Source organism: Miscanthus floridulus, chromosome 17, assembly GCF_019320115.1.
Source record: "Miscanthus floridulus cultivar M001 chromosome 17, ASM1932011v1, whole genome shotgun sequence".
NCBI classification, from domain to species: Eukaryota; Viridiplantae; Streptophyta; class Magnoliopsida; order Poales; family Poaceae; genus Miscanthus; species Miscanthus floridulus.
Window position 1 is genome coordinate 105,349,991 of NC_089596.1, and position 72,089 is coordinate 105,422,079.

General features: G+C 49.1%; 1 protein-coding gene across 1 annotated transcript; it reads right to left on the reverse strand.

Moving 5' to 3' along the window:
- Positions 1 to 6,424: 6,424 nt before the first annotated feature.
- Positions 6,425 to 9,302, reverse strand: LOC136518702 (S-type anion channel SLAH2-like). The gene is made up of 2 exons (XM_066512389.1): positions 7,844 to 9,302; positions 6,425 to 7,169 (listed from the first exon to the last, which is right to left on the reverse strand). The coding sequence occupies exons 1-2, from the start codon at positions 9,254 to 9,256 to the stop codon at positions 6,741 to 6,743; spliced, it is 1,842 nt and encodes a 613-aa protein (XP_066368486.1). The 5' UTR covers positions 9,257 to 9,302; the 3' UTR covers positions 6,425 to 6,740.
- Positions 9,303 to 72,089: the final 62,787 nt, after the last annotated feature.

Consider the following 72,089-nt stretch of genomic DNA (forward strand, 5'->3'; position numbering starts at 1 on the left):
ACCCATAAATTGATTTCTACAAGCGGCATCCCATACATTTTTTTCTTCCACGACAAAACCTTTGGGTTGTGCCATGTTAACGTTTTCATACAAAACCCCATTGAGGAATGTCGTCTTTACATCCATCTGATGTAACTCTAAATCGTAATGTGCCAATAACACCATTTTAATTCTAGAGAATCCTTGCATAAGTCTAGAGAGAAAACTCTCATCGTAATCTATTTATCCTCTTTACGTAAAGCCTTTTGCTATAAGTCATGCTTTATATCTTTCTATATTCCCTTTGGAGTCATATTTTGTCTTGTAGACCCATTTATAACCTACTGTCTTGGCTCCATTAGGAATTTCATCTAAGTCACAAACATTATTGGTATTCATCGAATTCATTTCAACTTCCATAGCTTCTTGCCATTTAAATGAGTAAAGGCTTCTCATGGCTTGTTCAAATGAGGTGGGATCACCCTCCATTTGATTTTTTTTACTAACATAGACTTCATAGTCATCAGAAAAACTGGTTTACTAACTCTTTGAGACCTTCTGGGGCCTCAACTACTGGCACTTTTATATGGGGTTGTTGTTGCTCTTCATTGCCAAGAGACAATTGATTCTACAGGCTCCTATATTACAAGATCATTGTTTACATTATTCATCTTCTTCGAAGAGCTAACAACATATGTTGTATTAGTCATACAACATTCATAGGTATTGAGAAACTTGTTGCACCTGAGTCACTAGAGTGGGCACGCAGTTCCTCTTCTCTTCAAGTCTTAGGTCTCTACATACCTTGCTCCTCCAGAACTTTCTATCTTTTCTAAAGATAGTGTATCTTGAAATATCTTATTTTGGGTTTAATATGTTAAAACCTCATATAGCATTTTAAGCACCACCTTAACATCTTTGAGGCTGACTATGCTATCTTTCTGTCAGAACTTTAAAAGGTTTAGGAATTTAGCTATTTCTCTGCTTAGGGGTATCATTGTTGCGACCGTTGTACTCCTCCAACGATCGCATTCATCTTATTTAATCTTTATCTCACTCTTAATGAAGAGTATCTTTCTTAATTGCTCTTTATCTCACTCTTAATGAAGAGTATCTTTCTTAATTGATCTTTATCTCACTTTTTATGAAGAGTATTTTTCTTAATTGATCTTAATATTCCCCCCCCTCGAAATATGGCATGAACTTTACTGCCATAATTTCGAGAACTATTTAGAAAGCCTGTGAACGAGGAGACACTTATAACTTATTTCATTCACATGATTATGTCATGTAAATAAAGCTATTTCATGATCCGTTTAGGAGTACACTTTCTTTATTTCACTTCAGGAACTCAACGAGGTCTTTCATTAGCAGTACTTTTGCAAGTCACGCTTGCATCTTTTCTTATCTTTTGGTTAGTATTGACCATGACGATGCATTTCTATTGTGCCATGGTCAATACTAGGACAACTTAAGAGCCACCCAATCTTCTCGCTATGCGGGATACAAAACATGTGAATCATCACAAAACTTCTCCCGCCATGCAGGATTGACTAGCATAAGTACTATGCCAAAACTTCTCCCCATGCAGGATAAATCTATACAAAACTTAGTCATGACGACTAAAACATTCACTTATACTTTATTTTCTAATTAAATCTTCCTGTTGGTTCTAATTTAATCAAAAAAATTAATAAACTAACAAAAAACAGTTCTGAACTGGCTTGACTCAAGCCTTTTCATTCACATAGCCCAGCATTGCAGCCCTTTGGCATGCAACTGAGTGATTTTGTTGGTTAAATAAACAAGGTGCTTCTGCATCAATTCTATATCACCGTTGGGTAGAAAATAGAATTAATGCATAAAACTCATAAATCAACTTGAAATACATATAACTACTCTTCAAAATTAAATTCTTCCATTGATTCAAATTTAATTAGAAGATAATCAACATCATTGTAGCAAAAACTTGATAATGAAATACATTCTTTTAGTTCAAGAGCATTTGTTGGTCCTTATCTACTCTCTGAAAATTTGACCACGTTGGTGTAAAATTTATCAGAGATTTAAACTTCAAACTTAAATTCATTATAATATTGTCATCATCAACGTTGGTCAGAAAATGACAATACCATAATCTTACTTAAACAAAACGGACTACTCCTCTAATTTAAAATTTTTCGTTGGTTCTAATTTAATTACAGGATAAACATAATCATAATTTACTAAATATAACTGCTCTTCAAATTAAATTTTTCCGTTGGTTCAAATTTAATTAGAAGATAATCAACATTAAACTTTGCAGCGGAAACTTGAAAAAAAATTCTTTATCTAATTTTTAGAAGCATTTTACTTTACTCATCTACTCTTCGAAAAAATTATCCTGTTGGTTCAAATTTTGACAGAGATTCAAAACTTGACAAAATTCATCAAAATTGCTTCTGAAAATAATAAAACAAAACTCTGTGTTTACTATTCATTTGGCCCGGCCTAGCGAAAACAGTACGCGGCCCAGTTCGCACGTGAGCGCGGCCTAGTACGCTGTCGCCCTTTGCCGCGGGCCAGCATCGCAAAGACGACCCTTGACGGCTGCTTGTGCTGCGCTCCCCCGCGTCCCAACCCACCTGGGCCTAATTTGGTCCGAGCGCTGCGAGCCGTCGATCTACATCAGAAGGTTGTCCGCGCATCTCGCCCGGGTAAAAATAGCCGTGGTCGCCTCCCATGGAAACCCTAGTTCATTTGCTTCCTCTGTTTCTCTCTTACTGCCGCAATGGCCGACCTCTCTCCCTTCTCTCTCTAGAAACTTGGATTTCGGAGATGGTGGCGCCGCCACGGGGCCCCTCACCGGTGAGCGCGCTGGCCCATGGCTGAGCGCGCCACCGTTGAGCGGCATTGCGCCATTGCCCTTGACCCCACGTGGCTCCGCTCCCCGAAACCCTAACCATTGCTTCCCCCGCCTTCTCTCTCTTCGCCGCACACGTAGCTGAGCAAAAGAAGAAGAACAGCGGTAGCGGCGCCGCCGCTGGTCCCCTCGCCGGTGCGCGCACTCGCCCTAGGCTGAGTGCACCGTTGTTGAGCGGTCTGGGTGATGGTGCCCTTGCTCGCCCTAAACCCTAGCTTTCCCTCTCTTCACCGCACACCACAGCCGTCGTACCTAAGGTCGACGTAGGAGGTGGTGGCGCCGTCGTGGCGCCCTTCGTTAGTGCACGCATGCGGCCGGAGCCGCACGCGGCGTCGTCGAGCGACACCGTGGTGGTGCTCTTTGCGCCCTACGCTCTTGTACGTGACACTACAGAGTGCCAACGAACCGGCGGCTCTCTTCCAGCGCGCGAGTCTTCCCACACGACGACGGTACCATCGGCGGTGAGGAAGATCCTAGGTAGGCCCCTCCCCTCGCCGACCTCTCTATTAGGGTTAGGGTTAGGGTTAGGGTTGGGGTTTCTGATCCAATTTTGATCACTTCTTTCTTGATTTCTTTTCTGTTTTCATACCCCAAACTGGATCTACCCACTAGCAACCATGGATCTGATATCATTGATGGATTTGAAAGTACTTCTAGGCGTAGATCAGTGGGTAATACTTAGCTTAGATAGAAAACTTAGGTCACCAAGCGCAGTCACGGCCATGGCGCCGCCCACATGGTGGCCGCGAAGGTAGTAGAGGTAGTTGTCAACGCGCTCACCAGGTCATCGAAGGTAGCAGCAGCACAAGTGCGGCGCTGTGGCGGCGGTGAAGGTGATGGAGCTTTCGTCGCTTACAGCGCCCCTCTCGATCAGTCTAGGGTTAGGAACTTTGGCCCCCACCCGGCCCCCACCGTCCTTTTATGGTGCTGCGCGACGGGGGCCCATCAGCCAGTATAAAGGCTGAGCGCCCCCGATCAGGACGCGGATCAAGGACCCAATTGGCTGTTAATTGACCGTTTGGTCAATTGGTGGAGATCAACCTAACAACATGGACCAACAGGACCATGGCTAGGGTCTTCTCAAAAGATACAGATGTATTATATTGTGCCTCCTGAATAAATCAACTATTAGAATTATCCTAAGTTAAATTTTCTTAAGTTTAACTAAATTTATATAAAATAGTAGATAACAAAATAGTATAGTAACATGAAAAATATATTTCATGTTGTACTTGACTACACTAATAATTTTATGTCATAATAAATATTACTCTTTTTCTATAAAAAAAAATTCTATCAACTTAAAAACGATAACTTAGAACATACTCCCTCGGTTCATGATATATATATATATATACATATATATATATATATATATATATATATATATATACATACATACATATATATATACATACATGCATAAAAAATATTGTTCTGTCTGAAAACACTGTTCACGTGAACAGTGTCAGTGTGAGTGCGCTGGCAAGCCCAGCCCCAGCCGAACACGCCGTTAGTCTTAATATGTGCATTTAGTTTCATAATTAGTCTATATTTAATGCTCCATGCATGTGTCCAAACATCCGATGTGACAGAGACTAAAGTTTATGAGGGAAAACAAACAAGGCCTTATTAAGAGTCTATTGGGAGAGTTCCCAAATCAACTTCTAGGCTGGATCCAAAGTAACTCTATCAAACAGTATTTTGTAGAGAAATGAACCTATAATGATTCTGGGAAATGATTATATGAAATGAACTAGGAGGTCAGAGCTGAAAAAACCTAGCTTCACGCATTATCTTCTGAGGTAAAATTATTTTCTACATAGAATTTATTTCACAAAATCACATCTAGCCACATAACTACTTTTCTTAGATAATTATTCTCTAAAAAACAAAAGTAGAAGAAGCTATACCAAATAGACTCTAATTATTATTAAAAAAATAAACCAGAGGTTGTTTGGTTCGGTGACACGCCGACATACAGTTTTTAGAATTGGTGCATGCCAATTTTGGTCCAATCCAAGGAAAACACTATGAAACAACATGAATTGTACCGCATTGGCTTTCTAACCGGACAAGACGTCCCCTACTCAATATAAAAATATATACAGGGCACACAACCTATTGATGTATCCAATTATGCACTCAATATTTTATCAATCTACCCACTTTTTACCCCTTATTATCTTTTTTCCAACCCTCTTACTGTTCTACCTCTCTCTCGAAAGGGTTTATGAACGTCCTAGGTGGTCACTTGCCGATTTTAGGACACCGCTGTTGTACGTCTTCCTGACGGGTCTTTTTGGAAGCGTTCGTGGGTTTAGCGGGTGGCGAACAAACATCAAATTAGCTCTCGACCTACTAGTCGACCTTACCATTTAGACCTCTCCCCGCTGCGTACTAAGCTGTGTGCGGTCTCTCCACGATCTAGCACCTACCGCTATGTGATTTGAATCGGCCTCAAGAGGTCTTTATTCCTCTTAGCAAGGCTGACGCCATGCACATCAGATTTGCATTGTGCAAAGCTGATGGCGCCATGTACCATTAAAACTGGGTCCATTGTCTACGGCGTCGCGTCCGGCGGTGGCCAATGAAACCCAACGGAAGGAACCAACCACAACTAGGTTTGTAATAATGGGCCCGATCGTACTGGGCTGACTAGTACATGTGTACAAAAGGCCCACAAATATGTACATTTTATTTTTGGGGATAAACATTGAATGGAAAGCTAAGTCATCCTAACTTTCAAACGCAAAGTCAAAAGTAGCTATATCCATGCGTAAAACCTCAGGCCAAGTGCAAAGTAAAAAAAAGGTTCTTCTTTAAAATAACAAGGTTCCAGCTATTTCGAAAAGCAAAAAATAAAAAAGGTATTCCTCGGAAAAGGTTTCTTACAAAATGCAAGTTTTAGAGGATACCAGTATACCACATACCAGCAATCCTTTTCTTTTTCATTTTTGTCAGTTACTTGAAGCCTCTAAAAGAAATTAAAGCCCCGTCAAGTAGAACTGTGGAGGACTCTTGTTTCGGTTTCTTTTGTGCACTGTAGCGAAAATCATTTTTTATCTCTTATCTTAAAATGAATTAGGAGCCAATGGAACCATTATGTTTTGCTTCATCAGGTCCGGCTCCTCCATGCAGCGAGGAGCCAGACAAGATATGATTTTTTTAAAGGCTAGATGATTTCCTATCACGAAGGAAATAGCGATGAGCACAAGTCTTTGTCACAGAGCCTTACTAGCTTGACATTTTTTGCCTACCCCAACCATTGCCAAGGCAATATAGGCATGTTCGGCTGGTATTAAAGTCGGCTGAAGCTGTTTTATTGTGAGAGAAAAATACTGTAGATATTAGCTGATAAGCTAGCTGATAAGTTCAAGTGAACAGGCCTGTACCAAAATTTGAAGTTTAGCATGGTTGCCGAAATGGCAATACACCAGAGCATGCATCAGCAAGGTCGGCAAAGATATATATACATATATATATATGTGAATTTTTTGTGACGAAAATGACAAACAGTGCAGTGCCCGAGATTTACAAAGACCTCAGTGGATGATAATATACATATAAAATCAGTCATGACTCATTAACCTATACTATTATGTGTGTAACAAATATAAGCTGGCAAGATATTAATTAAAAAAAAGCAATTGAACTAGTGTCATGGCAATCGCTCAAAGGACACACATTTATCGCTGCCAATCCCGGCAGGCACCTCTCCCTACGTGTTGTGCAGTTGCAGTGAATCTCTGCCGCACGGATGCATGGGAAATTCAAGAACTACCGCTAGTCTATCTGAAGCCTGTACAGACAAGTAGATGAGATATAAAGAATTGTTTGGGGATCGATGCATGGTGGCCTACGGCTCTGCTCTGCGGCGGCCACGCGCCATGGGCGACGGCGACTCGCTAGTGCTGTTGGTGTCGGATCCGGAGGAGCCGCCGTGCCTGGAGACGGCGAAGACGAGGTCCTTGACGCCGTCGCCGGAGGCGCGGATGTGCGCGAGGATCTTGCCGAACTTGGCCTTGGGCCGCTGCGTGACGGCGATGGACACGTCGTTGGGGAACAGGTCCTTGCGCACGAACGCGCGGTACACGGTGGTCACCAGCACGCCGGCGACGGTGACGGTCGCCACCCCGGAGAGCCCCACGGCCAGCGCCCGGGTGAGCACGTTGGTCACCGCCGACGCGTACACCGCCGTCGCGATGGCCACGCTCGTCATCGGGAACGTGTACGCCCACCACGCCAGCGAGAAGCGGACGCCCCGGAACATGTTGATACGCACCACCTGTATACGTACGTACATACACGGTCAGCACATGCATGTTGTACATATACATCACGTGTGTCAGGAAGAGAAGAGAGACGATAGATGTATATTGGGGTTTAGTCCCACATCGTGTAGCGATGGTGGGAGAGCACAACATATAAGGCGGGAGAAACCCCCACCTATAAGGCTAGTCTTTTAGGTTGAGTAAGGCCCAAGGCCTTATATGTTGTCAGCTCCGGTGGACCTGTGACCTGTGGGAGTGCAGGCTCGTGGTAACGAGCCGGGCCGGCTGCAAGCCAGCTCCAAGATCGTGAACTCGGTGGTCACCACCGGTTCCAACAATTGGTATCAGAGCCGGTACCTGAGGTCAGAAAAAGCTAAACCCGATAAAAAAATCTCGAGTGTCACATATGGGGGGGCACCCCGATGTGTGACTAAGGGAGAGATTATTGGGGTTTAGTCCCACATCGTGTAGCGATGGTGGGAGAGCACAACTTATAAGGCGGGAGAAACCCCCACCTATAAGGCTAGTCTTTTAGGTTGAGTAAGGCCCAAGGCCTTATATGTTGTCAGCTCCGGTGGACCTGTGACCTGTGGGAGTGCAGGCTCGTGGTAACGAGCCGGGCCAGCTGCAAGCCAGCTCAAGATCATGAACTCGGTGGTCACCACCGGTTCCAACAATGTACACGTACCAGTGACATGTAGAGGAAGAGGGAGGTGAAGTAGAGGATCTTGGCGGCGTAGTTGAATTCGCCGCAGAGCCTTGCCCAGCCGACGGACGCGACGCTGGGCGCAGCGATGAAGAGGAAGAAGACCGGGTGGAGCTCCTTGGGGAGCTTCGCGTTGGTGGGGAGCCTCTGGTACAGCGTCACGAACAGCACCAAGTAGTGCACCACCCCGACGGCGAAGAAGAAGATGGGCACCTCACGGAGCCCCATCTTGGCCCCCAGCAGCGCGCCGACGAAGTTGCCGACGACGGCGAGGTGGTTGGTCGGGGTGGCCACCTTGGACAGCCGGCGGTCGCCGCCGGACATCCACTGGCCGTAGATCTTGAGGTCGAGGAACAGGATGGGCGCCATGAGGATGTACCACACCACATGGTGGACGTCCGCCTCCGAGCGCGGCAGGCCCTTGACGAGGAAGAGGCAGGCGATCCACGGCGCGAAGAAGAAGTTGACGCGGATCGGGTGGTGGAACTCGCGCCGCACCGCCTCGAAGTAGAAGACGACCTTGAGGAGGTAGATGAAGGAGATGAGCGCCATGAGCGACGTGGAGACCCACCAGAGCGCGTTGTTCACGGCGGGGCTCACGTGCAGGAACGCCGTCGACGGCTCCGACTGCAGCGTCTTCCACAGCATGGCCTGGCTGCTCACGCCCAGGCACATCCCGAACGCGTTGATCGGGAACCGGAGCAGGAACGGCCACGTCTCGTCCTGCGGGAGCGCCGACACCTCCGTCGGTCTGAGCGTCTCCAGCTCGGCCCCTTCCAGCGCCGCGAAGTAGCGGTCCGCGGTGGGGACCTCGCCGTCGTCGTCGTCGGTCTCCTCCTCGGAGATTATCTTGTTGGAGCTGGAGTCGGCGGTGGGCTCGATGTCCACGGCCACGCCGCGGAGGTTGGACAGCTGGCGCTCCAGGCGGCCGGAGAAGGTCTTGAAGTGGTCGAAGCGCCGGTCGCGCGTGCTGTCGCTGCGCGACACGGTGCGCACTCGCTGCAGCGGCGGGGGTTCCTCGGTCCGGATCGTCAGCGCCGGCTGCGAGTGGTACCGCGCCTGGTTCAGCAGCTGCGGCAGCGGCGCCGCCACCGCGTCCTGATGCTGGTGCTCCGCCGGCTGTGGCGGCGCGACGCTGCGGACGGACGCGCACGCGCCGAGGTGCAGCCCCGACGGTGACGCCGGCACGCTGAAGGCGACGGAGTACCGCGGGGTCTCCGTCGCCTCCGCCGTCCTTGCAGCAGCAGCAGCCACGGGGGAACCGGAAGCGCGGCCACCGTCGACGAAGGTGGTCCGCGCCGGCGGCAGCGGCAGCCGGAGCGGCTCCGGTAGCGGACGCGTCCTGCTGGTGCCGTCGCCCATCCCCGCCATCTGGACGCTCTCGCTGGTGGACATGGCAGCTCGCTCGTCAGGATCGCTCAGCTCGCGTCGCCGCAGCAGGCGCCGACTACGTACACATCAAGCAGCAGCTGCCTTGTGGAGTGGATGTGCAGCCGAGCTCGCGCTCGGCGCCCGTATATATAGAGGTCAGTGACGCGGACGTCGGAGCAGGCACGTGGCCGCATCCGGAAGGTTCGTCTCTGGCACGTATCCCAATCCATTTCTTAAAAAAATACTAAATATTATGAATTTATTTCTATGAGAGGGAAAAGGCCTCGGAATTCCCTTTCTATTCGTACAGCAGGTCAGACGAATCTGAATAGTGAATAACACGAGAATTGATTCGGAGCCAGAGAATCCCACATGATGGACTGACTGCTTGCTTGCTCCGAGTGAAATCCCTCGGATATTTCAAATAATTTTCGACTCGACGGATTCATAGCTAGCTGTACGAATGATCGGTCGAGCTCGCACCTTGCTTATAAGCCGGCTGAACTTGTTTTATTGTGAAAGAAAAATACTATAACATACTCTTATGTTGATAAGATTGCTACCTGACGGACAAAAAGTCATAGACCTAACTTGCCATTAAAATAACATCTATCTTCAGCATCAAACCTAGGCTGTGTAACTCTAGAATAAAACATGACTTTGTGAATGGCATTCTTGTTTTGCACTGTCCTGTGTGAGTCTTCTTCAACTGGATGCACATACATAGTCTTATTCTTTCTTGTCCAATTAAACCACTTCTCATCTGTGTGGATAATATTTTTTATTTCTTTGAACTTGGGATTATTTGGCAGTGTACTTGGTTCTAGCATAGAGACACACCACTGCAGCCTTAGACTTTTTATTTGCTTCCTTCAAATAGGGCTTTAGTGAGTTGGAGTGTCGTCGTAGCAATCCTTGTTTGAACGACCTATGCAGACTGCTTTTATTGACACCTAGAGCATTTGCAAGTGATCTTATAGTACCCTTTCTGTTTAGGGGAATATCTGGAACTGTTGATAGGTCCACTTGAATTTTTTTACGACCGCAGTTCTTAGGTTTCAAACCATTGACATCTACTGGTATGCCCTATGCCCAACACTTTTTTTCTCTCTTCCATACACGTTGTATGGTACGTATACGGATATTGTACTTTGCTGCAATAATAGTTGTACTGTTTCTTTTTAATTTTCTATTCTTACTGCTCCGAAGCAAATCTTCAAATATGTCTTGTCTTTGTCTATCTGTTAACTCCTTCGTCCTATGTTGGGACTGATCATGATGTCCTTGGTCATCATCTACATCATCATGCGCTTGCTCATCCTCTTCATCATCATGTGCTTGGGCATTCTCTTGCTCATCATGTGTTTGCTGATCCTCTTCACCATCCGAGTCCGACAACTCCTCTTGATCAAAGACAATGTCAACTCTTTCGGTGTACACGCCAAACTCCTCTATGAGATCCTCCGAGGCATCTTGTTCGACATGCAAGGCTATGCCATCGTCTACAGAAAAATATAACTGATCAATACAGATTATTTTGGACTTGGAGCTGATAAATGTGTTTTACCTTGGATGTGCACAAATGCATTAAATCTATTTTTGTAGCAAACATAGGTCTATGCTTGAGTCACTGATTGGAAATAATCACCTGTCAGCAGATTTTCTTGTTCACTGTCCTGTTGAGGATGATTCAAATCAAAGGGATGGCAAACATTGTGAACTGCTTGCATCATCAAAGAGGGCAGGTAAGGCATCTTGTTCATGTTGTGAAGCTTTGTCATTGCCTGCGCCAAAATTTGCAATGTTTGTATGTATTATCTGTACATAGATGATGACACTTTTATCATGCAGATTTTTGTGGTACTAATGGAAATACTCATCTGTCAGCAGGTTTCCTTGGTCTCTTTCATGTTGATGATCACTCAGATCAAATGGATGCCCAAGGTTCTGACATGCTACAGTAACAAGTTTTAGGAGAAAGTACACACTTATTCTAGGAGAAATTAAACGAGTACAAACTGATCTTAGGAGAGATGGGGAGATGGGGGGAGAGATAGAGAGGGAGAAGGGGGGAGAGAGAGGGAGAGACAGAGGGAGAGAGAGGGAGAGAGAGATGGATGTGCTAACCTTTATGAAATGCTTGTTCACTGGTTTGACCTGCTACATCTTGGAAGGGATCATCATTATCTTGAGCTTCAGCAGGATCGCTGTTGAGATCAGACAACTTCTCTCCTCCATCCTCTGGTGGTGCGTTCAAATCCACTAGGGGCTTGGCCATGTGAACGACCGGTGAATGTTTGAAATGAAACAGGCAAGGCAATATAAGCTAGCTGGCTTTATTGGCGCGTTGTTTAAATTTTTATTTTCGTGTGCCTCTATAAAAAAGCGCGAACTGTAATTTTTGGTGCTAAGTGTGTTTGCCGAATGTGCAGTGCCTTTTGTGTAAGGTTAAAAAATGTCGGTGCATGGCTTTAGCTTTGGCTGTTCTATTTTTTTAATGCAAAAGTAGGTGCATGTCTTTCAATCTGACATCATGAGCAATGATTACATTATAGGAAGTGTTGTGGTCTTTTAGCTCTTGCTTTGAGCTCTGCGTTCAATCCCAGAACGTCCTCTATTGAGTGACGGAGGGAGTAACTAGCTACTGGTCCCTTGATCATTTTCAATTTTCAAAACCGTCGGCCGGCCGCCGGCCGACATAGAGGGAGTCTTCAGGGCGTGCACATTTTTATCTCCACGATAGTATGCAGCCCTACTCTGTTCTACAGAGGAATTCAACTATTCCATCCAGCCTCGGAGAGATCGAGGAAGCTTCATAAAATGCAGGCAAGAATGGGTGCTCACTGCTCAGTACACTTCATTTTCTGGACTGACGAGCTAGCCTTGCACATCAAAATTGAATGGCCTGGTGCACGTGTGCTTGTGGAATAACGGGCCGTGTTGATTGGAACTAATTCAGCAGTATTTTTTAATGAACGAACAGTGTTTTTCTCTTACAATAAATCAACGTAGGCCAAATTTCAGGAAAGCTGCAGCTGCGCAGGAAGCCGTCGTCGTCCTAATCGTCTTTGCACGCACTGCACAGTCGTCGTCGCCTGTGAAAATCTGTCTAGCTTGTCTGATACGATAGGATCTCGGATCGGAGTAGCAATGTGCGTTCGTGTAGTGCATGGTCTCCATGGTCGTCGTCGTCGTCACTACTAGAACGATGTCTTAATTTGGTATTAGCCTCAGTATTTTTTGCTCTCGGGACTAAAGGTTCCTTTAGTCCTAGTTGGTAATACCAACCGGGACTAAAGGTTCTTGCCCAACGGTCGTCCGCGGAGCAGGAATCTTTAGTCCCGGCTGGTATTACCAACCGGGACTAAAGGTAAAACTTTAGTCCCGGTTGGTAATACCAGCCGAGACTAAAGCTTTTAGTCCCGGTTTGGGTGATGCCCCGGGAATAAAGATTAATCTTTAGTCCCGGTTTGGCCCCCTAACCGGGACTAATTATCCCAGCCTATAGACCAGCTCATTTCTTCCTCCTCGAGCCCGAGCCATTCCGTTCAAACTCACTGCCTCTGTTCTTCAGCTTGCTTTCTTGGTCTCTCCCCCTCCATTGGTGTTGCTCTTCGATTTTGGAGGTAACAAACTTAATCCTCTTATATTTTATCAGTAGCTTATCTCATTTTGCGATGTAGATGCATGTGTAACTTTATATGTTGGACTTTATTATGATTTTATGCCATTTTTAGCTCAAAATCACATGATGATTTGCATATATGTTTGGATAAACAAAAGTTAAATTAGTTCATCAAAATCACTTGATAGTTTAGTATTGCTAGTATATGTAGTACATTTCATGGTTTAGTTAGATAAATAAATATTTTAATTTTTTTAATATATTACTTTAGAAATGAGAAATTTACAATAGTTTGCAAAAATAAGTATAGAAAGTAACTTGATATGGTGGATTTGATTATGATTTCTATGTCATTTTAGCTCAAAATCACATGATGATTTACAATAGTAAAATCACTAGATAGTTTGGTATTTTACTATTATACATAGTACATATTTCATGGTTTAGTTAGATAAATAAATAATTTTAGTTTTGTTTAAATATATTATTTTAGAAAATGTGAAATTTACACTAGTTTGCAAAAATAAGTATAGAAAGTATATGACAACTGATACCGGATCCTCGGCCTCTCGTTCGGTTGCGAAACGACTGAGGTCAGAACTCCCTCTCATTATCTGCGGCAAGTGTAAGCAGAAGATTGTGATAGAGTACCGAGTCAAGAGACAGGGACCCAACAAGGGTCGTGTTTTCTACAAGTGCCCAGTATCGCGATGTGAGTTTCTTACGCATTTGATTATTATGGCTAATTGTCCTACTTTTCTTGAATATTTTTGACTAAATATTTTTTGGCTTTAATTTCAGTGGGAGGGCAATGGATGCGATGGTTGGTACTGGGAGAAAGATTATGCTACATACGTGCAGAATTTCGGTGCGCTTGAGGTAGCGACTGTTGATAATGAGGCAGTGAGCCAGCAGGAGAAGCTTATTGATATTCAACAGACAAATGATTTATCTGTTTTAGTTGTGTACGGTCACGAAATAATTATGTTACTGAAGTGCATTGTAGTTTTAGTTTGTTTAGTGATAGTTGGGATTGCTTACGTTGTAGCCAGGCTTAGTTAATTAATCAACCGTGTGTGTGTCATCTATGTTGTGTAATAAAATACTTAATTATGTTCAAGGTTTTCATAATTTGTCGTGTAATGTAGATTATGTCACGCTATTGGATGTACAATGCCGATCGCCGCTCCCAAGACTTTGTTGAGGGCATGCACTATTTCTTAGGTGTGGCCGAGGCAAATAAGCGGGATGGTTTCATGTGCTGTCCATGTGCCCTATGTAAGAATTTAAAGGAATATTCAAGCTCAATGAGTCTTCATTCACATTTACTTAAGTCAGGTTTCATGTCAAACTATATATGTTGGACTAAGCATGGAGAAAGCGGGGTCATGATGGAAGAAGGTGAAGGAGAAGATTTAGACATTGATGACATTATTGCTCAGTATGGTGCCTTTGATGATACTACAATGGGGGGAGATGAAGAAGAGGTAGCGGCAGAAGATGATCTCGGTGATGCTCTTGGCGATGCCATTCGTGATGCACAACAAGAATGCGAAAGTGAAAAAGAAAAAGTTAAGTTCGAGCGCATGCTTCAGGATCATAGGAAGTTGCTATACCCAACGGCCGAAGAGGGGCAAAAAAAGCTGGGTACAACACTGGAATTGCTACAGTGGAAGACAAAGAATGGTGTATCCGATAAGGCATTTGGGAATTTATTGAACCTCATAAAGAAGATGCTTCCGAAGCCAAATGAATTGCCCACCACTACGTACGAAGCAAAAAAGGTTGTCTGCCCTTTGGGATTAAAAATCCAGAAGATACATGCATGTTCTAATGACTGCATCCTCTACCATGGCAATGAATACGAGAATTTGAATGAATGCTCGGTATGTAAAGCATCGCGGTATAAGATCAGGCGCGATGATCCTGGTGACGTCAAGGGTGAACAACGTCCTAGAAAGAAAATCTCTACCAAGGTTATGTGGTATGCTCCTATAATACCATACTTAAAATGTTTGTTCAGAAATAAAGACCATGCAAAGTTGTTGTGGTGGCATAAAGAAGACCGTAAGGTAGACAATATGCTGAGACACCAAGCTGATGGGTCCTAGTGGAGAGCGATAGACAGGGAATTTCCAGAGTTTACAAATGAGGCTAGAAACTTAAGGTTCGCCTTAAGTATAGATGGTATAAATCCTTTTGGGGAGCAGAGCACTAGTCATAGCACTTGGCCAGTTACTCTATGTATCTACAACCATCCTCCATGGTTATGCATGAAGCGGAAGTTTATTATGATGCCGATCCTCATCCAAGGTCCGAGGCAACCTAGCAACGACATTGATGTCTATCTGAAGTCATTAGTTGAAGAACTTCTAGTTTTATGGAACAAACTAGGTGTACGTGTCTGGGATGAGTACAAACAAGAACACTTTGACCTACGAGCAATGTTGTTTATAACAATCAATGATTGGCTTGCTTTAAGTAATCTTTCTGGTCAGACAAACAAAGGATATAATGCATGCACACATTGTTTTGATGACCTTGACAATATATATTTGAAAAGATGTCGAAAGGTCGTGTACCTTGGCCATCGTCGATTCCTTCCTTTGAATCACCAAGTAAGAAAGAAAGAAAGCATTTTAAAGGTAAGCCAGATCACCGGAAGAAGCCTCATAACCAAACCCGGGAAGATGTACTCGCAATGGTCAAGGATGTGAAAGTAGTATTTAGAAAGGGACAAGGCAGCGAATCTGTTCCTAAAGATGCTAAGAGACACGCACCCATGTGGAAGAAGAAGTCCATCTTTTGGGAGCTACCCTATTGGCAAGTCCTAGAGGTCCGCAACGTAATTGACGTGATGCACCTGACAAAGAATCTTTGTGTGAATCTGTTAGGATTCATGAGTGTGTATGGGAAGCCAAAGGATTCACTTTAAGCACGCTAGGACTTGTAGGGCATGAAAGAATGAGACAACCTTCATCCAGAGAAGACAGATGGTGGATGTCATTACTTAAGTTCTGCTAGCTACACGCTTAGCAAAGAAGAAAGGGACAGCATGTTCGAATGTCTAAGCAGCATCAAGGTCCCATCGGGATTCTCCTCCAATATAAAGAGTATAATAAATGTGCCAGAGAAGAAATTCCTAAACTTAAAGTCCCACGACTGCCACGTGCTTATGACGCAATTGCTTCTAGTTGCTTTATAAGGAATTCTACCTCCACATGTACGTCTAGCCACCATGAAGCTATCTGCATTCCTCAATGCAATTTCTCAGAAGGCAATCAATCCAGTGGAACTAGCTACTCTACAGAATGATGTGGTATAATGTCTTGTCAGCTTTGAGTTGGTGTTCCCTCCATCCTTCTTTAATATCATTACACACCTCCTAGTTCATTTGGTGAAGGAGATTAGTATTCTTGAACCTGTGTTCTTACATAACATGTTCCCCTTCGAGAGGTTTATGGGAGTCTTGAAGAAATATGTGAAAGTCCGTTCTAAGCCTGAAGGAAGCATCGCCCAAGGCTATGGAACAGAGGAGGTCATTGAGTTCTGTGTTGACTTTATTTCTGACCTTGCCCCGATTGGCGTTCCCGAATCGCGACACGAGGGGAGACTCAGTGGTAAAGGAACTTTAGGGAAGAAAATATATATTGGCATAGAAGACGATTATTTCAATAAAGCAGACTACATAGTTCTTCAGAACTCGTCATTGGTGCATCCGTACATCGAGATACATAAAGAGTTCTTACGATCCAAGTTTCTAGGGAAGACTGAAGCTTGGATTAGGCGTCAACACATGGAAAGTTTCAGTGGTTGGTTGCGAAAAGAATGTTAAGGCGATGACAATATTGATGAGCAATTGTATTTGTTGGCTAGGCAACCATCGTGGCATATCCTCACGTACCAAGGGTACAAGATAAATGGGAATACATTTTACATAGTTGCCCAAGATAAAAGGAGCACCAATCAAAATAGTGGTGTTCGCATAGATGGCATAGATCCAAATGGGAATATACAAACATATTATGGCCGCATAGAAGAGATATGGGAACTAGACTACACACCTAATTTTAAAGTCCCTTTGTTCCGGTGCTAATGGATGAAGCTGACCGGAGGAGGGGTAACAGTCGACAAAGAGTATAGAATGACAACAGTGGACCTCAATAATATTGGGTACAAAGACGAACCATTCGTCCTTACTGCCAATGTGAGTCAGGTGTTCTATGTGAAAGACATGTCTACAAAATCAAAGAGAGGAAAAAACGAAGACATCAACTCAATGATCAATGAGCCAAAACGCCACATAGTTCTTTCTGGGAAAATAAATATAGTGGGAATTGAAGACAAGTCAGACATGTCAGAAGATTATGAAAGAAATGTCCAAATTCCACCCTTCATAGTAAAGAAAGATCCAAGCATCATGTTAAATGATGAAGACACTCCATGGTTACGACAAGATCATAACCAAGGGTCATACGTCAAGAAGAAATTCACTGTTGTGCCCGCATGATACAACGATGCATGTTGAATATATTATGTTTTAGAGACGGATATTATGTAATATGTTATGACTTCACATTGTAATATGTTTAATATATGTTTCAAATTTCACAAGTGTGTGACATAGTTTTAGAAAGTCTATATGAGATTCAAGAATTTGTGACTAGTGTTTGATAAAACTTTCTCAAATGAGAAAATAAGCTATGTAACAATTGTAGATCTTGCTGAGATGATCAAACTTGGTATTCAGAGTTTTTTCATCTGAGGTCATTTAGTGTCTCATTTGAGCAAGTTTGACCAAGTCAAATTCGGTCAAATGAAAAAAAACAACACTTTGACTCTAGTATTATGAACTCTAAATGACTTCAAATTGAAAAGTTTTGAATACCAAGTTTGTTAAACTCATCAATATATACAATTGTTGTTTTGGTCAACTTTCCATTTGAGATAGTTTGGACGGTTCAAATTTGTGATTTTTAAATTTTGACGCCTACAAACTAGTTTTCGAAAGTCCATCATTGCGACGTGGCAGACGATTGGAACGAGTAGTCCGATCGGCTGGCTTAGCGGCTTCGCTTGATGGCTCGGACAGTTCGTTTGACAGCTCAGACGGGTACGTGGAGTCATAGGCGAACGGACGTAATCGGAGCTTGACGGGGTCAATCCGCGTGGGGAGGCGAAGTCCTTGAGTGTGTTCGACCAAGGCGAGGGCGCAGTACAAGATCTTCCTTGCATGCCTGAGATACGTGAGGTTGTCTGCATGGTGGTGTAGATCCTAGATGCATATGTGCTTGTATATCTCTTCAACTACTCCAATTAGCTTGTATGGCCGACCAACATCTTTGGTGGAAACACTGCTCCACATCGCGTTATCGCCGGCCACCTTTCCTGATTGCTGGTTGTTGTGATCCACAAAAACGATCTTGCGTATCCGATCAGAAATCACGAGCAACAACAAGATGTGATTAGGTTTCTCCCAACCGAAATCATGCAGACATACGGATATATTCGGAAGTATAATAACAATATTTAATTAGGAAGCGACTTGACTTAGCTTTCTTGGATTGCTCGACTCCGATCTTGTTGTCGTGTGTTGCGTCTGTTGGAGGCGCATGGCAAGGTGGCGGACTCCAGCACATGCGGCCGTTCGCCGAGGAAAGTGATCCGCTGCGTGCCAGCGTCGAGTTGCCGTGGAATGCTGAGTTGCCGACGACGTTGGTTGAAGAAAATATTCCCATCTAGTTCGCCACAGAATCAGCACGCACATCCCCTACCTGGCGCGCCACTATCGACGAAATCTGGTCGGTAGTCTACCGAGGGGTATACCCACGGTAGTAGATGAATCGGTGGAGGTGCGCGTGATACGAACTAGATGTTAACAGAGACACAAGACACAAGATTTATACAGGTTTAGGCCGTCAGCATGACGTAAAACCCTACATCCTGTGCACTGTTATTTTGTATTGATTGTATATCAGATTCGATATATCCCGTCTAGGGGACCCCTGCCTCTCCTTATATACCCTGGAGGGGTAGGGTTATAAGGAAAATATTCTATTTGATATTATGTAATAAATCATATTTCTATGTAGTCTTGCGGTACACGTCTTGATATTGTGGGCTGGACGGGCCATACCCCTACACGTTCCACAGCGTGGAAGTATAGCCAGAAAAAAGGGGGCCCATAGCCAAAATCAGGAGCGCTCCTCAAATGTTGCAACGTGGACAACCGGCGTCACTGGTGGTGGGACCCGCGTGATAGAAAAATAGTACTCCTCAAAAGTCATTAGCCATGCAACTGGTACTCGTCAGAGAGCGGCGTGAGTACAAAAGTAGCAACGAAATTGTCTTCGCAGGAAGCCGTCGTCGTTCGAACCGTTGACTTGGTACGCACTGAACAGTACGTGCTTGCACTGCACCGTCGTCGTGGCCTGTGAAAATCTGCCTAGCTTGTCCGATATGATAGGATCTCGGAGTAGCAATGTGCGCGCGTGTAGTGCATGGTCTCCATGGTCGTCGTAGTTTGAAGCGAGGACGACGTACGATGGTGTGTGTGCGTTGCGTACGGGGTGGGGTTGCATGGTTCAAGGATGAATGAGAGAGGCTAGCTACTAGCGGGAGCTCGCGAATTGTCCGGTCACCGGTCGCGACGTCTGGACCTGCTCTGCCTAACAAATGGGTAGTGTAGTGGTGCACGTTCGGGGAGCAAGTCTTGTTTTTTTGGCATGTCCAGTAGTTTAGTAAACGGAGGCATTATATGATGGGGGGAAAAAATTCCTACCCCGTGTTGACCATCGATCGTGGTTTCATCATGCATACTAGAGCAGCTTCTCCATCCTCAAAACCTTTTTGAGTTACGATAATTGCTATGTTAATTTACGAGATTATAATAATTTCTTACTAAGTGATTTACTATAACGTTATGATAAATATCTCCATGTGTTATAGTAACCCAACTATCATAAATATATGTTGACATTATCATAAATTAGTATATAAAATTACCGCAAATGGAGGTGGCTACAGAATAACTTATTTTGTAGCTGACTACTGAATATACTCTCCATATATATATATATAGTAAGGCTATTTTGTAGCTGGCCACAGAATAACTTATTCTATAGCCACTTTATTTTACGATAATATGTGTACCAATTTACGATAATGACAATACACATTTACGATACATGGGTTACTATAATTCAAGATGGTACTTACCATAATGTTATAGTAAATCACTTATGAGAGAGTTATCATAATCTCGCAAATTAGTATAGTAATTATCGTAACTTAAAGTGGTCATAGAATAACTTATTCTACAGTCAGCTACATAACAGTACGTATGTATATATATATATACTACTATCCTGCAGCTGGCTACAGAATAACTTATTCTGTAGCCACTTTGAGTTACGATAATTACTATGTTAATTTACGAGATTATAGTAACTCCTTACTAAGTGGTTTAATATAACATTATGGTAAATATCCCCGTGTGTTATAGTAACCCAACTATCGTAAATATGTATTGACATTACGGTAAATTAGTATATAAAATTATGGTAAATGGAGGTGGCTACAGAATAACTTATTCTGTAGCCGGCTACTGAATAGCCTCTCCCTATACATAAGTTATTTTGTAGCCAGCTACAGGGTAGTAGTTATATATATATATATATATATATATATATATATTTTATATATATATATATATATATATATAGGGAGAGGCTATTCAGTAGCCGGCTACAAAATAAGTTATTCTGTAACCACCTCCATTTACTATATATATAGAACTACTATCCTGTAGCTGGCTACAGAATAACTTATTCTGTAGCCATATATATATATATATATAGAACTACTATCCTGTAGCTGGCTACAGAATAACTTATTCTGTAGCCACTTTGAGTTATGATAATTACTATGTTATTTTACGAGATTATAGTAACTCCTTACTAAGTGGTTTAATATAACGTTATGGTAAATATCCCTATGTGTTATAGTAACCCAACTATCGTAAATATGTATTGACATTACGGTAAATTAGTATATAAAATTATAGTAAATGGAGGTGGCTACAGAATAACTTATTTTGTAGCCGGCTACTGAATAGCCTCTCCCTATATATATATATATATATATATATATATATATATATATATATATATATATGTGTGTGTGTGTGTGTGTTTTTTTTTTTTTCGGTGCGGTCGCCGTCAATTCGTTCTACGCGCGCACGGCTGGGTCGACGCACCATGCGTCCAGATCGTGGCTTCATCGATCCATCATGCAGAATTGAAGACTGAGACTAGACCAGCTTTCTCATCCCATTCTTTCTTATTACTGTAACACGATCGATCAAGTAGCTTTATTTATTTATTTTGACAGTCAAAATGGGTATATATACATACGTACCTGCTTGGCCCGCGCAGTTGGCACGGATTGAGGTCAGGACCGGGGTAGTATAAAATAATAATGCACTCAGCAACCAACATGTATATGGCACCTCCAATATATGATCCACTCTAGTATTAATAATTAGATGCTACATGGAGGAGAGAGAGAGAGACAAAAACCTTTGAGCTATAGCGAAAAGACAAGAGCCAAACTCGCTCTTCGCAAGTACCAATGCACGAGAGAATGACGTAAGAGTAGGTTTGGTTCGAAGCCTTGGGTCTTGCGTGACATAAAGTGTTGCCTGAAAAGTTTGCCTTGTTTAGATGTCATCCAAATTTTAAGTTTTTTCATTTTCTCTATCACATTAAATTTTAGCCGTTGTATGTAGTATTAAATGTAGGTAAAAAAATAACTAATTACACAGTTTAGTTGGAAATCACGAGATGAATCTTTTGAGCCTAGTTGGTCCACGATTGGACAATATTTGCCAAATAAGACGAAAGTGGTACTATTTATCGGGTTCAAAAAATTTGCAAAGTGAACAAGGCCTTAGTACTGTCGGGTACCTTAGAATGGGGTACCCAAGAAAAACATCAAATGGGTCGCTAAAGTCCTATCTAAAAAATAATAAAATAATAATAAAAGCTAGAAGGTAAGTCGTGGGCCCCTCACCCGCCATGACCGAGCCCACTGGGTCCTCCTCCTCCTCGCCTCGAGCCTTGAGCAGGAGGTCTCGGTATCCTGACGCAAACTCCGCTTCGTGCGAGGCTCCCCAGGAAGGCTTCGGCAGGGAACGCTGTCTCCGTCTCGCACGAGGCTCTCCACGGAAGGCCTCGGCAAGAGGCGCGTTCTCCGTATCGCGCGAGGCCTCTCGCCCGAGGCCTCGGCAAGGAGCCTGATCTCCGTCTCGCGCGAGGCCTCTCGCCCGAGGCCTCGGCAAGGAGCCTAATCTCCGTCTCGCGCGAGGCCTCATTCTCCGTGTCGCTCAGAGGCCGGCTCGTCCACGGTCCATTGTCCCCCCGCCTCGGTCGACCCACTCGACAGCGTGTCATGTCTCATTAATGCCTCAACCACTCCTGCAATCTCAGCCGGACGGTGGCTCAACTGCCACAGGACGGCCGACGCGACCCGAGGTCGCATCAGCACCATACCGGCTGGGACAGGATACGGCGGGGATTACCGGCCTACTGTGTCATACCACTGTGTCCACGATCAGCGCCATACCGGCTGGGACAGGATACGACGGGGATTACCGGTCACTGTGTCCCAACGCTGTACCCATGATCAGCCGCCCGCTCGAGGCCTCGGCACTGTACACTAGGGCCTCGACGATCTTGGGGTTCGTGCCTGCCGAGACCCCCCACCGCAGTGCAAGCCTCGGCACCGATCAAGTCTCGGCCTCGCGCATAGTCCGTCCATAGTGGCTTGCACGTTCGCCGCTACGTCCACTCCGAGGCATTCCTGGGGCTCCCACGACGCACAGGATATGATGGGATGACCACGCCGCCCTAGTACTCCAAGGACGGACCACTCCGACGACCACGCCGCCACAGGGACAGGCCACAGGGATTCGGACATGCCGCCCCTGTTGGCATGACGCCGCATAGTAATACATGTACTTGTCCTTGTCCTCCCTTCAACTATAAAAGGAGAAGACTTGGGCCACTTAGAGGGGGGGAGAACACCTGGTAACACACACACGCACACATCCCAGCCGCTTGAGAGCAACGTCTCAGACGGCCCACACGACACCTTGCCGAGACCTGGGACTAGTTCCCTCTCTCCCTTAGCTTGTAACCCCCTACTACGAGCACTTCGGTGCAAGGAATACAAGTTCGATCTCTCAGACTGGACGTAGGGCACCGATTGCCCGAACCAGTATAAATCTTGTGTCTCTTTGCATCACCATCCGAAATCGGGAGCACGCAGAACAAATTCACTAGTCGGTTGAGGACCCCCGGTCCGAAACACCGACAGTTGGCGTGCCAGGTAGGGGCCTCTGCGTGTCAGTTTCGTCATCCCAGCAGGTTCCGGATGGCAGACCCCGTACGACCATTGCGTCTCGGCACCATGGTATGGTTCGAGGAGCCTAGAGTTCATGTCTCTAGGGCATGAGTACGACATGGTACTCCTCGCTCCTCGAGCCCCACCGTCCGACGATGAAGTTACGCACCGGCAGCCCAGGCGCAGGCGGCGCCCGGGCGGCCGCTCTCGCCGCGCTCGCCAGGCACGACGCGAGCAAGGCCACCCCGACGCTACGCGAACCCGGGGCGGCACGCCACTCCCCGCCGATATCCCACGACCAGCTGTTGGTACGGGGTCCCTGGCTGGGGACCTGTCTGGCCTGAGCTTGGACAAAGGAAAATCACCGGTGGCTCGCGGCGATGCCCAGTCGTCAAGCTCGCTCCACCACTCCCTGAAGAACCGACCCCGGCGGAGCAGAATCTGGCGACGGCACCATCCCCATACCCCTTTGGGTTGAGAAATGCCGCCGCTTCTTACGCCTACGCATACGCTGCCGCTCACGAGGATCCCTCAGAGCGCTGCCAGTGCTTCGGTCTCGACCTAAGCACCCACGCCGACTCCTCGGATGAGGACGAGGCATGGCCCGGAGTGGGATTTCTCTGGGCTCCACGACTCTGGGGCTTTGCGCCAGTTCTTGGCCGCAAGCGACTACTGCTTTGGTTACTTCGACTCCAACGACGAAGGCACTTACGATCCCACTCGCGAGTGTTTCCACGTCGGGCTCAGGATGCCGAGGGCAGGCGAAGAGGACGAGGCGGCAGGTAGCCGCTCCTCGCTTCACCCAGGGGCGGGCGTCGCCACACCCCCACGCATTGCCCTGCCGGCCACACGAAATGAGAACGTCGCTCTTGCACGATCCTCAGCGCCCAGAACCTAGAGCAGCTCCATGAGCTCCAGGCCAAGGTCGAACAAGACCAACTCCTTCTGCAGTAGCTTTCGAGACTCTCTCGAACAAGAACAGCAAGGCCACGGCGAAGGCGGAGGAGCCCAACGGAGGGCCCGCGATGTGCATCACCGCATCCACGACGACGAAGGGAGTGAGCAACCCCCAATCTTCAATCGCGCTAGCCAGAACGTCGCGGCTGCGGCAATGCTGGTCCGCGCAATGCCTGAGCCTTCTACCACGGAGGGGCGGCGGGTCCGCGGCGAGCTCCGCGATCTCCTAGAGACCGCTGCGGTTCAGCAGGCCGAGAGTTCCTGCCTCCCGACGGCACGGGGGCGCCTCGAACCTGCCCACAGGTGCCGCCTCGGCAGGAGAGGGAAGCCCTCGGCTCGTCCCGAGCCCGACCGAGCGCCAATAGCCCACTAGGGTCCCCATGCTTCTGGACCGCCTCGGCAATCGACACGAGGTGCAGGGAGACCATGAGGTGGTCAGCAGGCGACGACGCCACGACAACGAGGGGCCCGCTCGGGGCTACCACCCACACCGAGGCGGTCGCTACGACAGCGGGGAGGACCGCAGTCCTTCCCCTGAACCGCCAGGCCCTCGGGTCTTCAGCAGAGCCATCCGCGCTGCTCTTTTTCCCACCCGGTTCCGGCAGCCGGCCAATCTCGCGAGGTACAGCGGCGAGACCAACCCGGAGCTCTGGCTTGCCGATTACCGCCTGGCCTGCCAGCTGGGTGGCATGGACGATGACCTGCTCATCATCCGCAATCTCCCCTTGCTCCTGTCGGACTCGGCGCGAGCCTGGCTCGAGCACCTTCCTCCCTCGCAAATCCACGACTGGCGCGACTTGGTTAGGATCTTCGTTGGGAACTTCCAGGGCACATACGTGCGCCCTGGGAACTCCTGGGACCTTAAGAACTATCGCCAGAAGCCGGACGAGTCTCTCCGAGACTTCATCCGACGCTTCTCCAAACAGTGCACCGAGTTGCCCAGCGTCGGCGATTCGGAGATCGTCCAAGCTTTCCTCTCCGGCACCACTTGTCGGGACTTGGTCCGAGAGTTAGGTCGGAATGTGCCGCGCTCTACTGCCGCACTTCTCGATATTGCCACCAGCTTCGCCTCGGGTGAAGAGGCTGTTGGAGCCATCTTCCCCGACACCGACACCAAGGGTAAGCGGAGGGACGAGGCCCCTGAGGCCTCAGCCTCCCACCTCCCTAAGAGAAAGAAAAAGGGGAGCCTAGGGAAGCAGGAGGTCCTTGGAGGCTGATCTGGTCACAGCCGCGGAACGCAAGAACCCCCGAGGCTTCAAAGGCCCCAGGCCCTTCGACGACATGCTCAAGAAACCCTACCCCTACCACCAGGGCTCGGTCAAGCATGCTCTCGAGGATTGCACCATGCTGCGGCGTTACTACGCCAAGCTCGGGCTCCCCGACGACGACACCAAGCAGAAGGGCGCCGGCGGCCGGGACGAAGACAAGGATGATGGGTTCCCCGAGGTACGCAACGCCTTCATGATCTTCGGTGGGCCCTCGGCCTGCCTTACGGCACGGCAGCGCAAGAGGGAATGCCAAGAAGTCTTCTCGGTCAAGGTGGCCACCCCCCTAGTACCTCGACTGGTCTCGAGAGGCGATCACCTTCGATCGAGATGACCACCCTGACCATATTCCGAATCTCGGGCAGTACCCACTGGTCGTCGACCCGATCATTGGCAACACCCGACTCTCCAAAGTATTGATGGACGGAGGCAGCGGCCTCAACATCCTCTACGCCAACACCCTAGAGCTCTTGGAGATCGACCGGTCGAGGCTCCGAGGCGACATCGCACCCTTCCACGGCATCGTGCCAGGGAAGCGCACGCGACCCCTCGGGCGCATCGACCTTCCTGTCTGCTTCGGCACCCCCTCCAACTACCACAAGGAAGTCCTCACCTTCGAGGTCGTCGGGTTCGGGGGAGCCTACCACGCCATTCTGGGGCGGCCTGTGCTACGCCAAGTTCATGGCAGTGCCCAACTATACCTACCTCAAGCTCAAGATGCCAGGCCCTAGTGGTGTCATCACGATCGAGTCCACGTACGAACATGCATACGACTGCGACGTCGAGTGCATCGAGTACGCCGAGGCTCTTGCGGAGGCCGAGACCCTCATCGCCCACCTCGACCAACTCAGTGGCGAGGTGCCTGACTCCAAGCATCATGCGGGGGCATTCGAGCCCGCTGAAACCATCAAACTCATCCCTGTCGACCCCTGCCTGCCCCGACGACCGAGCGCTGAGGGTCAGCGCCACCCTCGACATCAAATAGGAAGCCGTGCTCGTCGACTTTCTCCGTGTGAACGCTGACATATTCGCATGGAGTCCCTCGGACATGCCGGGCATACCAAGGGAGGTCGCCGAGCATGCCCTGGACATCTGGGCTGGATCTAGACCGGCGAGGCAACGCCTGCGCCGCTTCGACGAGGAAAAGCGTAGGGCCATCGGTGAGGAGATACAGAAACTCTTGGCGGACCGGGTTCATCAAAGAAGTGTCCCACCCAGAGTGGTTGGCTAACCCCGTGTTGGTCAAGAAGAAAAATGGGAAATGGAGAATGTGTGTAGACTACACCAGTTTGAACAAAGCCTGTCCAAAGGTCCCCTTCCCATTACCTTGAATCGATCAAATCGTTGACTCCACCGCAGGGTGCGAGACCCTGTCTTTCCTCGATGCGTATTCTAGGTTACCATCAGATCAAGATGAAAGAGCTCCGACCAGCTCGTGACTTCTTTCATCACACCATTCGGCATGTACTGCTACGTCACGATGCCCTTCGGCCTCAGAAACGCAGGTGCCACGTACCAACGATGCATGACCCAGGTCTTTGGCGACAACATTGGGCGGACCATCGAGGCCTACATAGACGACATCATGGTCAAGACTAGGAAGGCCGAGGGTCTCATCGATGACTTAAGGATAACCTTCAAATGCCTTAGGGAGAAGGGCATCAAACTCAATCCCGAGAAGTGTGTGTTCGGGGTCCCCCGAGGCATGCTCTTGGGATTCATAGTCTCGGAACGCGGCATTGAAGCCAACCCAGAGAAGGTCTCGGCCATAACCAGCATGGGACCAATCAAAGACCTCAAGGGAGTGCAGAGGGTCATGGGATGCCTTGCGGCCCTGAGCCGCTTCATCTCGCGCCTCGACGAAAAAGGTTTGCCCCTGTACCGACTCTTGAGAAAGTCCGAGCGTTTTTCTTGGACCCCCGAGGCCGAGGAAGCCCTCGATAGACTCAAGAGCCTGCTCACCAATCCTCCCGTCCTGATACCCCCGGCCATGGACGAGGTCCTCCTACTCTACGTCGCCGCAACAACCCAAGTGGTCAGCGTCGCCGTAGTGGTAGAGAGGCAGGAAGAAGGGCATACTCTACCCACCCAACGACCTATTTATTTCATCAGCGAGGTGCTCTCCGAGACCAAAGCACGCTACCCCCACATCCAGAAACTGGTCTACGCCGTGGTCCTGGCCCGGCGCAAACTGCGCCACTACTTCGAGTCGCACCCAGTGACTGTGGTATCATCCTTCCCCCTGGGCGAGATAGTTCATAACCGGGAGGCCTCGGGCAGGATAGCCAAGTGGGCTGTCGAGCTTATGGGGAAACCTTGACCTTTGCGCCTCGAAAAGCTGATCAAGTCTCAGGTCTTGGCCGATTTCGTGGCTGAATGGACAGATACCCAACTGCCACCTGCTCAAATTCAGACGGAGTGCTGGACCCTGTACTTTGATGGATCCCTGATGAAGACCGGGGTAGGCAGCGGGTCTGCTCTTCATTTTGCCCCTCGGAGTACACATGCGCTACATGGTGCGGCTCCACTTTGCCGCCTCCAACAACGTGGCCAAATACGAGGCCCTCATCAATGGCTTACAAGTCACCATCGAGCTTGGGGCACGGCGCCTCGATGTCCGAGGCGACTCGCGGCTCGTCATAGATTAAGTGATGAAGGAGTCAAACTGCCTCGACCCCAAAATGGAGGCTTACTGCAAGATGGTACGATGCCTAGAAGACAAGTTCAACGGTCTCGAACTAAATCACGTCGTGCGGAAATACAACGAGGCCGCCGACGAGCTGGCAAAGATGGCCTCGGCGCGAGCCCCGGTCCCCCCGAACGTCTTCGCCAGAGACCTCCACAAACCTTCCATCGGCTGCACCTCAACAACAGAGGAGGGCCCACTTGTGGAGCCCATGGCGAAGCCCGACACCCCCTCTGCTGCCGAGACCCCCTCGACCAAGCCCGAGGTCATGGAAGTCAATGCCGAGCCTCCGCAGACTGATTAGAACGCGGATTGGCGAGTCCCGTTCCTCAATTGGCTTGATCGAGGGGAGCTTCTTGACAACAGAACTGAGGCGCGACGGCTTGCGCGCCGAGCCAAGACCTACGCCCTCTACAATGACAAATTGTACAGATGAAGTCCCTCAGGTGTCCTCCAACGGTGTATCAGTACTGAGGCGGGCCAAGCCCTACTTTGGGACTTACACGCAGGCGCTTGCGGGCACCATGCGGCGCCTCGGACGCTCGTAGGGAACGCTTTCCGCCAAGGATTCTACTGGCCAACGGTGGTCACCGATGCTACCAAGCTAGTACGTTCCTACAAAGGATGCCAGTACTATACTCGCCAGACACATCTCCCGGCCCTGGCCCTGCAAACCATCCCCATCACATGGCCGTTCGCCGTGTGGGGGCTCGACATGGTCGGGCCTCTGCAAAAGGCCCCCGAGGGCTACACCCATCTACTGGTATCAATCGATAAGTTCTCCAAATGGATCGAGGCTCGTCCGATCAATCGAATCAAATCCGAGCAGGTGGTGCTGTTCTTCACTGACATTATCCACAGGTTTGAGGTCCCCAACACCATCATCACCGACAACGGGATGCAGTTCACCAGCAAAAAGTTCCTGACGTTTTGCGACGACCACCACATCCGTGTGGCCTGGTCGGCCGTAGGACACCCAAGGACCAACGGCCAAGTAGAGCGTGCCAACGGCATGATTCTACAAGGCCTCAAGCCAAGGATTCACAACCGGTTGAAAAAGTTTGGCAAGAAATGGCTCGCCGAACTCCCATCGGTCATCTGGAGCCTAAGGAACACTCCAAGCCAAGCCACGAGATTCACGCCTTTCTTCCTAGTCTATGGGGCCGAGGCCATCCTCCCCACCGACCTGGAATATGGTTCCCCGAGGCTGCAAGCCTATAACGAACAAAGCAACCGCACCACCCGAGAGGATGCCCTCGATCAGCTAGAGGAAGCCCGAGATGTCGCGCTACTACACTCGGCCAAGTATCAGCAGAGCCTACGGCGCTATCAGGCCCGACGTGTCTGAGGCCGAGACCTGAAGGTAGGTGACCTGGTGTTGAGGCTAGCACAGAGCAACAAGGGTCGCCACAAGCTGACCCCGCCATGGGAAGGGCCGTACATCATTGCCCAAGTACTGAAGCTCGGGACCTACAAGCTGGCCAACGAGAAGGGCGAAATCTTCACCAACGCTTGGAACATAGAACAGCTACGTCGCTTTTATCCCTAAATTTCCAAGCATTGTATATGTCGTTTCTCGAAATACAATTAAAAAGCGTTCTTTAGTTGGTCTTATTTTTCGAGAAACCCCCTGAGCCCACCGTAGGTCTCGGTAGTACAATAAACACGACAAGGGAGACTCAGCTCTGTCTTAGCAGAACCAAGCCTCCCTCGGGGGCTAGACAGGGGACTCCCCCTAGGTCCCACGCACCATTCTTTAAGTTGCTTTTCGCAAAAATTCCTACGCCAAGACTCTAGCAGGCTCTGACGAATCATTTGTCTTCACCTCTCGCCGGCATTTGTCTTCTAGATCAAGGTTCAGGGCCTTCAGCACCGGCAGATGGTAGGGGGGCACCACCTCCTCTTCGAAGAGCGTCGCCAGCGCCGCGCCAGGGCCTTCGGCCGCCTCCATCAGCTTCGCGACCGCCGCGTTGGCCTCCTCGTCATCATCAGGCAGAATGTAGCCATCACTGATGGCTGGGAGGTCGACGCCAAGGTAGTGAGAGGAGATGACGGCCATCGCTTGCTTGACACCCATGTGCAACGCCCCTCAGAGTCGCTCGCGCACCTGGCTGCTCAGCGCAATCAAGCGACTCCCAAGGGAGCTGCCTGACTAAACCCCCTTGACCTCCAAGGCCTCGCAGGCGGAAAGGGCGGCATGTTTCAGCGCCTCGTGCTCCTCGATCTCGGTGTTGAGCACTGTCTGCACCGCGCTGGAAGCCTCGGCGGCACGAGCGAACTCCGCCTCTGACTCTGCACCGCGGAAAATGTAATAAGGTCGAGCCAGAGAAAAAAACAACCTAAGTTAGGGACGGAAGCCCACGGAACTCACCCTTGGCCTTCAGCTCCCAGCGTCGGGTCTCGGCCTGATAGGCCTCGGCCTTCTCCTTCAACCGCTGGGCCTCGACCCAAGAGGCCTCGGCTGCCCTGGAAGCTTCACTCCCCAGTTCTACGTCATACAAGGAAGTTAGGAAGCGAACATAAGGAGAAGAAAACAAAACAAGGGGACTCAAACTCACCCTCGACCGTCCCCCTCAAAACCATAGCCTCGATTTGCGAGGCCTCAACCACAGCAAGGGCCTCGTTCAGAGCGCCTTTGGTCAGCCGGTGCGCACTCTCCTCTGCCCCCAGCTGCCTGGCGAGGGCCTTGCCCGAGGCCATCGCTTCTTTAGCCCGGGATCTGAAGGCATCCCGATCGCTGATGGCGCGGGTAAGCTCCTCCTCTAGCTCCTTGATCCACGCCGCCAAGGGGGCAAGCTGCGTCTGGGCTGTGGCCACCTCGACCTTTGTGTCGGCACAGCGAAGGCGGAGGTCCTCCACCTTTGCGCTTCGTGCTGACAGAAGCTCATTAGCATCGGCAAGAAGGCCCCTCTGCCGCTAAACTGGTCCCAGATTCCCCTCTCCCGCCGGAGGAAGACCGACTTCCCGAGGGACCAGGTCTCGAGCTCCTGAGGAGGCAGAGCAGAGGTCGTCGATTGCAACAAAACCGAGAAAAGAACAACGTCACGCGAGAAAGGAAAACACAAACCTGGGCGACTCCGGGTAGTTCGTTGGCCACCACGGACAGCGTTGTCCGTAGCGACCGCTCCACCAGCTCGCGGTACTGCTCGAAGGTACTCCAGCGCCCGCCCTCGGCCGTATCCTCGAGGGTGAATAGAGGCTCCCCCTCAGGGTCGTCTCGGCTCTGCCACAGTACCCACGGGTGATCCCACCCGTGGGGCTCGGGTCACACCCGCATGAGGGCCGAGCTTCCCTCACCCAAGAGCAGCGCCAGCTGCTCCATGGCATCGGTCTCCTCAGCACCGACCACCTCCCGCGCCCAGGAGGTATTGCCGGAGGAGATCGGATAGACCTCCGTCTCCCGGGCGCTCTCCCGCAACAACGGCGGGCCCTGAGCCAAGGGCACGGCCGAGGCCTCCGCCGCCTGCATCTCCGCCTCCTGCATAGATGGCCTCGCCGCCATCACGATGGCCATAGTGACCTCGGGGGCTCCGTCCTCTGCAATCATGGCCTTGGCGGTCTCGGGGGCTCCGGCCTCCACCATTGTGGCCTCGGCAGACGCAGAAGCGCCGACCGCGGACACCACGGTCTCGGCGGTCATAGGCGCCGAGGCCTCCATCGCCTCAGCCTCAGAGGCCCTAGGAGCCTCGGCAACAAAGGGCACGACGGCTCCATCCGACCGTGTAGGGGCCGCCTTGGCAACCCCTCCTTGGGCGGCCGACTCCTTTGGGTCGACCCTCGCCGACACCGCGCCACGTTGGATGGCGGCTTGTGCCTCCACCACCCAGTGGGCGGAGGAGCCGGGGCTCGCCTTAAGCGCCTTGAGGGGCGCCAAGGGAAGGTCATCTGCAGGCCGCTTCCGACTAAAGAAACTTAACCTACAGGGTCAGCGCGAGACCAAAAAAGCAAACGGAAGACACTATGACCCTGCCAAAAATGCACTTACTTAGAACGGGGCGGCCCCCGCTTCGCCACAATAAACCTCATCTGCAACGGCGGAGGCGGCGGCAGTGGCGTCGCATCCGTATCCATCGGCGCCGGTCGGTCCTCAGCGGACCCCGGCGCCCCCTCGGTCCTCTGCGGGGGCGGTGGTGTTGCCTCCACCGCCACCTGCTCCGCCACGGCCGCCGAGCCTACCGGGCTGACGGCGCGTTTGCCTAACACCCGCGCCTCGGGCGTATCAGCCTCGGCCCCGGAGCGGGCAACCGCCAGCCCCGGGTCCACTTCTCCTCCCCTTCCCAGGGGTGCCGGCTGCTTGCCGACGCCCCGGGCGCCACCTCCATGACATTAGGAAGGTGGTCTAGGGGACCTCGCCCTCCCTCGCCCTTGTCGTTCCCGTCCGAGGCCTCCGTCGACAACGACGTCGACGGGGATTCCTCCAACGGGAGACCATCCTTCCATTGCTGACGGCGGCGCTTATCCAATGCCTCGCGCGCAAGGATGTGCTTCGTGCGTTTCGCCGCCTTAGCGTCCTTTCGCTACTTCTGCGCGTCGGCGTGAGCGCGGTTGATCGCCCGCTGCCCCGCGTCCTCGGGAACGGGCGGCGGGGAGGAGCGCACGTCCCTCATCCCCTGAAGGAACGACAAACGTGTATAAGGAAACAAGGGATAAAGGGAGATTGAGGAGGCTCAGAGGCCACAGTGGCACTCGACTTACTAGCGAAAGGAACCCCCGCGACGGTCGCATCGCGAAGGGGGTCAGGTTGCCGCCCTTCAACTTCGCATCTACCGTCTCCCCCATCCGACGGTGAATTTCCTCGTTGGAGAGGGCGGAGGAAGACATCCGGGTGCCTTCAACGGGCTCACCCAGCCTCATCTCGAACAGCCGCCGCCGTCGAGCCATCAGCGGCAGCACCCTCCGACGGTGGAAGGCGGCCACAACCACAGCGACCGTGAGGCCATGGCTCCGCAGCCTCGCCAGCCCCTCCAGGAGCGGCTCTAGCTTGGGCTGGTCGACCTTCAGGACGCCCCACTTCCATTTCTCCGGGCAACTCCCCACAATCCGCCCAGTATAAGGGGGAAGTCCTCCGTCGTCATTGCAGAGGTAAAACCAACTCGTGTACCACCGGCGGTTGGAGGACGCGAGTTGGGCCGGGATGTAGAGGTGCAGGCAGTCCTGATGCACTTGGAGAGTGCAGCCTCTGGCCCTCGATGCCTTCCTCTTACCCGACGTGCTCGTCGGCTTGGTAGTATGCCCCACCTGGAACAGGTGGAGCCACAAATCCCAAAGGGGAGCGATCCCCAAACACCCCTCGCAGACGGCAACAAAGATAGCCACCTGAGCGATGGAGTTGGGATTAAAATTGTGGAGCTCCACGCCATAGTAGTGCAGGAGCGCCCGCATGAACTGGTCTGCCAGGACACCGAGGCCGCGCTCGTGGAAGGAGACGAAGCTCACGACGTAGCCATCGCAGGGCCTCGGCTCCGGCTCACCGTACGGAGCAATCCACTCCAGCCTACTAGGGTCTATCACCGGGCGGAGGAGTCCACCATCGACAAGCGACTGGAGCATCTCCTCGGTGACATCCGATGGATCCCAAGGGTCCACCTCGACAACGACGACATTGCCGGCCATGGGTGCGATGGAGGAATCGGGCGCGGCGGTGAGTTTTTTCTCTCTCCCTCCCACGCTCTCGCCTTTTCCTCGCTTTCTCCCTAGGCTCGCTCTTCTCTCCTCTTCTTCCCAGCACCCACTGCTCTGGCGATGGCTCGACGGAGGCAGTGCTAATGCAGGCAAGGTAAGACGAGGAGGGGCGAGATTCCTCGAGTATTTATGCAGGGAGGAGGCGAAATGAACAGGCGATGAAATCGGGGAGGTTTTCCCCCGTCCGGCGTGGTTAACCACGAGCCGATTTCGGCGGCCCATGTGCCCATGTCTCCCGCATTAAATGCGAGGACAGTTACGTCCCGTCCATCACGTCGCGCTCGGCCACTATGGCAGCAGGCGTCGTTTCGCCTCCCCATGAAACCACCTCAAATGGCGCGCCACCCGTGGCCGAGCCGATAGGGAAGATATTTCCCGTGGCTTGTTCCTTTCATAGGAAGGAACCAGGCTCTGAGCCTATTATGATCCAGGGGTTCAAAGGCTGGACCCTAAAGGGTTTCGACAGCTGCCCCAGGATAACAGAGTTAGGGGCGACTGTGGGCGAGCCTATACGGGGCCGAGACCCAAGTGAGCGAAACGCTTGGGACGCCCAAGGTCGTGTCCGAGACCGGCAGGAAAGTATCCGAATGGGATCCCACCATAGGGAGGCACCGAGCCACCGAGGCCCAACGAACGGCCTCGGCACCCACTAGAGAAATCCTCTGGTACTCTTGGAGTATGTCTCTGGACCGCTAGCCGTCCCCTAACGAACGGGGTTCGAGCCTCCACTCAGACTACCCGATAACAGCTCACCGGAAGTGCCACCGCTCGTGCCCATCGAGGGTAGCGAGGCACATTCCACCTCTCCTTCCGAGCGAAAAAGAAGCATGAGGGTCACATAAAAAGTCAGGGGAACCCCTGACAGCCTTCTCGCCCTATGCAGAGGCTAGGAGGCTCCTCCTGCAAATATGCCGAGACCCCATGACCTGGGCTCGTGCCCAAAGGGGCCTCGGCAAACAAACCCTCACGCGTGAGGGGCGTATAAAAAGTCAGGAGAACTCCCGACGGCCCTCCCACGCAGAGGCTAGGGGCTCTTCCTGCAACCTTGCCAAGACCAAAATGGGCTCAGCAAACTAACCCTCCGTCCGAACGAAAAGGACATGTGAAGATCAGATGAAAGGGCCAGAACACCCAAGACAAAGACAAACAGTCCAAAACCGCACTAGAGGTTTCGCTACAAATATGATAAAAGGGCACTAAATCCGTTACGGTCCAGGGGTTCGAAGGCTGGGCCTCCAAAAGGTTTCGATAGCCGCCCCAGGGCAACAGAGTCAGAGATGACATCGGGGCGAGCCTATGAATGGCCTAGGCCCGAGCGAACGGTCGCTTGGGGCGTCCTAAGTCATGTCCGAGACTGGCAGGGAAGTATCCGAATGGGATCCCACCGTAGGGAGGCACCAAGCCACCGAGGCCCGCGAACAGCCTCGGCACCCACTAGAGAAACCCCCTAGTACCCTTGGAGTGCGTCTCTAGACCGCTAGCCGTCCCCTAACGAATGGGGCTCGGGCCTCCACTCGGACTACCCGCTAACAGCTCACCGGAAGTGTCCACGCTCGTGCCCATCGAGGGTAGCCTGACACATTCCACCCCTCCTTCCGAGCGAAAGGAAGCGCAAGGATCATACCCAAAGTTAGGGGACCCCTGACGAACCTCTCGCTCCATGCGGAGGCTAGAGGGCTTCTTCCTACAGCCTCGCTGAGACCCCCGCAACCCGAACTTGCGCTTGGGGGCTCGACAAATGCAATAAGAACTATTCATTCAGACACGAAAATAAAGAAAGCCCCTGGAGGAGTAACTCCACTCCTCCGGGGGCTCGGGGGCTACACCCGGCGGGTGCGCCCGCGCGTACCCACCGGAACCTCAAAAAACAAACCCCAATTCCTACGGGGCAGGTATAAACCAAGCCTCGGCAAACCCTCAGGGGGAGTGCACGCACTCCCCCCGAGGCTCGGGGGCTACTGTCGGGTACCTTAGAATGGGGGTACCCCAAGCAAAACATCAAATGGGTCGCTAAAGTCCCATCTAAAAATAATAAAATAATAATAAAAGCTAGAAGGTAAGTCGTGGGCCCCTCACCCGCCACGACCGAGCCCACTGGGTCCTCCTCCTCCTCCACGCCTCGAGCCTCGAGCAGGAGGTCTCGGCATCCTGACGCAAACTCCGCTTCGTGCGAGGCTCCCCAGGAAGGCCTCGGCAGGGAACGCCGTCTCCGTCTCGCTCGAGGCTCTCCATGGAAGGCCTTGGCAGGAGGCGCGTTCTCCATATCGCGCGAGGCCTCTCGCCCGAGGCCTCGGCAAGGAGCCTGATCTCCATCTTGCGCGAGGCCTCTTGCCTGAGGCCTCGGCAAGGAGCCTAATCTCCATCTCGCGCGAGGCCTCATCCTCCGTGTCGCTCGAGGCTAGCTCGTCCGTGGTCCATCGCCCCCCGCCTCGGTCGACCCTCCCGACAGCGTGTCATGTCTCATTAATGCCTCAACCACTCCCGCAATCTCAGTCGGACGGTGGCTCAACGCCATAGGACGGCCGATGCGACCCGAGGTCGCATCAGCGCCATACCGGCTAGGACAGGATACGACGGGGATTACCGGCCACTGTGTCCTACTACTGTGTCCACGATCAGCGCCATACCGGCTGGGACAGGATACGACGGGGATTACCGGCCACTGTGTCCCAACGCTGTACCCATGATCAGCCGCCCGCTCGAGGCCTCGGCACTGTACACCAGGGCCTCGGCGATCTTGGGGTTCGTGCCTACCGAGACTCCCCCACCGCAATGCAAGCCTCGGCACCGACCAAGTCTCGGCCTTGCGCACAGTCCGTCCACAGTGGCTTGCACGTTCGCCGCTACGTCCACTCCGAGGCATTCCCGGGGCTCCCACGACGCACAGGATATGATGGGACGACCACGCCGCCCTAGTACTCCAAGGACGGACCACTCCGACGACCACGCCGCCATAGGGACAGGCCACAGGGTTCGGACATGCCGCCCCTGTTGGCATGACGCCGCATAGTAATACACGTACTGTCCTTGTCCTCCCTTCAACTATAAAAGGAGAAGACTTGGGCCACTTAGAGAGGGGGGGAGAACACCTGGTAACACACACACGCACACATCCCAGCCGCTTGAGAGCAACGTCTCAGACGGCCCACACGACACCTTGCCGAGACCTGGGACTAGTTCCCTCTCTCCCTTAGCTTGTAACCCCCTACTACGAGCACTTCGGTGCAAGGAATACAAGTTCGATCTCTCAGACTGGACGTAGGGCACCGATTGCCCGAACCAGTATAAATCTTGTGTCTCTTTGCATCACCATCCGGAATCGGGAGCACGCAGAACAAATTCACTAGTCGGTTGAGGACTCCCCGGTCCGAAACACCAACAAGTATGCCACTGTAACTCACTAAACATGTCATAGATTACTTTATCTTTTTAGTTAGGTGGTGTTTAGACGTGAAATGGGTTGAAAACTTTCTGCGAAATGTTTTCAAGGTGAAAACCCAATTCTGCAAAAAAAAATTCAGACCCTATTTAGATGTACCTGAAAACTTTTGAGCTGTAACAAAAGATGATAAATTTGCCCATAATAAATGATGCTTTTGGACCATTAATACCGGCACATTTTCCTGCATAGAATCACTCATACACAGAAACCATATAACTCATGTACAAATGTTCAATGTCACAAGTCCATTACAACTGAAGGCACCAATCACTCATAAGCATTACAACATAAGCATTACAACATATAACAAACCAATCACTCATACACAGAAACCACATCACTCATATACTAATTTTATGTCCTATTCATCAAAGCAAGCGCAATTGAGTCACGGAAAGCATTCATCAATGCAGATCCACGTTGAAGTTGTCATCCGCCATGGCTGCCGGATGAGTTGCCGGAGAATGGGACCGGTGACCGCGACGGGGAGCCGATCTAGAAGGTGCGGTGGATGAAGATCCACGCGTGCCGCTGCCGGAGAGTGGAGGTGGCCGTGGGGCACGCGGAGCGCCAGAGTTGAGGCCCACGCGGCTGGCCATGCCGCCTCCTCCGCCGCTGGATCGAGCCGTCCGAACGCCAAGGGTACGCCCGGAGGCACGGACGCGCACGGGAGAGGGGGAGAAGCCGCCCTCGCCATCTGCTTCGTCCTGGCCGTAGCGTAGGAGCTTCTCGTACCTCCCTATTCCGGGCCAAGCCTCGTTGTTGGAGTTGAGATCGAGGGAGGAGAGGCCGGCCCGTTGAGCGCTGGTGGAGCTTGAGCTAGGGAACTGCGCCGGCGGGTCGGAGTAGAGGTTGAAAGCCGACGAGTGCTCCGGTTGGGAGAAGAAATAGCGGGTGCCGTTGTCGTTTCCGTACCCGCCGTCGTTGCCTTCGAATCCGTCCATGAGCGCTCGGACGCGGCTTGAAAGCCCGATCTGCGCGCGGAGAGGGCATGGCCGGCCGCGGTGAAGGAAGTGTGGGGAAGAAGGTGAAGGCTGGCGATGGAGGAGATGGGGGAGAGACCGAGAGGAGCGGCTGCGAGGGAGATCAGCGCGGCGGTGGTGGAGGAGAGTGGCGGAGATGGAGATGGGGAAAGGAAGAAGGAGAGTGGCGGCCGAGCGAATGGATAGGGTAGGGAGAGTGGCGAGGGGTACAGGCGCGTCTAGGCCGCGGACCAAGGCGAAAAATTTCGGATTCGGGAGCCTGGAGTCCAAAATGTAAAATTTTTTGGAGGGGAACTTTTTGCACTTTTCACACCCATGTTTAGTTACATTTTGCAAAAAGATGATCCGGAATCTAAAATTATTTTGCAAAATAGAGGAACTAAACATGGCCTTAGTAAGATTAATAATTTGTAACTTAATGACTCTTATACATATATTTAATGTAAAACTATTTACATAATTTGATGAAAAATATAAGTTCCATTTTCTATTGTATCTTAACTGGTCAGGAATACTTACAGATATAAAGAAATTTAAACTTAGACAATTATATCATGGCTTGACGACAGGGACGGAAGACACTTATGAACTTCCAAATTAAAAAGACAATGACCATGGCTTGAAGTATGATTATGATATCTTTACATGACCAAACACCTATGTTTTTTTTATCTTGAAATCTAGAGCATCTCAGGCTTCTCTTCAATCTCTAGTTTATCTTCTTGTCCACCCTTTCCAGCAGAGAAGGCTGCCAAAGCTTGTTCTTTTGTGTTGTATTTTTTGCGCAAGGCACCTGGATAGCCTATGACTCGAGCATGGCACTCTCCCCAGTGGAGTAGACTCTAGGTTTTCGCCCAACACGCACTATATATACTATGCCATTGCTGACTAAACAATTTAAGCAAATTTTCAGACTGATATGGAACATACAAAAAATGCAGAAAACAGTACGAGTATTTATGTTCACAATCAAGTATCCATGGGCATGCGTTATTTGCGTTGTGCCATATATGTGCGCCGAAGGGTGCCTCGTCGCGGCGGCGTACGGCCGGGCCAATAAAACTTTTATTTGGAGTCAGGTGGTCAGGGTAGATGTAGATCAGGTCATCAGGCGCTTGATGCCCGGGCACCTTTCACCTTTGCACGCAGAAACCTCTGCGAGACTGCGATGCAGCGACGACGAGCGCAGTGGAACACTTGTAAGGGCAGTCCCAATGGTGACGATGGTTTCTATCCTTATTAAATGACTTGCCACGTAGATAAAACGCTGATATGACAACGTAATTAATGAAGAAAGAGAGCAAAAATCATAGAAATGGTTTCTTCATAAAGAAACCAGGTCTACTTTTAACCCAATGCACCAAGAAACCATGAAATCGTCATTGGGGAGAAACCACCAGTTTCTAGAGAGCTCGTGTCGTACTCCCATTTGAGGAAAAGATAAAGTTAGGAGAGAGAAAGAGAAAATAGTTATTACTCATAAAAACCATGGGTTGGAAAGCAGTACTTTTTTGGTGCGGTATCCTATATTACAGAAACTATTAGTTTCTTTCATTATGACTGCCCTGAAGGTCACGCGCTTGCTTGCTGCTGTGTGGAAGTGGAATCGAACGGCGCACTGGAATGCACGCGCTTGCTGTTAACGAACGGCGCGTGCACGCATGGCCCCGGGTCCCTGCCCGGCCGGCGTCCGTCTGTCCAATGGGCCGGCGCACCTGCCTTGGAATTCCCGTCGTCCACACACTGCACAACTAACGTTAACGGTACGCCGAAGACGGCGACGAGACATGCAGCAATGACGACGTTTCGCCGACCGGCCGGTCATCGTCGGCCGGGTCCATGGACGCCGCATGCTTTTTACCCCACGTACGGTACGCACCAAGGCTAGATGGAGGCGGCTACGGCGGCGACGAACTGGACGTCCCCGGCCTGGCTGCGCGTGTGGCATGCTGCAGCACCATGCACCTTCAATTCCTTGGGTTCTTGCACGGCCAGCTAGTACGCCGTCGGAACGCGTAACCCCACCGTACCCAAAGCTTCCATGCATGCACATGCTCATGAACTTTCTCTTCTCTCCGGCTCCGACCTCGTCGTACGTCGCCGCGCCGTACGTACAGGTGACAGTGCCAGCCGCTCCGGTGCCTTTCGTCGCTTTCGTCCATCCAGTCAACAAACGCCAGGTCCAAGCCCAGGCAACGCCGGCCCGCCACGGCGACCGGCGACAAGGAAATAAAGACCGAAAGAGATGTATGTACTATGATGCTGGCTGGCCCTGGACGTATTCAAAAACTAGAAAGAAAAAGCAGACCACAGGAAATGCTGCTGCTAGTTAGCCCTACCTGGTCGCTGCGTGCGTGCACCTGTGGACACTGTGGACGTACTGCTGGGCATCTGCTATCGTTCTCGTTCCGGCCGGCTGCAGCATGCACGGCCACGGGCTCGCATCGCATGGCGTACTCGTCCAGCCTGCCTGCCTCCACCAATCCGGCTGCGACGAACCCTCAGCTCGTATGGTCGCCGGCTCGGCCGTGCTGCACCAGGCGGCAGGCCTCCTGAATGAATGCAGCCCTGTTCTGACTCCGATCCCGCGCGCGTGCGTTCGCACCGTCAACGTCGTCCGATATGAAAATGGTTTTCTTTTGTTCACAGTTCACTTTTCTACTAGTTGGGCTCAGTCGCCCAGGTTCCCAAGAAGCAACCACATCCAAGACAAAGACAGACTAGTTTGTCCCTGCGTGTAAATGGTTGACGATGCAGCGATGAAGTACACTGTCCACTCGTTTCCCATGTTTTTCTTCCCCGTTGCATGCATGCCTCATTTCATAAAAGGAAAAAGTCTACTTAACCCCACCTTTTATATTTGGTCTACTTCAACCCCACTATAAAACCGTCTGTTTTACCCCCTGAACTTTCCAAAACCGTCTATTTTACCCTCCGGGCGGTTTTTTGACAATGGGTTTGCTACAGCCACAGCGGGTTTGCTACAGTAACGTTGCTTTACTACAGTAATGGTGGGTTTGAATTTTCTTTTTATTTATTTATTTTTTGTGAATCTTTGAAAAATCATAGTAAATCATAGAAAAAAATCATAAAATGAAAAATCTAATTTTATTGGACTCCACATGAATAGATCTAAACAGTGAATATATAATACGGTATGCTTTAATACAAATTTTTTTTGTAGCTTTAAATTAATTGGAAAATCCAATTTTGTCTGTAATTAATTAGAATTTATCTATAACTAAGTTATACATAGTCCAATGAGTACGAAATTTTTACTATAGTTCAAGCATACAATAATTAGCGTACCATAAAAATTTCACCACAATTGGACCATAGAAGCTGCAGCTATGAATTATTCCAATTAATTACAGACAAAATTAGATTTTCCAATTAATCTAAGGCTACAGTAAAAATTTTGTACTAAAACATACCGTATTATATATTCACTACGTAGATCTACTCATGTGGAGTCCAACAAAATTAGATTTTTTATTTTATGATTTTCCTATGATTTACTATGATTTTTCAAAGATTCACCGAAAATAAAAAATTCAAACGCACCATTACTGTAGCAACCCATTGTTACTGTAGCGACCCGCTGTTGCTATAGCAAAACCGCTGTCAAAAACCGTCCGGGGGGTAAAATAGACGGTTTTGAAAAGTTCAGGGGGTAAAACAGACGGTTTCATAGTTGATGGGTGAAGTAGACCAAGTATGAAAGATGAAGGGGTTAAGTAGACTTTTTCTTTCATAAAATGGTCGACGATGCCTTAGTTCAGGAATCAGGAGTACTTGCTATACACATATATCAGCCTGTTCGTTTGACTATGGCTTGTCGTAAACGATCGTAAATTTTCAGCCGGAACAGTATTTTTCTCTCATACAAATCAGCCAGCAGTACTTCTTTACGAACCAGCAACGATACGAACCAGCCAACCGAACATGCCCTTGTCATACATGATCCTTGGAAGTCAAAGCGAGAGAGAGAGATCCCTAGTAATTTTATATAAATTTGGTTACGACGATACTAATGGGAGCGTATAGCTGGATGTGATTCTGATGGCAGTAACAGTACCAGGCGCTCTCATCAGTCACTACCATGATCTAGAAGGACGCGATGCCTCATGTCGCTCTCATTACCATCCAGATGCCCCGTGTCTGATTCGTTCTTCTTATTACGCCCCAACTTCTTGATTCCAGAAGCTGGACCACACACTTCTTCGTCTCTGGTCTACGTTCTGTTCGCTGGCCTTATAAGGCTCTATTCGCTGGGAGGAATCTGGATAAATCTAGAGAAATTTGTAAGAGGAAAACACTGTTTTAGATAAAAAAAAAGCGGATCAAGCCAGATTTAAGGACACACGAACGGACCTAAGTTCACAATTTTAATAAAATAAATATTAGTAATTTTATATAAATTTGGTAAAGTTTGACATACTTTAACATAACACTTTTCTAGAATTGTATCCTTTTTTACGATGGAGGAACCATATAAGCAAAGGTATGACCCCCATGTGAGGATACTGATATACTATAGTAATGCAAATCCACTAAAATGACAATGAATGAGACGATGGTATAGAGCCAGCTGATGGAACAATTTTAAAATAACCTAATTAATCCCTTAAAGATGCACAATCTAAAGACATGTTTGGTTGGCAACTAATATTGTACGCATACGTATTCATAGCTATGGTTTATATAGCTAATCTTAGCCTTTCCATAATGTTCTGGCATAAAATTAAATGCCCACCTATTAGGCAATGAATAGTAGTCTCCGTGGCCAGCTTCATTACACTGTTCTCAGGATCCCCACATCATCTAGAGTCTAGAGTGGGATGAAACAAAGAACGAAACAACCTCAACAACGCAGCGTTTCATTTTACTATTTCCAAGGCAAAGCAAAACATTTAATTACTGCAGAATGTTTTGATCATTTCACCCTACGAACCGTGTAGCCATTTGCACATGTTGTCAAATCAAGTACTAGCTATCAAACTGTTCACATTCAGTAGCTGCACATATTTGTTCTCATAACTGTTCACATTGACAGACTCAAATTCGTGTTTAGTTTCCAAAAACTTTTCCAAAAAGTGAGCATTAAATATAGACGAAAAAAAACTAATTGCACAGTTTGGTTGGAAATTGCGAGACGAACATTTTGAGTCTAATTAGTCCATAATTAAACACTAATTATTAAATAAAAACGAAAGTGCTACAGTAATTAAATTCTCAAATTTCGCAAACTAAACACGCACTGGGAGAGCTACTGGCGTTAAAAAAAATCAGAGAACTATCTCCGCACATTCAGTAGCTGCTTTCACGTTCTCGAGTCACTGGTGATTTAGCGAGGTCGTCAGTCTCGGCAGCGCAGGAGAAGCAGTCAGTGCCGGCAGCATAGGAAAAGCAGTTTGCGCCGACGACGCAGGCAAGGATGGCGTGCTGCTGTCTTGCAGTTGCGATGGCTGCCACCACGCCCGTTTTCTCTGCTGGAGCCGCGCCACTGCAAAGTTTCCTCCGCCGCAAGAAATTCTGCTCGCCATGCCTCTGCCAGATCGAGTGGATCCATCTTCACCGGTTGAAGGGGATATGGGGACGGCGTGTTAGGAATATAGACAATTTCAATTGTCGGATATAATATGGGCTTAGCCTATATAATATTTAATAAATTAAATAAAACTCTATGGTACGTAATTTTAAGTGTTGTGTGGTTTAATACCATACGAGATTTTGGCTGAACGCTGACTCAGCTTATATGGTTGGAAATTATTCATCTAAATTGAGAAGCTGAGAAAAGGATAAAGGCATGCCACACGCGCGAGCGAGCGGGCGTGGCTAGTCTTTTGCCACTTAATCCACATAACAACGGGAGTTACTCCTCTTGATGGTGGAGGCGAACTGACGACGGCAGTTACCGTCCTTTCCGCTTCCGCTTCCGTCTCCGTCTCCTGGGATTCTCCGCTACCTCTCTTCTTCTCGTCGCACCCATATATCAGATCAGCAGTTTCCTGGCTTCCCCGTCCCGTAACTCTGCGCGCACGGAGTAGAAGGAGAGCAGGTGTCTCCAGAACCCTCGTCCGTCTGAGAACCCTGCACGGGGTGAGCGGCGATTAGGTATTTGGGGAGCAATCCGCGACTGCTCGTCTACGTACATCTTCTTCCCGGTGATTGCATATGGAACGTCAAGGCGTCTTCTTCCTGGTGATCCGTTCGTGGGACTGCACTGCGAACATCTTCCTGCATCGACTGTGGTCCACGACTTCGAGCACCACACTATGTCGACTAGTGCGAATGGAGCCTCCGATGTCCTCGGCATGTGACCCTCCGCTTGGTACAGTCTAATCTCTGTTATTTCTGTACTTTGTATTTTTACTGTATTCACCAGTATGTCATCTCTGCATGCTGCAGTGTTTATAAGAAATATACACATGCACATATATGTCGTCACAAATTTGTTGATGCTATTTTTCTGGATTAAACTGATAATGAAATTGCCTAAATTCCTAACAATCCAAAAAAACCTAATGTTAGGTAATTTTCTGTCAGTGTTTTTGCTGCTGCTTTGAAGCCAAATAATTTTGATGGTAAGAATTTCATGATATGGCGTGCCAAGATGGTATTATGGTTGACTACGATGAACTACTTTCATATTGCACAGGGGAAGCCTGAACAGTTTACTCCTGATGAGGAGAAAAGGTTCTTGGCTGCCGATAACCTGATTCGAGGCTGTTGTAACACGGCCTCCGAGAGTGGTGGAGACCTACGCGGCCAGCAGTTTGCAAATACGTCTCCAACCAACTACCTAAGCAAACGCCTAGCTACCACGCCTCCAGACCCAGAAAGATGACGGTTTCTCAGACTGCTTGCAGGACGCTGCCGGTGACCCTAGCATAGCCTCCGCCCGGTTAGCTCGTAGGCGTCTCCGGGCGGAGGGGGCGGAGGCCGCCCCGCTGCAAGGCTAATCAAGTGTCAACGTTACCTACGTGTGTGTGTGCAGGTAACCAGAGGAAGGCGCTCGTGGACGACGCGAGCGCACAGGTTCGGCATCCGCTCGTAGGGGCAGAGAGCCAAGCAGGAGGACGGCAGTACTGGGCGTCGGGGGTCTGCGGCCTCGGCATCCCAGGGGCAGAGATCGATGGCGAAGGCCTAAAGGCCCTTTGTCGAATCCTGAGACCTGATGGGGCGGAGACTGACGACGGAGGTCCAAAGGCCCATCGCCGAATCCTGAGGCCTGATGGGCCGGCTGATCGCATAGGCCCAGTTACTGAGGATGGCATGACAAGATTACCCCCGAGAGGAAAGGCGAGTAGTGGAATATTTCGAGAATGTACTGTAGCAGTTGAAGGGTACTATTGTAAACTCTGTAAATTGGTAGTTGAGCCCTATAAATAGGGAACACTTATAACAGTACGGGAGGTTGATGAATGCATTACTAAAACCCTAGTTTTACGTGCCATTTTCCTACACGCCCACTTGTCGTGCCTGTTTCCCGAGCCTCCGCCTGAGGGCAGCGCTTAGCGGGCGGAGGCCTCTACCTCCTCCACACTGTCTGAGACCGCCAGTCTCAACATTGACGCCCACCATGGGGCTCGAACCCACGACCACAAGGTTAAGAGTGTAACACGGCCTCCGAGAGTGGCGGAGACCTATGCGGCCAGTAGTTCACAAAGATGTCTCCGACCAGCTACCTAAGCAAACGCCCAGCTACCACGCCTCCAGACCTAGAAAGATGACGGTTTCTCACACTGCTTGCAGGACGCTGCCGGTGACCCTGGCGCAGCCTCCGCCCGGTTAGCTCGTAGGCATCTCCGGGCAGAGGGGGCAGAGGCCGCCCCGCTGCAAGGCTAATCAAGTGTCAATGTTACCTACGTGTGTGTGCAGGTAACCAGAGGAAGGCGCTCGTGGACGGCGTGAGCGCACCGGTTTGGCCTCCGCTTGTAGGGGCAGAGACCCAAGCAGGAGGATGGTAGTACTAGGCGTCGGGGGTCTACGGCCTCAGCGTCCTAGGGGCGGAGATCGATGGCGGAGGCCTAAAGGCCCTTTGCCGAATCCTGAGACCCGATGGGGTGGAGACCGACGGCGGAGGTCCAAAGGCCCATCGCCGAATCCTGAGGCCTGATGGGTTGGCTGATCGCGTAGGCCCAGTACCTAAGGATGGCATGACAAGATTACCCCTGAGAGGAAAGGTGAGTAGTGGAATATTTTGAGAATATACTGTAGCAGTTGAAGGGTACTATTGTAAACTCTGTAAAGTGGTAGTTGAGCCCTATAAATAGGGAACACTTATAACAGTACGGGAGGTTGATGAATGTATTACTGAAACCCTAGTTTTACGTGCCATTTCCCTACACGCCCACTTGTCATGCCTGTTTCCTGAGCCTCCGCCTGAGGGCAGCGTTTAGCGGGCGGAGGCCTCTACCTCCTCCACACTGTCTGAGACCGCCAGTCTCAACATTGGCGCCCACCATGGGGCTCGAACCCACGACCACAAGGTTAAGAGTGTAACACGACCTCCGAGAGTGGCGGAGACCTATGCGGCCAGTAGTTCGCAAAGACGTCTCCGACCAGCTACCTAAGCAAACGCCCAGCTACCATGCCTCCAGACCTAGAAAGATGATGATTTCTCACACTGCTTGCAGGACACTACTGGTGACCCTGGCGCAGCCTCCGCCCGGTTAGCTCGTAGGCATCTCTGGGCGGAGGGGGCAGAGGCCGCCCCGCTGCAAGGCTAATCAAGTGTCAATGTTACCTACGTGTGTGTGCAGGTAACCAGAGGAGGCGCTCGTGGACGGTGCGGGCGCACCGGTTCAGCCTCCGCTCGTAGGGGCAGAGACCCAAGTAGGAGGACGGCAGTACTGGGCGTCGGGGGTCTGTGGCCTCGGCGTCCTATGGGCGGAGATCGATGGCGGAGGCCTAAAGGCCCTTTGCCGAATCCTAAGACCCGATGGGGCGGAGACCGATGGCGGAGGTCCAAAGGCCCATCGCTGAATCTTGAGGCCTGATGGGCCAGCCGATCGCGTAGGCCCAGTACCTGAGGATGGCATGACAAGATTACCCCCGAGAGGAAAGGCGAGTAGTGGATTATTCCGAGAATGTACTATAGCAGTTGAAGGGTACTATTGTAAACTCTATAAGTGGTAGTTGAGCCCTATAAATAGGGAACACTTGTAACAGTACGAGAGGTTGGTGAATGCATTAATGAAACCCTAGTTTTACGTGCCCTTTCCCTACATGCCCACTTGTCGTGCCTGTTTCCTGAGCCTCCGCCTAAGGGCAGCGCTTAGCGGGTGGAGGCCTCTACCTCCTCCACACTGTCTGAGACCGCCAGTCTCAACATTGGCGCCCACCGTGGGGCTCGAACCCACGACCACAAGGTTAAGAGTGTAACACGGCCTCTGAGAGTGGCGAAGACCTATGTGGCCAGTAGTTCGCAAAGACGTCTCCGACCAGCTACCTAAGCAAACGCCCAGCTACCACGCCTCTAGACCTAGAAAGATGATGGTTTCTCACACTACTTGCAGGACGCTGCCGGTGACCCTAGCGCAGCCTCCGCCCGGTTAGCTCATAGGCGTCTCCGCTGGAGGGGGCGGAGGCCACCCCGCTGCAAGGCTAATCAAGTGTCAATGTTACCTATGTGTGTGTGTAGGTAACCAGAGGAAGGCGCTCGTGGACGGTGCGAGCGCACCAGTTCGGCCTCCGCTCGTAGGGGTAGAGACCCAAGCAGGAGGACGGCAGTACTAGGCATCGGGGGTCTGCGGCCTCGGTGTCCTAGGGGCAGAGATCGATGGCGGAGGCCTAAAGGCCCTTTGCTGAATCCTGAGACCCGATGGGGCAGAGACCGACGGCGGAGGTCCAAAGGCCCATCGCCGAATCCTGAGGCCTGATGGGCCGGCTGATTGCGTAGGCCCAGTACCTGAGGATGGCATGACAAGATTACCCCCGAGAGGAAAGGCGAGTAGTGGAATATTCCGAGAATGTACTGTAGCAGTTGAAGGGTACTATTGTAAACTCTGTAAGTGATAGTTGAGCCCTATAAATACGGAACACTTGTAACTGTACGAGTGGTTGGTGAATGCATTAATCAAACCCTAGTTTTACGTGCCATTTCCCTACACGCCCACTTGTCGTGCCTGTTTCCTAAGCCTCCGCCTGAGGGCAGAGCTTAGTAGGTGGAGGCCTCTACCTCCTCCACACTGTCTGAGACCGCCAGTCTCAACATTGGCTCCCACCATGGGGCTCGAACCCACGACCACAAGGTTAAGAGTGTAACATGGCCTCCGAGAGTGGCGGAGACCTATGTGGCCAGTAGTTCGCAAAGACATCTCCGACTAGCTACCTAAGCAAACGCCCAGCTACCACGCCTCTAGACCCAGAAAGATGACGGTTTCTCACACTGCTTGCAGGACGCTGCCGGTGACCCTGGTGTAGCCTCCGCCCGGTTAGCTCATAGGCATCTCTGGGCAGAGGGGGCAGAGGCCGCCCGCTGCAAGGCTAATCAAGTGTCAATGTTACCTACGTGTGTGTGCAGGTAACCAGAGGAAGGCGCTCGTGGACGGAGCGGGTGCACCGGTTCAGCCTCCGCTCATAGGGGCAGAGACCCAAGTAGGAGGACGGCAGTACTGGGCGTCGGGGGTCTACAGCCTCGGCGTCTTAGGGGCGGAGATCGATGGCGGAGGCCTAAAGGCCCTTTGCCGAATCCTGAGACCCGATGGGGCGGAGACCGACAACGGAGGTCCAAAGGCCCATCGCTGAATCCTGAGGCCTGATGGGCTGGCTGATCGCGTAGGCCCAGTACCTGAGGATGGCATGACAAGATTACCCCCGAGAGGAAAGGCGAGTAGTGGAATATTCTGAGAATGTACTGTAACAGTTGAAGTGTACTATTGTAAACTCTGTAAAGTAGTAGTTGAGCCCTATAAATAGGGAACACTTGTAACAGTACGGGAGGTTGGTGAATGCATTAATGAAACCCTAGTTTTACGTGCCATTTCCCTACACGCCCACTTGTCGTGCCTGTTTCCTGAGCCTTTGCCTGAGGGCAGCGCTTAGCGGGCGGAGGCCTCGACCTCCTCCACACTGTCTGAGACCGCCAGTCTCAACATTGGCGCCCACCGTGGTTTGGCCAAGGCAAACCAACGATGGTGAGGAAAAGAAAAACCACCACCAGAGCATCAACGACCACTAAGGATGAAAACGGAACGAAAATATCCCGAACCGAACCGCATTGTTTTCTATATTTAATCCGATCGAATCCGCATTTTCTTGTCCGACTTTACCGTTTTCGCTTTCGCATTTTAGATGTTTCGTATTTCAAATGTGAAAGTAGAAAATGGTTTAGACATTTTTTGATCGTTTTCTACTTTTCTACTTTTAATTTGAAATATTCCGAACTAAAATTTCGGTTTAAACCGAATTTGGCCAACTACATAGGTCATACATCCCAATTATAGGTTGTTCACCACGCAGCTGCGTTCTTTCTACTGGTGGCCAGCTGCCCTCTCTTATAGACGGCGTCTAGCCTCATCTCTCTTCACCTCACGAGATGGTGCTAAATGTCAGGAAACCAGCAGCATCTACACGAAAGCCCACCTGGGCCATAGCCCATCAAACTCATCGGTTTAACCCCCACCTGCAAAGTCAATCATTTGATAGTTTTTGCATCAGTCGAATAAATCTTTGTTACTCAAAAGAAAAATCTGAATAAATCTTTAAAATAAAATACTACATCTATTCTAAAAATATTAATAAAATTATTATGACTCAGTTCGACTTCATGTTTCTATAATATGCACTTGTTAATTATTATATGCACTTGAACTTGATTATGTATGCACTTAGTCATGCACTTGGTCTACGGGCCGGTATTCCGCATTGAGTTTTCGTATATTGACCGTGTTCGACATAAATCCGCTCGAATTGGTTCATTTTTGAAATTCTCGATAATTCGTAAGTTCGCGTTCGTTTTTGTGTCTAGTTTTACCATTTTCGCTTTCGCTTTCGTATTTCAAATGTAAAAGTAGAAAACAATTTAGGAGTTTTTCGACCATTTCCGACCGTTTTCATCCTTAACGACCACGGGTCAGAGAGGGAGGCCTAGGCGCACCACTCGTAGCACCTACGCAACCTCGCCAGCGGAGGATGACACTAGAGCAGATGCCCAAGGTCAACCACCAAAACCCCAAGATCTAGAGATTTAAGATCTGGAGGCCCAACCAAACTCAGCCACAACACTCGAGCAAGAACTGCAACAGCTGCAAACACAGTTACAAAGAGCGCAACAAGAGAGGGATAGAATGGCAGCAGCATTCGTAGCTAATCAGCAAGCTATTCAAGCGTCAGCACAAGCAGCAGAAATAAGGCAGCAGTTGGCAGTCCTACACGCTGAGATGCTAAGTATGCAGCATGCAGTACCAGCATCAATCTCTGCAATCCCAGCCTCTACAGCAACACCAACTGCAACCATACCTCCGCCAGTGATCAGCCCAACCACGATGCCATCTCAGGTGATGCGGAGGCCTCTTGATCCCAAGTCCCCACTCTCTGAAGGCATACAACAATCACCATGGCCAACGACGTACAAGCCAATCACACTACTAAAGTTCAACAGAAAGACAGACCCCCATTAGTTCATTATGAGTTACGAGACAGCAGTAGCCTCCGTCGGCGGAGACGACGCCATCCTGGCAAAGTCATTTGTTATTGCTACCGAAGGTGACTCGTTGGCTTGGTATTCCATGGTCAAACCAAGCACGGTCTATTCTTGGGAAAACCTCCAGGACAAGATATTGGCAAATTTCAAGTGGCTAACAGCACAGTCGCTGACATCCATAGATCTGTTCTAGTGCAAGCAAATGCAGGGAGAGACACTACACGACTACTTCCGAAAATTTGTGCAACTAAAGGCGAAGGCACCAGACGTCCCAGACGAGATCGCCATTGAAGCAGCGATCAAAGGCCTCCAAATCGGGCCATTCGCAACACACCTAGCAAGAAAGAAACCAACTTCCATACAGCAGTTGTATGATGAGTTTGAGAAATACTGCAGATCAGATAATAACCTCCAGAAAAGGCTGGAGGAGCAGGGTCAAAACAGACAGCAAAACAGCAGCAAAAACTCCTAGAAGAGCTATATAAACCAGAATGCATCAAATCAGAAACCAGACATCATCTTTGCAAATACCTTTGACCAAATGAAGCTCAGCAGGAATCAACTACAGACCTCCGAATCACCTTTGATAGGATTCGGAGGCAAGCAAATACAAGCACTTGGAAAGATATCACTCTCGGTGTCGTTTGGAACCCAAGCAAATGCTAGAACCGAGTACATAACCTTCGATGTTGTCGATCTGTATTACCCATACAATGCCATCTTGGGCAGAGGATTCACAACCAAATTCAACGCAGCCCTACATATGGCCTACCTGTGCATGAAAATACTAGCACTCCATGGTATTATCATAGTCTGAGGTAGCCAAAAAGAAGCAAGAAACATAGAAAAAACAATCTATAGAGCCCAAAGAAACATCAACGCAGTCGAGTCGGTAGACAAAGAACTAGAGCCTTCGGATATGCCCAGAGGAAAAACAGATATGGTAGGTCAAGAAGAGACAAAGGTGACCCCTCTAGAAAAGGAGTTACCAGACAGAAAAGTAACAATCAGCTCAGAATTGAGCAAAGAAGAGGAGGAAGAGCTCATGGAAACTCTAGTAAAAAACAAAGACATCTTTGCCTGGTCAGGCTCCGACCTACAGGGAGTCAACAGGGACATATTACAGCATGAACTGGATATCAATGAAAACATGAGGCCAAGAAAGTAGAAACAGAGAAAAATGTCAGAGGACAGAATCCTAGCAGCAAAGGCGGAGGTGCAAAGATTGCTAGATACAAAAGTCATCAGGGAAGTCAAGTATTCAGAATGGCTTGCAAACGTAGTACTGGTACCAAAGAAGAATGGCAAAATGAGAATGTGCATAGATTTCATAGATCTGAACAAAGCTTGCAAAAAAGACCCTTTCCCATTGCCAAGAATAGATGCCTCTGTCGACAAGGCAGCCAGATGCCAGAGGTTTTCTCTCCTCGACTGTTTCTCTGGGTATCACCAAATCTGGATGAAAAAAGAAGACGAAGACAAGACAAGTTTCACCACTCCATTCGGGACATATTGCTACACCAGAATGCCCGAGGGCCTCAAAAATGCCGGAGCAACCTTTGCTAGAATGACAAAGGAAGTTTTGGGCTCATAACTAGATAGAAACATCATAGCCTACGTCGGTGACATAGTGGTCATGAGCAAGATCAAGGATGATCATGTCTCCAACTTACAGGAGACCTTTGCCAACCTCAGGACTGCTGGCCTCCGCCTCAACCCAGAAAAATGTATATTTGGAGTCACAAAAGGGAAGATGCTCGGATACATCATAAGCAACGAAGGCATCAAAGCGAACCTAGACAATACCAGAGCAATAATGACAATGGCAGAACCCAAAAACAAAAAAGAAGTGCAAAAGCTGACGGGAAGAATAACAACGCTCAACAGATTCATCTCAAAATCAGCAGAACATAGCCTCCCCTTCTTCCAAGCCCTAAGGGGCGGAGACAACTTTGAGTGGGGATCCAAGCAGTCAGAGGCATTTCATAACTTGAAGGAGTATCTGGCAAACTCACTGGTGGTCTCCATCCTAGAACTAGACAGCCACCTATTGCTATATGTGGCGGCCTCCGACCATGCAATCAGCGCAGTCTTAGTTCACGAGCTGGAAAAAGAATTAGGCAAAACTCAAAAGCCAGTTTATTTTATCTCAGAAGCACTGTCCGGAGCCAAGCTAAACTACACTGAGGTAGAAAAAGTTGCCTACATAGTGCTGATGGCATCAAGAAAACTAAAGCATTATTTCCAAGCCCATGAAATCTCAGTTCCAACATCGCTGCCACTATAAGACTTGCTCAGAAACAAAGAAGCCTCCGGTAGAATAGGCAAGTGGGCTACAGAGCTATCATAGTTTGGTATCTCGTATGTCCCCAGAACAGTAATCAAATCACAAGCACTAACCGATTTTGTAGCAGATTGGACACCTCCGACAGAGCCCAAGGTACAACCAACCACTCAAGGCTGGATAGCATTCACGGATGGAGCCTAGGGCCAAGCCGGAGCAGGAGCCTCCACCGTCCTAACGGCACCCTCCGGCGTCAGACTGAAATACACAACAAGGCTAGAGTTCAAATCAACAAACAACATAGCAGAATATGAAGGCCTGATTCTAGCGCTCAGTAAAGCAAAGGCCCTAGGGGCAAAAACATTGATAGTCAAAACAGATTCTCAAGTGGTTACTGGCCAAGTAGAGAAAGAATACACAGCAAGAGAGCCAGAACTCATCAAATACCTATCCATCGTTAGAAATTTGGAGCGGAGATTCGAGGGCTTCACCCTGAAGCACATCCCAAGATCTAAAAATGTAGAGGCAGATGAACTGGCAAAAGCTGCGGCAAACAACCTGTAACTGCAACCAAACACTTTTTTACCAGATCTTGAAGTCTCTAGCAACTACGAAGACATCTAAGGCACCCAAGCCCATACTACACCTGCAAAATGAAGATTGGAGAAAGGCGATAACAGAATTCTTAGAAGGCAAAACAACCGAAGAAGATAAAGCAAAAGCAGCAAGAATACATGCCAAGGCAAGAAATTACACAATCATAGATGGTGTACTATACAAGAAAGGAGTAGTCTAGCCTCTCCTCAAATGCATATCGCAGAGCGAAGGCATAGAGTTGCTTCAAGAAATACACTCAGGAATTTGCGGGTCGCACATTGGCTCTAGAGCATTATCAGCAAAGGCAATAAGGCAAGGCTTTTATTGGCCAACACACATACATGACGTAGAGCAGATAGTTAGAACATGTAAAGCATGCCAAACATTCTCTCCCGGGCAGTCAAAACCATCGTCGAAGACTCAGCTTATACCTTCGACATAGCCGGTACAAAATAGGGTATGGACCTGGTCGGCCCATTACCACCATCCCAAGGAGGAAACAGATTCACAGTAGTGGTAGTAGAATATTTTACAAGATGGATAGAAGCAAAGCCGCTGGCGAAGATAACCTCAGAAACTGTTAGAAAATTCTACTAGCAAAACATCATTTATAGATTCGATGTACCGAGGATTCTGACAGTAGACAATGGAAAACAATTCGATTCAGAGAACTTCAAAGAATTCTACAAAAGCATTGGGACAGAACTAGCCTTCGCCTCAGTATACCACCCAGAGTCCAATGGTGTTGTGGAAAGAGCAAACAGGCTAGTGTTTTCAGCAATATCAAAAACATTGCTGGGCCTACACAAAGGAAAATGGGTAGATGAATTACCCAGAGTAATTTGGTCACACAATACATCTATCTCAAGAACAACAGGATTCACACCATTCAAACTGCTTTATGGAGAAGAGGCCATGATGCTAGAAGAAATCAAGCACGAAAGCCTCTGCACAACGAGACAGCTGATGTTGCAAGATGAAGAATATGCAAAAGAAACAATAGAAGCCATAAGACTGGAAGCAGTCGAAAACATTGCAAAATATCAGTCCCAAACCAAGAAGTGGAGAGACTCTCAGGTGGTAAGGAAAGACATAAAACACGGAGACCTCATACTCAGAAGAAAACCCAACGCACAACTTGTTGGCAAATTGCAGCCGAAATGGGAAGGCCCATACACAGCAACGGCAGCAGGACGCCCAGGCTCTTTCTACTTGACCAACAGCGAAGGTGTCATGACAACCCACACCTAGAATATTGATAGCCTCCATAGATACTACATCTAGGCAATGTACCAAAGGGCAACCCCCGCAAATAATAAGCGGAGGCCCCTCTGTTCATTTACCTTTCAGCACTTTTTTCTTCAACCCAAAAAATGTAAAAGAGCCTATACACTTTTCCTCACATGGGAACTCCAAGTGGAGGTGAGGTTTTTAATGAGGCAGGCTCAATGTAAAAATCCTCTAGAAGTATAAAGAGGTAATTCCCCAAAAGAACGCTTGAAAAGTTCAAAACCGAAAGCGGCAAGCTCTGGCGCCATAATATTCGGTGAACAAAAATAAGCACAGGTCCTTTCAAAGCGCCAGCCATAGGCATTGGCAATTTGAAACGACCTCTATGGCCAAACAGGCCTTCGACCTTGACAAAGACCTGTCCAAAGTCAGGCATCAAGGCAGAAACCACGTTGGCCAAACTAGCCTTCGACCTTGACAAAGACCTATCCAAATTTAGGCATCAAGGCAGAAACCACCTAGGCCAAACAGGCCTCCAACCTTGATGAAGACCTGAACAAATTCAGACATCAAGGCAAAAACAACCTTGGCCAAATAGGCCTCCGACCTTGATGAAGACCTGAACAAATTCAGGCATCAAGGCAAAAACAACCTCGGCCAAACAGGCCTCCGACCTTAACAAAACAACCACCCCAAGCATCAGGGGCAATACCATTATTGCACTAGAAACAGGAAGAAGGTCTCCGCCATCGAAAACAGCAAAATGAGGAAAAGGTCTGACAAAACCCTGTCACTTAGGCACTAGGCCTATTTACTTCAAAAGATCTCAAAAGGCAAGAATAATTCAAGCAAGATATAGGCCATTAAAGCCAAGATACGTTCCAACAAACAACGTACCAAAAATTTAACAACTAAAAGCCACCCCCCTATAAAACGGGTTCCCCCCACGCCCCTAAAACCTCATTCAGCAGAAGGCGCAAGGGGGGAAGAAGGCAGAGCACAAGCACAAGCCACAGCAACGACCATGGTGGCAGGAGTCTCCTTAGATATCTAAGTCGGCCGTAGATATTGTACGAAAACTCATAAAATCAGAGGCACCAGTAGACGGTCGAAGGCAGTAGAAAAAGAGACAGGAACTACGGCATGGTGATGAACAGCGCAGGCCTACGAAAGAAGGGGGATATCGCACGAAATCTCGTAACATCCCCCTGACGCCGGAGACCTAACCTGCCATCTCCACAAATGAAACATGTCCCACAAGTGTGCAACGTCGGAGGCCCATACCACCAGACAGCTAAAACACCCAGCTAAAGAAATACCAAAAGCCTCCGCCATCTGCACAAGCTGCGCCAAACCTCCTATCGGATCACACACCGATTCAGCAAGCCTCGCCAGGCGGACTTCAAGTATGCCTCCGTCGGCCAAAAAACTACCAACACTTCTACCCCGGCCATCAAGCAAGCACAGAGAAGGAGAGAACATGGGGCGGAGGTCCTAGCCACCACCTCTGTATCATGCACGTTCGCCCAAGCAAAGGCCCACGGTGTGCAAGCTTGGGACTAGACGAGATATGTAAACAAGCACAACAGACATAAGCCCCCGCACAAACAATCAAGAAAGTGAACCTGTTTTTTATTCCATAAAACATCAAGTAGCATTCTTACAGGACACAAACTTACAATAAAAATCCAAACTATTGTGGCGGAGGTCCGCGTCAAGCAAGCGCGTGAGTAAACCCAGCGTGCTCATTGTCTATGTCAAATTTAACTGACTCAAACACGTCGCGCGCAACGCTGCGGGGAAAGGCCGAACACCAATACTCCCAAAGCTCTCAGCTCAAATAAATACCGTCATTGTAGAGAGTCAAAGTGTGGCAGAACTTCCTAAATTATAGGGTCCACATGCACCTGTCACTGTCTGATGACCTTTAACATCTGTCCATATGTTTCCGGTAACTTAAGAAGACTATCGGGTGTCCTCGGGGAACCTCGAATCATCAACGATTTCTGAGCAGGATCACGTTACAAAGTCATTGCAGTATTACAACATTTATTCAAATATCTATACCAGAGTAAAAATAGCGGAAGTCTTACAATAACATAATTTACAAAACAGTAGTTTCAAACCTCACAACTAAGTTCGATGATTATTACAAAACAAAATAGTGGAGTGGCATTATAATATAATACAAAACACACAATGAAACTGCCCTGCCCAAGGGCCACACATTTACTTCTCATTGTCATCACAAGGAACAACCGTCATGCAACATGGTCCAAAACAGATTTGCTCATGAGGCTCACCTGCAACAAGGGTCAACGAACCCTGAGTACAAAAGTACTCAACAAGGCTTAACCAAAATAAGAACTGATAAACTCAGGAATGTAGGCTCAGGGATTCAAGGTATGGCTTTAGCAATAATCATAGTTATTTTGCATGAAAGCTCTTTAATAAAAATTCTTTAATTTAACATTTATAACTTCATAAAATCATATACAAAGCTGACATGATCCTTAATGAGATCATGAAACTTCATATCCAACACTTTCTCAACCAGCCTCAAGTTCCAGTTATTAATACTACGATGATGAACAGTGAGTTGAGTCTCCATAACCGAGGAGCAATGACGATTCGAACCTATTAAACCTAGCTAGGATTCCAGACCACACGACATATGTAGGTCCCCGACTCACATATATCAACCTACCCTTGGATCCTCTAAACAAGAACGGGTTCGTGCCACCCGAGAACACAGTACTCCACCAATTTGGCCCATGTCCACGTGGGTACATGCTATTCCCACCATCTCTCCACTCCTGGTGCATGAATAGCCATTCTCGTAATAGAATCACCAAGTTAAGCCTTACCGGAGTATGTGGTTAGTACTACAAAGTCTCACCTCATGCAATTCAACAACGGTACTGTCGACGAAATATGGTCGGCGGTCTACCTAGGGGTATGCCCAAGGTAGTAGATTGTCGGCAGACAGATGCGCAAGCCACAAACAAGATGGTGACGCAAGACAAATACGAGGTTTTATCCAGGTTCGGCGCCAAGAAGGCGTAATAGCTACGTCCTGCGTTTGATTTGTATTGCTGTATGTCAATGAGAGATGTTTTTTAGAGGGATCCCCTGCCCGCCTTATATAGTCCGGGGGGCAGGGTTATAGATCTGGAAACCAATCCTAGTTAGTTACAATTGCCATATATGGCCGGATGAGGATTCCTATTCTAACCGACCAGGATCCTGCTTGATCGCCAAATCCACCTTGACTCCTTGTGTGGGACTCCGATCAGGCTGGCTAGGCCACACATCGTCTTTCGGGTGGACCGAACCCATCGATCCGGGCCGACCCAAGCTTAGCCGTAAGGGTATAGGGGTTAATACCCCCACAGCTAGTCCCCGAGCACCATGTATTATGCTGAGACACGCCATTTTAACCTTCTTCGACAAGTAAGGCTTGAGTTCTTGACATTTCTGACCACCGTCATCGCCGGAGAAGTAAGTTGTCCAAAGAATGTATGGTGCTCTTAAGAAAAAAGAAAAAGATTTCTGTCCTGAGAAGTGTGCCCACTTGTATTTCTGGAAAGAAATGTAAGTGGTCTTGAAGCATAGCGTCCTTGAATCGTCAGAAGTGTAGGGGTCAAAAAAACTGACACATTCACTGCAAGGTGAACTGTGCCCACTTAGTCCCTGAGCCTGGCAGTAGGTGACGTAGGCACGTGGTGCCAGGGTCTAAAAAGAATTCCCAGTTAAGTTGAGAAACCCATTTGTCGTACAAACAAAAACGAGATGCACCGGCAGGTGCATCGTACCGACGTAGTCCCCGAGCTTACTGGAAGGCGATGTATGAACCTTGTAGCAAGGTCTAAATAAATGTCTCTCAACTGTACGTGAGTACAACTCACATGTAGCCAAGGAGAAACATTCTCTGAGCAGTGGTCGGGACAGTCCCCGAGCACATTGATAATCCTTACAATCATTCAAAGCACAGGGGTCAATTAAAACACATTCACCGCAAGGTGAAGTGTGCCCACTTAGTCCCCGAGCCTAGTAGTAGGTGACACAGGCACGTGGTGCCAGGGTCTAAAAAAGAATTTCCACCGAAGTAAAAAATCCAATCATTGTACAGGCGATATAAGATGCACCGGTAGGTGCATAGTACCGACGTAGTCCCCGAGCTTGCTGAAAGGCGAAATATGAGCCTTGTAGCAAGGTCTAAATAAATGTCTCTCAACTGTATGTGAGTACAAATCACATGTAGTTGAGGAGAACCATTCTCCGAGCAGTGGTCGGGACAGTCCCCGAGCACATCAGTTGCCGAAGCAGTCCCCGAGCACGGCGGTGGTCGGATCAGTCCCCGAGCACGTCAGTGGTCGGAGCAATCCCCGAACACGGTAGTGGTCGGAGCAGTCCCCAAGCACGTCAGTGGTCTGGGTAGTCCCCAAGCACAGGAGTGGTCTGGGCAGTCCCTGAGCATGGGAGTGGTCTGGGCAGTCCCCGAGCACGGGAGTGGTCTAAGGAGTCCCTGAGCACGGCAATGGTCTGGGCGGTCCCTGAGTATTATAGGAGTCTGATCCATCCTTGAGCACAAAACAAGCATCGAAAATATGAACACCATTGATGTATTTATTTGGTGTATTTATTTATCTCCTTTCTCTGCCAAGTCTGGTCTGACACGCCTGGTCAAAAAAACAGATGGGTATAATACGTCATTCTTTCTTCTTACTCCTTTCTAACAAACAGTCGCTTGGCACCTATATGGAGGTGCGTCAGTGTGGGCCCTCTTTCACTATCAACGAAGAGGCGCGTACTCTGGTAACAAAGTGGCGCGTTTATTGGCGTAGATCTCGAGGTTGTGTGAACAACCATCTGCGGCGCGTGCACACGTCTCCCAATAATCTCGGGCAGACAAAACGATGGAGCTCTTTGTTATTTATAATGTAGATCTGGTAAGTTACTCACACCATTCCCCATTGTCATTTACCGCCGCAACCTTCTTCTTCCTCTCGCTGAACCCTATTCCTCCAAAAATCATCGCTAATCCCCCTCGCCACCGCATCCACCCCCTTAGTAAGGATAGAGTAATGGTAAAGAGAGACGCCCAGAAGAAAGGCGGAGTCATGGCGAAGGAGTGGTGGAAGTCGCGGAGCAATGAGCAGACCATCGAAGACCTCGTTGCCATGGGAGTGCTCCACAAAAAGGCACTCGCGGGATGGCGTGCGCCGAAAGGAGAAAGCTTCCCCGATCCACAACCAGGTGAGATTGTGGTTTTCGAAGACTTCTTCAAATGGGGTTTTGGGATTCCAATGCACCCTTTCCTTCAGGGTCTCTGCTTGTACTACAAGATTAGGATTTGCAATCTGCATCCCAACTCAATTCTTCTTGTCTCCACCTTCATCCATCTCTACGAGGCTTATGGTGGCTTCCAACCCCATTTCGACCTCTTTCGCCACCTGTTCTGCCTTCGGAAGAAAGGGAGCGGTGGCTCGAAGATAGCTGGAGGCGTCTACCTGAATCTGTGCGACGGTATGAAAGCCCAATACTTGCACTGCCCCTGGAACACCTCACTGGACGAGTGATAGAAGAAATGGTTCTACATCCGTGAAGAGCCGAACACCATCACCCTGTGCGACGTGGGGCTGATTTCAAAGAAGAAGAATAGCTGGACAGAGAAGCCCGAGAACTTGGAGCAGATCGCCAAACTACTCGGGATGATCCCGTGGGGAAAGCTAGATGGCCCAAGTGTGGTCGGGAACTTCATCAGCCGAAGGATCCAGCCCTACCAGAAGAGGGTTCATCCTAGCTTCGAGTACCAGGGGAGCGCAGATCCAACAAGGACCAGGAAAGAGGCGCTCGACAAGACAGAAATCAAGGCCAGGATTGGGGAGCTATTCAACCTGGTCGATCCCAATTATGTCAGGCTGAATGACATCGAGCACGCCTTCAAGCTGGCCTGACCTCCACCAAAGGTAAATGATGCTTCCTTTTAACTGTAGAGTCATGTTGTAACAAGAAATTGACTGTTATCTCCATTATGTGTCTCAGATTAATGGTCGTGACTGGGCAGCAGTGTTCGTGTCTCCACCCCCTGGTGTGGATTACCTGCAAGTTGCCGGCCCAGCCACCCAGACCAGCGCTAGGACCGACGACGTCCACTGGGCGGCACTCGAGGCTATGGAGGACGCATCAACCAGAGCCGCTGGTAAGCGTCCGGCTGCCAACAAACGACGCTAGGCCATCTTCCCCCTTTCGAACGACGAAATAGAGGATGCGGACATCTTTCGGCTCGTCCCTCGAAAGAGGAGGAGACAAATGTGGTCGACGGAGCAGGGTGGCTCCTCTGTGCCAGCAGTGATCGCATCACCGACCACTACAACACAGAGGACAAGTGAGGGAAATATCGAGCATCAAACCCTGACGCCTGTGCCGGTGGTGGAAAAAGTTCCGGTGGAACCTGCCGAGCACGTGGAGTAGGGGCGATCGAGGAGATGCTCCTTCACCACATCATTCCACGCTTCGAAGCTGTAAGTATCTACAACTTTGATGTAAGCTTGTAATTTGTATTGAATACTATTATCTTCTAAACTTTTCTCTGATACATTAGGTCGGCGTCCACCGAGAACCCTGACCAGCTAGTCGGGTGTGACACAACTTCGCCAGCAATGGCGGGAAAAACTACCTAGCAGCTAGCAGTGGAGGAGCCTGTAGAAGGAACTCCGCCGGGACCTCAGCAGGCGGACAACCAGACATTAGTCCTCGAGCGGCTGGTCAAGAAGACAGCCGAGCAGAGTACAAGTGCTCCAAGCACAAACCCTACTGAGGCAGATACCTTGGCGCCAAGGGAGCCGGATCAAGCTGAGGAGCAGCAGCCGGAAGTGGCACAGAGCACTCGTGCAGATGCAACGGCTCGTGGAAAAGCCATGGTGGTTGCGGAGACTGCAGATTCCAGACTAGCGCCGCCCCCCGAACAGGAGGCCAAAGAGGACGAAATAGAAGAGGTCCTGGGCCGTCCCCAAGATAAGCGACAACATGTATATGTGTCGCGTTGGTGGAACGACGAATGGGTTATGCACGAAGAAATCCCAGAGGTCGAAGAGACCCTAAGAGTCGAACGGGTGGCAAAGCGTCTGGTGACAGAAGTCCAAGTATGTTTGGCTTAACCACTTGACCCTGTTATGTAATCGATCTATCTGACTTAGCTTATTTATGTGCAGGACTTGATGAAGACCACGAAGTACCAAAAGAGGTGCTTCGACCAGATTGAGGGGATCACCGCGAATAATAAAGAACTGGTGGCCGAGGTGGAACACTTGCGCCGCCAACTTGAAGCCACCGACCAGAAGAGTGCAGAGCTAGAGGCACAAAACTAGGACCTGGTCGGCCAGCTTAATAACAAAGAGCGGGAAAGAATAAGTAAGTTGTCACTTTATCACAGCAAGTGTGTAACACGTATTGTTGTGTTGTTGGTAGTGATAGCTGTAATGCAGGCTTAGAAGCTGAAGTAACCCGCCTCCAAGAGGGGAATAGCCGCGTGACCACAGAGTGTGGTTGTCTGAAGGAAGACAACGAGAAAGTGGCATGCAGCCAGTCCCAACTCCAGGACCACACCACCAAAATGAAGGAGGAACTGAAAAGTAAGTATTCCAGACCACTTTTCTCATTCTGTTGCCCGCCTTGTCTTGTCGTGCCATAACATTTTGTGTCTTGTACGGTGTTCAGTTTTAAAAGTCAATGCCAAGAGACATCTAGAGGCCATGATCAAAGAGCATGACAGCTGGAAAGCACGATGCCTCGAGGTCATTGAGGAGCGGGACACATGGAAGAACCGGTGCCAAGAAGTGGCAACTGGCATTGTCCCCGTCCTCGACCTTATCGACCCAGCGCTCACAGAGGAAGAGCCAAAGACGCCCCAGCTCGAACTGGTCGAGAGATGCAGTCAAGCGTGGGGATGGTTCCAAGAGTTCGTGAAGGAGGCGGGTGAGTACACAGGTGCCCATGTACTAAGCATGGTACGTGCTCACTACCCCCTGATCGATCTCAAGCGCTTGGAGGCTGGGTACCCGAAGGAGGTAGACCCAGACAAGGCAGAGGAGTTTCGGACAGCCCAGCTGGACTTGTCGTCGAAGATAATTGGCGACATTAACCTATGTGGAGGTGGGGCAACACTTGTATAGGGTACGCCATTGACGAGTCAGCTAGAAATGCCATCAGTTGCAAGCCAACCAACGAAGCCTAAGGTCTCGACCAGCCAGGCATCGGTGGGGCCATCCCCTTCAGCTCGACTAGCACAAGAGTCCCCGAGACTCGAGTAGGATGTCGGAATCGGCGAGCAGTAAGTGCCACGTGCCCCGACTTGCCAATGTAATAGGCTTAGAGCTGTAGAAGGAGGACATAGTTGTGTTATTGTAAACTTTAGTCCTCTTCAGGCAAGCTTGTAATAACATAACTGTATATCCTTATAAGCTTGTTTGCTTTGTATAAAACGTATTTAAACTTGAAACTTTATGTTGGTGTAACTAAGTGAGAACATGTTAATGTTCTGTTTAGTTGTACCATTTTGCTCGACACATCATCCTAGATAGTTTGTGCGGCCTTAGTTTGTCATGTGGTTGGAGTGTGAGGTACGGTGACCTGTGCACACGTAGACGTGGACAAGTCAAACCAAGGGGGACCTATCGATCACCCATAACGTAGAGAGCGGATCCCATGCATGTGTTGGGAGGAACCGGAGACAAGGCCTGCTCCGAAAACCATAGAAGGAGTGGTGGTCGACTTTTACTAGCTAAGTTAGAATAATCATAAAATTCGAAGTGACACATTAGAGTGGTCAGAGAAATCATAATTGCTTTATTGAAAGTACAAGAGGAGTACATATCTCAGTAGTTAAGCATAGAAATGTCTAAGCTTGTCGATGTACCACGAGTTTGGTACGTCTATACCGTCCAGGTGAGCTAACCTGTAAGACGTTGGTCGTGTGACTTCCTTGATCATGAAGGGTCCCTCCCATGGGGTTGCGAGTTTATGGACGCCAGCCTGGTTCATTTTCCACTTCAGGACCAGGTCCCCAACCATGAAGAAACGCTCTTTAACATTCTTATTGTAATACCTACGCAAAACAGCAAGGTACTTGGCCGTACATACACAAGAATCGAGCCTTTTTTCTTCTGCGCTGTTAACTTCTATCTCCTGTACTTCATTGACCTTGCCCTCATCGAAGTTCTCTACCTATGCTGATCTAAAAGCTATATCTGATGGGAGGACTGCCTCAGCGCCGTAAACCATAAAGTATGGTGAGACGCCTGTGTTACGACTGGGCTGAGTTCGGAGGCCCCAGACCACGGTTGGTAACTCCTTGAGCCATCTTCTGGGAGCTTTGTCGTTTTCTCTGTACATCCTCTTCTTCAATGCATCCAAGATCATTCCATTTGTCTGCTCGACTTGTCCATTAGCTCTAGGGTGCGCCACCAAGACGTATTTTACTACTATGCTCCTTTCATCGTAGAAGTCCCAAAAAGCATTCCCGGTGAACTGAGTACCCAGATCAGTGATAATGCTGTTGGGTATGCCAAAACGGTGGATGATCTGGTCGAGGAACGTGACAGCCTTTTCTAAAGATGCATGTACCAAAGGCATGTACTCTATCCACTTAGAAAATTTGTCAATCAGCACAAAAATGCATGTAAATTTCCTAGGAGCCAGTTTGAAGGGCCCGATCATATCCAGTCCCCAGCATGCGAAGGGCCATGAGGCTGGTATTATCTGTATCTCATGTGCTGGTACGTGGATTCTCTTGGCAAAGAACTAACAACCCTCACAGTGGCGGACTAGCTTCTCTACATCAGCTACTGCTGACGGCCAATAGAACCCTACTCGGAAAGCCTTACCGACCAGTGTTCTTGAGGCCGCGTGGTTGCCGCAGGAGCCAGAGTGGATTTGGTCCAGGAGATGTTTGCCTTCCTCCTGGGTTAAACACTTCATCAAGATTTCCTCCTTTGCATTTTTGCGCCATAACTTACCATCGACAAGCAGATACTGCTTACTGCGACGCATCAGGTGCTCATTTTCTGTCCGATCAGTATAACCGCTGCCATCTGTTAAGTACTTGATGAAAGGTGTTCTCTAGTCTAGCTCATGAGTGGTCGGAGGTGGCTCGGTTGTGCTCAGCGCCGGAACCGCAGCCACCAATTGCTGGTCTGGAGCTTTGTCGGCCGTGGAATCTTCCTCTTCGATAGAAGGCGTGAGCAGGTCTTGGACGAATACGCCATGTGGGATTTTGGCTCAGGATGATCCTAACTTTGACAAGCGCATCCACCGCTTGGTTCTTGTTCGGGACCACATGTATGTACTCGATGCCATAGAACCTGCCTTCCAACTTTCTTATCGATTTGCAGTATGTGTCCTTCTTTTCACTGGTCGTGTCCCAGTCCTTGTTGAGTTGGTTGATGACCAGAGCTGAGTCTCCATAGACATAGAGACATTTAACACCAAGCTCAACCGCAATGCGTAAACCATGTAGGCATGCTTCATACTCGGCGGCATTATTAGATGCTGGGAAATAAATCCTGAGAACGTACCGGAGCTGCTCCTTGGATGGTGACACAAAAAGAACTCCTGCTCCTGCACCGTCAATGTTGAGAGGGCCATCGAAGTACATCGTCCAATATTCATCGAATCCCAGAGAGGTAGGCGTGCTTAAGTCTGTCCACTCAACGATGAAATCGACGAGTGCCTAGGACTTGATTGTAGTACGGCTTACAAATTCCAAGGAGAAGGGGCATAGCTCCATTGCCCATTTAACGATGCACCCATTCGCATCATTATTGCGAATGATGTCCCCCAAAGGATACTTGGTCATGACCACCACACGATATCCGTCGAAGTAATGTCTCAACTTTCAAGATGTTATTAGTATGGCGTAGAGCAGTTTCTGAATCTGTGGATACCTGGTCTTGGATTCGTTGAGGACCTCACTGATGAAATAAATTGGCCGCTGTACCTTGTAGGCGTGGCCCGGCTCGTCGCGCTCGACCACCATGGTAGTGGAGACCACCCGATTGGTTGTAGCAATGTAAAGTAGGAGAGTTTCATCTTCTCTAGGAGCAGTAAGGACTGGAGGTGATGTGAGGTATTGTTTTAGCTGCGTGAAGGCAGCGTCTGCTTCCTCTGACCCCTCGAACTTCTCGGATGCTTTGAGATGTTTGAAGAACGGTAGCCCTTTTTCTCCTAATCTTGATATGAAACGGCTGAGAGTAGCCATGCATCCGGTAAGTTTCTAGACATCCTTTACCTTTTTGGGGGGCTTCATGTCTAAGACAGCTTTAACTTTCTCCAGATTAGGGCGTATGCTGTCGTAGCTAACGACGTTGCCTAGCAATATACCAGAAGGAACACCAAAGACGCACTTCTTTGGGTTTAACTTCCATTGGAATGTATTGAGGGCTGCAAAGGTGCGTCTTAGGTTGTCAACAAGGGTATGTGCTTCCTTGGTTTTGATAACTACATCATCCACATAGGCCTCTACAAGGTCGTCTTTTATCTCGTCTACGAGGCAGGCCTGAATGGCGCGTTGGTATGTAGCCCCGGCGTTCTTGAGCCCGAACAACATAGTCGTGTAGCAGTAGGCACCGAAAGGCGTGATGAAAGACGTCTTGATCTGGTCATCCTTTTTGAGAGCGATCTGGTGATAACCAGAGTAGCAATCGAGAAAGGAAAGCAGCTCACAACCGGCAGTTGAATCTACAACCTCATCTATGCGAGGTAAGCCGAAGGGGTCCTTAGGGCAGTGTTTGTTGAGATCAGTGTAATCAACGCACATTCTCCATTCATTATTCTTTTTGCGTACAAGAACCGGGTTGGCTAACCACTCCGGATGATACACTTCTTTGATAAATCCGGCTGCCAAAAGCCATGTAACTTCTACCCTAATCGCCTCCTTTTTGTCACGAGCGAACCATCATAGCTTCTACTTGATTGCTTTGGCCTTGCTGTTGACATTTAAGGAGTGCTCGATCAAGTTCCGAGGTACACCGGGCATGTCGGAAGGTTTCCATGCAAACACATCCACGTTGCTCCTCAAGAACCTAACGAGCGCGTCTTCCTATTTGGGATCCAAGTTGGCCCGATAAGGGCCGTTTTGCTAGGATCGCCATCGACCAGCTAGATCGCTTTGTGCTCCTTGGACCTGATGTTCTTGCGTGGAGCCTCGATCTCTAGGATCTCTAGGTGGTTGGCTGAGGTATTCTTAGCGTCGAGCATGGTCTCGGCCATGCAAATAGAGAGGTCGTGGGCCTCTGCTATTTTGAAACTATCGTCTTCACAGGTGTAAGTGGCGTACACGTTACCTCAGAGGGTTAGGACTCCTTTCTCGGTAGGTATCTTGAGCACCAGATACCTATAATGAGGTATGGCCATAAACTTGGTGAGCGACGGTCGACCAAGAATAGCATGGTAGGTGCCGTCGAAGTCAGCGACCACAAAGTTAACGTAGTCGGTGCGGAAGTGGTCCGGGGTCCCAAACTGGACAGATAACGTGATTTGCCCGAGAGGTGTAGATCTCTATCCAGGGAGAACACCCCAGAACTGTGCCTCGTATGGCTTAAGATCCGCCTGAGCTATCTTCAGCGCGGGCAGACTGTTCTTGAACAGTATATCGATGGAGCTACCGCCGTCGATCAGTACTCTGTCGAACTGGACCTTGTTGATACAAGGATCGAGGACCAGGGGAAAACGTCCTGGCTCTGGTATTGTGGCCCATTGGTCCTTCCTGCTGAAAGAGATTTCGCGGTGAGACCACGAAGGGAGCCGAGGATCGGCGATGAGGTTATCAGCGTTGGCTACGTTCAAGAAAGCACGGGTGAGCAGCTTGCGTTCCCTCTTGGTCTCGATGGACACTTTGCCTCCAATGATGGTGTGTATGTGATTGGTTGGCTTGATGTACTTGTGATGAGGGTCTGCATCATCGTCGTCGTTATCCTCGTTGCGCTGTTCCGTTGCATCGTTAGGCTTGTCGGATGTATCCGGAGCCTGTTGACGCGTATAGATAGACTTGAGGATGCGGCAATTCTCCATGGTATGGTTTGACTTAGGATGGAGCTAGCAGGGTCCCTTCAATGCTTTGGCGTAGTCGTCTTCATAGTTACAACGTCCACCGCCCTTTTTCACGGTATTGACCTCGCCGTCGTCTTCCCAGGCACGCTTGCTCCTATAATCATCACGGCGGTTGAGCCACTGATCACATTGGTCACGGTGGTCGCGGGAGTCATTGCGCTGGTTGCGGCAGTCAAAATTGTCATTCCGACCACGATTGCCACAGTAATCATCGCGGTGTGGAGGGTGGTCGGAGCGTGGAACCCTTGCTGCTTCTTCAACAATTATCTTTTTAGCGTCGTCGGTGTCCGCATATTTCTTAGCGGTGGCCAAGAGCGCTGTGACTAATTCAGGTCTCTTCTGGAGGAGCTTGTCTCTTAGGGCGTCATGGAAGTGGAGGCTAGTGATGAAAGCCTCAATAGCCTCATTGTCGGAGATTGACGGGACCTTGATGCGCATCTCCGGGAAATGCTGAATGTACTCGCACAGTGGCTCATCTTTCCGATCTCGGATCCGTTGCAGATCGTACTTGTTGCCCGGTTGTTCATAAGTAGCGATGAAATTGTCGATGAAGGCTTGCTTAAGCTCCTGTCAAGAATCAAAGTAGTTCGCCGGCAAGCTGACCTGCCATTGGTGACCTGCATGGCCAACAGCGACTGGCAAGTAGTTAGACATGACATGCTCGTCAGCCATGGCCGATCTGCACGCGGTTTCGTAGAGCGTGACCCATAATTTGGGGTTTTCTTTGCCATCGTACTTCTGAAGTTTCTCAAGCTTGAAATTCTTGGGCCATATGACTTGACGAAGGTGTGGAGTAAACTGCTTCAAACCCGGCGGACCGTGAGCAGTGTCATACATACGGCGATAGCTTTCGTGGGATGCTCGATCATCGGCTCTCTGGTTGATGCGAGCACGCAGGTCGCGTTCACCGAGGTAATGGCGGAGATCGTTATTGCCATTGTGGCGATCTCGATGGCCCAGGAAGCATCAGCAGCTCACCCCAAATGCGACTGAGTAGAGCACAAGGCTGGAGGAGCATCGGAGAGGTGGGTCGACGTTCCGAGCAAGCACGGCGGAGCGGACCGTCGTCGGTGGCGATGCTCCGGTGGCTAAGGTGGTCAAAATGAGAAATCAATGGGTCATAAAGTACCACAGCATCGTGGCAAAGCTAAAGCAAGACTCAGTAGGGGCAGAGGCGCACCATGGAGCTCTGGCCACGACGAAGTGCTCGCGACGGGGACGTTGCCGGCCACGAGGAAGAAGAGCGCGCACAGCAGTTTCCTAGCGAAATCAAACTAAATTGGTGGGTTGGCTGGGCATGCAAGGATAAGGCGGAGCTATTGAGCGCTACGCTGTGATGGCACAGGCGCTGGTTCGACAGAGGGAGCTCACCGGAGATGAGCAAGGCGACGGGAAAACAGAGGAGGAGGAAATGACAATAACGACGGCGACTCAGGTTATAAAGGATGGCTAGGAAGCGCAAGGAAGCCACGGCGATGCCATTTCCCTCGCCAGCGCGACGCCTAGACGGCCACGCGCGTGACTGGAAGCAAGCCGAAGGATCACCGGCAATGTAGCTTAGGCGGTGAACACTGTTCACAGAAATTATAAAATTGCCATTCGCCAAAATTCACAAATTACTCTCAAATTTTCATAACAACTCAAAAATCTCCAAAAACAAAAGTTGTTCAAAATCAAAAGTTCTACAACTTTGCTTGTATAACTAACCCCTAATTCAGTTTATATTTTGAAATGAACTTTTGAATTCAAATAGGAGACATTTAAGGAATTTCGCCTTTTCAAATAACTTCAAATTTTACTAAACAACTTGAAAAACTCCAAAAACAAACTTTGTATAACTTGTCAAGCTCTACACTTTTGCTTTAAGGCTCAACCCCAAAATGTGCTTCAATTTTGAAATGGATTTTTAGGGTAGGGTTTAAATATTGAAAATCAGGGTTTTTGGAATTTCAAATCAATACAAAGGTTTCAAACTTGATTCAAACAATACCAAGCAATACTTATAACATAAATGTAAACTTGTTTTAGTGAATGCATATAAAAGTTTGCAATATGACCAATGCCTTGCAATGCATATGATGATATGTCCAGTTTTTAGTACTTAAACACCCGGGGTGTTACAATCCTTCCCCCTAAAAGAAATCTCGCCCTGAGATTCAAAGCCATAGAGTAAGTAATGGAAAAGGAAATGTGTTAGTCCAAAAACATCCTGAACTTGTCCATAAAACAGTTGAGGTCCTTTTACAAACACAACTTGTACAACTAGGCTCAACTAACATCACTCTATTCTATATAGACGCTAGAAACTCTGGAAACTTTTCTAACAAGTAATCTTCTGATTCCCAAGTAGCTTCCTCTTCTGAATATTGATTCCATTGTATTTTATAGAACTTGATTGTCCTCCTTCGAGTAACATGATCCTTCTGATCCAAAACTCGGATAGGATATTCGGAATAAGTCAAATCTGGTTCAAGTTCCACTCCTTCAACCTCAACATTCTGCTCAGGCACTCGGAGACACTTCTTCAATTGAGAAACATGGAACACATCATGCACAGCTGCGAGATGTTCAGGTAATTTCAAGCGATATGCCACTTTTCCATACCTCTCCAAAATTTGATATGGTCCAATATATCGAGGTGCCAATTTGCCTTTAACACCAAAATGGTTAACTCCCTTCATTGGTGATACTTTCAGATATACAAAATCTCCTTTGTTAAATACCAATGGTCTTCATCTTCTATCCGCATAACTCTTTTGGTGGGACTGAGCTATCTTCAAATTACTTTGTATTTGCTTAACCTTGTCTTCTGTTTCTTTCACCAGGTCAACCCCAAAGAACCTTCTTTCTCCAGGCTCAGACCAACTCAGCAATGTTATGCACCTACAACCATAGAGTGCTTCAAATGGGGCCATTCTAATGCTTTCCTGATAACTATTGTTGTATGAGAACTTGGCCAAAGGCAAACATTCATCCCACTTTTTAGAATAGTTAAGAACACAACATCTTAACATATCTTCAAGTACTTGATTGACTCTTTCAGTCTGACCATCAGTCTAGGGATGATAAGCTATACTATATAGAAGTTTGGTACCTAACGAAGCATGTAAGTGTTTCCAAAAGCTGGAGACAAACTGTGTACCCCTACCTGACACTATGGTCTTTGGTACTCCATGTAAGCTCATGATTCTTGCTAAGTACATCTTGGCATATTGGATCATAGGATATATAGTCTTGACAGGAAGAAAATGTGCTGACTTAGTGAGTCGATCTACAATAACCCATACTGAGTCAAATCCCTTTGTTGTCTTGGGTAGACCAACAATAAAGTCCATACTTATGTCCTCCCACTTCTAAGATGGAATAGGTAATGGTTGTAATTCACCAGCATACCTCAAATGTATAGCTTTCACCTTTTGACAAGTATCACACTTTGCTATATATCTAGCAATCTCTATTTTCATTTTAGTCCACCAGAATCTTTGCTTCAAGTCATGGTACATCTTGTTGCTTCCCGGATGGATAGATAACCTAGTAGCATGTGCCTCTTCTAGAATTGACTGTCGCAACTCAGGAACTTTTGGCACCACCAGGCGATCCTTGAACCATAACACACCTTCATCATCTATGCTAAAGCATTCCGCTTTTCCATTCTTGACTCTTTCCTTGATATGGGCTATACCCTTGTTTTCCTTCTGAGCAGCAACAACTTGATCTCGAATAGTGGCTTCAACAATTATGTTGGTCAAGCTACCTTGTTGAATTACTTCTACATTCAATTTCTCCATTTCTTGGCACAAAGTCAAACCCATTGTTCTCACTGCTAGACAATTGCAATAACTTTTGCGACTGAGGGCATCTGCAACCACATTTGCTTTACCGGGATGATAATGTACTTCCAAGTCATAATCTTTAATCAGTTCTAACCATCTTCGTTGTT

Coding starts and splice junctions, on each gene's coding strand:
- LOC136518702 (XM_066512389.1), bottom strand. CDS start 9,256: ATGTCCACCAGCGAGAGCGTCCAGATGGCGGGGATGGGCGACGGCACC. Junction 7,170..7,843: donor TCTTCCTCTACATGTCACTG/GTACGTGTACAT, acceptor GTACGTATACAG/GTGGTGCGTATCAACATGTT.